Raw genomic sequence first — 72,089 nt, 5'->3', positions numbered from 1 at the left:
ATTGGTTCATAGTTCATGAGTTTCCATTTGCTTGGCTATTTGTCACTGTGTTTTTTCCAACCTTGGTCTCAACAATTCTCACTCATACAAACCCTCCTCTTTCTTGTCAATTGTACTCCTGGAGCTCAACCTGGGGCCTGGCTGTGGATTTCTACATCTGGTTCCCTCAGTCATTGGATGGGATTTCTAGCATGACAATTAGGGTGTTTGGCCATCCTATCACCAGAGTAGGTGAGTTTGGGCTGTCTCTTGACCATTGCCAGTAGTCTATTGTGGGGGTATCTTGGTTGATTTCTGGGACCCTCTCTAGCACTTTGCTTCTCCCTATTCTCATGTGATCTTCATTAATCATGGTCTTTTAGTCCTTGTTCTCTCTCTCTGTTCTTGATCCAGCTGGGATCTCCTGATCCCCTAAGCTCTCTTTCCCTTGACCCTTGCCCTTCATTACCCCTATTCACATCCATGTTGTTCATGTAGATTTCATTCATTTCTCTGTTGTTGGGCAATCCCTGTGTCTTTCTTGGGGTCCTGTTTTCTACATAGCCTCCCTGGAGTTGTTAGTAGCAGTCTAGACATCTTTGTTTTACATCTAGTACCCTCCTATGAGTGAGTACATACCATGTTTGTCTTTCTGAGTCTGGGTTACCTCAGTCAGGATGATTTTTTTCTAGATCCATCCATTTGCCTGCAAACTTCATGATGTCATTGTTTTTCTCTGCTGAGTAGTACTCCATTGTGTATATGACCACATTTTAGGTCTTAAGAGTGAAGAGTGTGGAATCACATTTTTCTTAATAAAGATACAATCATTTAACCCAATAATGGATTATAGGCACACAATATAACCAGTAAATAATTTTATCAAAATACCAAACAACAAGAACCAAAGAAAGAACAAATGAATTCAAAACCTTAAACCATAACAAAGAAAACCAAAAAAACCCAAAGCTAATAAAACCGAACAAAACAACAAACAAAAAATTATGCTAAGCAGCTTGCTAAATTAAAAGATTAAAAGGTTAGGTTAATCATGCAACACTTTGACACACAGTCAACAGCCTGTGGCTGGCCTTGGACACATGGTAGGAAGGCAGTCGCAAATGTAAAAGGCCTTTTCAAAGCAAGTATAGCCATGCCCCATGGGACTTTGTAATGTGTATTCTTCTGAGGAGGCTTCCATCCTAGGGTGGAGAACGCCATGGGTTCAAGTGGTCTGTGGCTTCTTTGGCCTCCTCAGTTCTCTCAAAGCTGTTGTGTGAGAAGGAAAGGCAATCAGTCCCAGAGGCATCCTGGCTGGGTCACAGGCTAGGCAAAATCAGGGCCTATTCACACTGGAAGCCAATGTCAAGAGCCCCCAGTCCCCATGAATGCCATGGTTACACGGGTTGGAATGCAGTGGTGGCTCACTTGCCTGTGATACTTCCTGCTCCTGCTGCAGTAGCTCTGTCTGCAGGAGGCTCTCATTCTGGGCTGTGACATGTTCCAGGTCATGCTGGAGATTTTCTGACCTAGAGGAGGAAGGCAGTTAGGGAACAGGCCTGGTGGGGACCTGCTGTGTCAGCTGTTGAGCCTGAACCAGCTCTAGTCATCTGGACAGTCCAGCATGACCTTTCAGCTCAGGTCATTCCTTGATTTCCTAGGAGAGTAGTGTCAGAGTGCACCTTAGCCTGGATTTTATTCTGTGTTTTAAAATCTGCTAGAAGACAAACTGAGAACTACACAGTGCTGGACTGGCCCATTACTACCCAGAACCCCCCAGCTGCTGAGCTACACTACTAGAAATATCAGCTCAAGTTCACGTCCTCCAGGAAGCTTCTTGTCCCCTGCCCTGGACTCACTGTGCCTTTCCCATAACCATTTATTTCTCCAGGTTTTACACTGAGACTAAAGGCCAGCTTCCTTCTGCCTCTCTCTGCTCTCTCCATGTTCTCCATTCTCTCTCCCAAGCAGCCTGCTCAGTCTTGCCTACATGTCCATGCGAACTGAAGGAATAACCCACAGTCATTGGTGTTGACATAACACTGTTGACATCACAGAGAACACCAAGCACTCTCCATGATAGAATAGAATCTCCATGGAAGGGATGATTAGGGTCACCCCCGGCAGTCCTCACTTTTCCACTAACTAGCTCTTCTGCAGTTCATCAAAAGCCATGTTGCCCTTCCCAGGAGCCTTCCCAGAAACACAAGGGAAGAACTTCAGCACCTCCTCCTGACAAAGCCAGAGATCTTTTTCTGTTTCATTAGAATATTTTCACTACTTCATGTATGGGAAGTTGAAGACTCACTTCCAAATACATCTCAGGCAATGACTGGGCCCTTCTTGATATCTGTAATCAATAACATGAGAAAAAAATATTGCTAGGGAATTAGAATGGTGAGAAGGAAAGGTTGATCCCCTGATGTCAACAAGAACATTGTGCAGGAATCACAAGGCTGTTTACAATATATGGATATGGTAGGAGTTTGTCGGTGTCCTGTCAGAACAAAGAAATGTCCCTTAGTTAATGAGAAATATTTCCCTGAATCATCAGCACAATAAATTCAAGCCAACATGATATTAGCAAATGTGTAATCAGTTAGTGACATGTCAGGGTGGATGGTAAGAACTGGGACTCTGCAGGTGATCCCTGATACACAAGAGCAAACACTGCCAGGATGAGTGATGGTCCATTCCAGCACTCAAGTGTCAGGAAAGATGAATGGCTAGTGAGAGGCCAGACACAGATATGAAAGGACAAATGTGTCACAGTCATGGGGACAATATGTTGTGTGTCACTGCTATGATGCTTCACCTAGTGCTACACAGAGACTAATTTCTGGATCTGGAGCCATCTGTGAAGAAACAGGAAGGGGGCACAACCAGCTTAAAGAATACTCATGGGAGCATGAGAAGGGCAGGCAAAGGACACAGGAGACATATGAGGGGTCCTTTACTCTAGACTTTCCCAGAGCTGCACATCACACTTGTCAATTTCCTGGCAGCACTGAAATGAGGAGCTGGCACCATGTTCAGCCTGGATGGCAAATTCTTCAGAAGACTGGAATGTGTCTCTGGAAGGTACTTGGTGGACCCAAGAACACATGAGTGATGTGAGGTAAACTATGTCCATTCAGATGTTATATTACCCTGACAACCAAGTTAGACAAAGTTAAGTATCTCATTAATTTCCTAGTCTAGAAGTCAAAGCACAGTACTTCCCTAGGCATTACCTCATCTCAGTCAAATCTGACCCACTGAAGGATGCTCAGGAAGTAACTGACAGATGAGTCTTTGTCCTAGCAATTCTGCAAAGACGAGACTTGAGTCTTTCCCTCTGTGGATGTCAGTTCTCCAATCTCTCTATATGGAGGTGGATGTCTCAGAAGTCAGCAGGGTTCCTCTCTCTCCCTAGACAATGTGAGCCAGGGAACATCCTTCTAAAACTTAATCACAGCTACAGAGAATGCTCTGTAGCTTCGAAGCCCTCAGCCAAGTGCTTTGAAAAACCAGGAGAAAATTGCTACTGTCACACTCAGGTAGTGGATGGATGCCCACCTCACTTGCTCTATGTTTCAGACTCTCATCTTAATGGGGAAGCCATGCAGGGGCAGAACATGGTCATCAAATTCACAAAGCCATCCTCACTGACAGTCCAAGACACCCAGAGCTGGCAGGAAGGGGACAGTCTCACTCCAGGTTCACTGAATCTAACAGCTCTCAGGCTGAACTGCAGACCTGTGTGCCATCAGCAGTTGGTAACTAAGAAACCACAGGGGTCATTTGAAGACTGCAGCACTTGGTGGATCCTGCCCTGCTAGTGGCTGTGATGTAAAGTATGAGAACCTCAGGCTTTGCCAGGACATCCTCCTTCCCCTATTATTACTGGCACACAACTAAAGGACACAAGTGTGTGGGGGAGGGAACACAGTTATGGTACAGAAATCTCATTACTTTCTCTGTGCCTCCTCCCCACTCAGAGTGAAAGCAGATGGGACACAGCAAAGCAGCTAAAGCCTTGTCAATTCCTGAATCTGCCAAACTAACCATCATGGATCCTTGAACTCGGTCTGCTCTTTAGGAACCCAGAAGAGGATAGGCCTATTTCTTTCCACAAGTTCCCAGTTCTTGATCCCTAGCTATGGAAGGCTCAACACCATCACAACCAGAAAGTTGCCCAGCCCCTCCTGAACTCACTGCGTCTTCCCCAGGTCCAGAGATTTCTCCATGTTGTCCAGTGAGACCCTGGGCATGCTTCTTTCTTCCTCGCTCTGATCTCCCCATGCTGTGTATTCTCTCTCTCAACTAGACACCTCAGTCTTGACCACATCTCTGTAGGTGAAACTTACAGCAGTGAACTAATGTCCTAAGAGCACGTGGTGTTGCTACAACACTAGTGACATCACAGGGGATTCCAAGAGCTCTCAAGGATACAGTAGAATTCCAGAGAAGAGACTGCTGATGTCATGGGGCACAGCCTTTGCTTCCTTGCTAATTCTTCATGAACTGACCAGAAGCTGATGTTTCTTTCCAGGAATCTCTGCTGTGACACAGGGGAAGCCATTCAGCTCCTCCTCCTTCCAAAGCTATAGATTTATTTCTGCTTCGTTAGAATCTTTTTACTACTTCACCCATGAGGAGTTGGAAGCTCATTTATAAACACTGACCATATTTGGTCCTTCCCATCCTATGGGGAGCTACTCATTACCCCCATATTTTCCCAGAATGCTCTGCAGTAGGAGCAGTAGTAAATATTACTTAGAAGTTTTGAGGTGGGAGAAACAGATAGAAAATACAGGATAGCCTGGAGAGGAGCTGAGTGTCTCTGCCGTAGGGTATTTAAAGGAAAGCCAAGGGGTGGAGCAAAAGACCTCCCCCCAGCCCAGCCAAGTGCTGACCATCTTAGATACCTGCACTCAGGCCCTTGTTCAAATCATCCTCTCTATGCAGACCAGCTGGTTAAAGCCACTAGGAAACCGAAAAATGGGCTCTAACAACATTCTAATAACCATACCCAATATTAAGAGAAATAAAGCATTCCAAGAAATTAGTCAGGATGATGTGGAGGAGAAAGATTGAGTCCCTTGAAGTAAACAAATGCCTAGAGAAGGCTAAGGTTAAGGGTAGGTGGCCATTGGGAATTTGTAAGTGAGCAGAGACTCTTCTGAGACCCAAACTGTTGTACAATGTCCTCACTAAATATACCACGTGTTAGTCAGGGCTCTGTAGCACAACAGAAGTGATAAAATGAAAAGAGATTTGTTATAATTAGTTACAAGCTGTACTGTGGCTAATCCAACAATGGCTGGCTATGGATAAAAATTCAAAGATTCCAGTAGTTGCTCAGTCTACAAGTCTGGATGCCTCAGCTGTCTGTAGTCTATGCTGTAATCATAAAATACTATGCTCTAATGCCAGTGAAGAAATGGATGTGCTAACAACGTGGAGGAAGCAGAGAGAGAAGGAAAAGCTTCCTTCTTCCAGGTCTTTCTATAGGCTTCCAGCAGAAAGCATGGTCCAAATTACATCTCTATTAAAGATCTGAATTAAAGGTGTGAATTTCCTGCCCCAGAGATCCAGAGTAGAAATAGATCATCACAGTTGTGTTCTCTTCTTCACTGGTTTTCATGAGCAATTGACCAGAGGGTGAAAGGAAGGAGGGATGATGATCCAAACTCACATCTGGATCTCCTGTAGATCTCATGTCATAATGATGTTTAGTGGCCTTTTTATGACAATGGATGGCTAATATAGGATGAAATACCACTCTGTGCATTCTTGGGTAGGAGAGATCAACTAGAAACCCAGTTACAAAAGAATGCAGTCGATCTCTGTAACTGAAGATTTGGAATTCAAATAATTATGCTATGTCTGGTAGGAACTATGTTGGAAAAGGGTCCAAGAGGCAGAAAATGGGTACCCCTTCCTTAAAGAAATAGGAAGAAAGCAAACACACTGGACATGTCAGAAAGAGTGAGGTGTCAGAAGGAGCCTGTGAATTTGGACTTGAACTCCTACAGGCCACATCTTGCTTACCCCATGCATTCTGAGAAAGGAAAATCTCCTACTGAAGAAAGGAGAACCCTGGGAAGACGTCTGTGGGGTCTTCATTGTAAACAACAGCTAGTAGCCTCCTATTGTTTTCTAAGCAAAACTATTTATTAAGTTTGAAGTTTCTCTGGTGGTCAAAGAGGCAGGATTTGGAAACAGCAGCAACAGGAAACAAATCATACTCCAGCATCAAATCATCTTACAGAGCTCACCACTGACACTAGCATGATGAGCATGGAAACTACAGTGTGTGCCACCAATAATACTGGGTTTGTGCCTGGTGCTGCTTTAGAAGTTTTCAAAAATCTATGGCTCTGAAAATGGGATACAGCCTTCTCCAAATCATCAAGCAGAAGTGGCCCATCCATTTCTTTAAACATAAGCTTAAAATGGGCAGGACTTCTGATGGCAACACTTCCACCAAAACACTGCAAGGATGGTCACAGGTGCTGGCAGCCAACAGCCAATCCCCATGCCCACCCTGCAGTCTACAGAAGGGGCTTCAATAGTCAAATTTACCAAATTTTCCTTTGTGGTTTGTGTGATTGTCACTTATTTTAAAGAGAGTTACATTTTCCAATATAAATTCTTTGAAATTATTCTTCATATGTTTGAAACGTCACGTTGGACATAGAATTCTATTCATAGAGGGTGAATATTCTTTGCAGGAAGCTGAGATTAATGTTTTCCCCTTTATGGCTTACTGTGATGGCTAATCTTGGCTGTCTACTTAACACGTAGTGAGGATTTTACTTCCTCAGACTAGCTTGTAGGTTTGCTCCTTTGGCATTTTCTTGATTGCTAATTGATGGAGGAGGGCTCAGTCCTCTGTGGGTCATGGCATCCCCAGGCATGTGAACCTGGGCCATAGAGGAAAGGTAGCTGAGCAGAACAGTGAGCAGCATTCCTCTGTGGTTTCAAGACCCTTTGTTGGGATCTTGCCTTGGCTTCCCTTGATGATGGACTGTAACCTGTGAGGTGAATAAACACTTTACTTTCCCAGATTGGCTTTTGGACTTTGATCAGAGCAACAGAAAGCTAACTAGAACATTTGACATATTCTCAGAGCATGCTCTGATAACCCATCCGTTTTTATGTTGTCTGTAGCCTGTTTTTTCTACAAATACAAAGTTTATGGACACTGAATCTGTTGCAATACCCAGTCTACCAATCTCACTGACTGTTTACATAAGTCTATCAAAGTATTTTGTTTTTTTTTTAATCTCCTATGACATATTTCTCTCTAATACGGCATGCTCCCTACTTTTCCCTCTTTTTTTTTTTTTTGGTTTTTTGAGACAGGGCTTCTCTGTGTAGCTTTGCACCTTTCCTGGAACTCACTTGGTAGTCCAGGCTGGCCTCGAATTTACAGAGATCCACCTGGCTCTGCTTCCTGATTGCTGGGATTAAAGGCGTGCGCCACCACTGCCCGGCCTTTACTTTTCCCTCTTTAAAAGTACCTCTGCATGTCTTTACCTTTTCCACTTTATAAATTATCCTTTGCCCAATAATAGAGTATTTATGGATAAATTATTAAGTTCTACAGAAAAGGGGTCATTATTGTATTCACATTTCCTAATTCAAGATTTATTGCATTAGTATTATCAATTTAGCAAAATTGATCTTTTCTATTACCTACTTACTACCAAACTTTAAAAACTTCCATTCATTTCAGTCTTGAAGGTCTCTCAGAACATCAGCTTTAAGGGTCTTGAATATATTTAGATTCCTCCTGGGTACTTCATAGCTGTTTTTATTAATAGTGTGCTTTAAAAGTATGCTAATCCAAATGTCTGATATATTTGAAGCCTATTGTGAGTGGAATTGTTTCCCTAATTTCTTTCTCAGTAGGTTTGTCATTGGTATACAGGAAGACCACTGACTTTTTTGCATTCTTCCACTTTTATGGATTTATTTATCAGCCTTAAGGGACTTCTAATAAATTATTAGTTTTATTTGTTTAGAATCATATTATCTGCAATAAGGACATTTTGACTTCCCTCTTTTCTGTTTGTATCTCCTCTATCTACCTCAGTTGTCTTATTGCTCTAGCTAAGAGCTCAGGTACTATATTGAATAGGAGAGGAAAGAGTGAATATCCTTTCCTTGTTCCTGAATGTTTGGGGATTGTTTTGAGGTTTTTTTCCACTTAGCATGATGCTGCCATGGGCTTGTTTTACAATGACTTTATTATGTTGAAATATATACTCTATATACCTAGATTCTCCAAGACTTTCATCATGAATGGAGGTTAGATTTCTACAAAGGCCATATTTTTTATATACTCAGATGTTCATGTAGTTTCTGTCTTTTATTCCTTTTATGTGGTGGAATAAACATGTTGATGTATTATATCAAATTATCCTTGCAGGTCTGGGGTGATGACCACTTGATCATGGTGGGTGATTATTCTTTCATGTGATCCTGAAACCTGATTTGCAAGTATTCTATTGAGAATTTGTGTGTACATGTTCATCAGGGTAATTTCCTGTAATTCTACCTACTCATTCATCTATCTATCAATTATCTATCTATCTATCTATCTATCTATCTATCTATCTATCTATCTATCATTTTACCTATTTATTTATTTTCTTACCTATCTATGTATCTATCTATCTCCCTCCCTCAATATCAGGGTATTCCTGGCATAAAGAAGAATTTGGAAGACATCCTTCATTTTTTAATTTATTCGATAGTCTGAGTAGTATTAGTTGTCCTTTAAATGTCTGGTCCAATTCTACAATGATTCTGTCAAGCTCTAGGCTTCTTTTAGTTGGGCCATTTTTAATTACTGTTTCTATATCATTAATTAGTATGAGACCTTTTAAATTATTCATATTATCTTGATATAATTTTGGTTAATCACAGACATCTAGAAATTCATCAATATTTTGAAAAGCTTTTTCCAATTTGGTGGAATGAAGATTCGTAAGGTTTGAATTCCCTCCATGTCTCCTTTTTCCTCCTGTGTTTTATTATTCTCATCCTCCTCTTTCTATTGGTTAATTTGGCTAAAGGTATGTCCATCTTGTTAGTGTTTTCAAAGAATCAATTTTTTCTTTCAGTGTATCTTTATATTTTTCTTTTTATTTCACTGATTTCAGCCATATTTAATGGGACACCTGTATCATACCCTTTCCACAAGGCTGAAAGACCATCATGAAAGGTGGGGCAGAAAGACTATAGGAGCCAAAGGTCAGGAGGATTAGAGCAAACAGTTTCATCTGGCCATGACAGGACCACTGCATTTATGACCCACAGCACCTGTGGTCACTTATACAATATCAAGCCAGTAAACTTTCAAGCATGGTATTGTATTTCCCCAAATATTGTGCATGCTAATAAACATGCTAATAAACTTATCTGGGGTCAGAGACAGAGCAGCCACAATATTAAACATAAAGGATAGGCAGTGGTAGCACACGCCTTTAATCCTAGCATTCCAGAGGCAGAAATCCATGTGTTCAAGGATACATCCAAGCATGGTGACTCATGTCTTTAATCCCAGAAAGCAAGCCTTTAATCCCAGGGAGTGGTGGTAGAAAGCAGAAGGATATATAAGGCGTGTAGACCAGAAACTAGAAGCATTTGGCTGGTTAAGCATTTGGCTGGTTAAGCATTCAGGCTTTTGAACAGCAATTCAGCTGAGACCCATTGTGGATGAGGACTCAGAGGCCTCCAGTCTGAGGAAACAGGACCAGCTGAGGAATTGGCAAGGTGAGATAGCTGTGGCTTGTTCTGCATCTGATCTACCAGCCTTCGCCTCAATAACTGGCCTCTGGTTTGATTTTATTAATAAGAATTGTTCAGATTCCTGCTACAATAGAGTGGGAAGGGTGCTTGAGCCCCTTCTCTTGACTGATGACCTAAGGATGAACAATGGCTTCTGGCAGAGGGAGAGTCAGCTTTCTTCAAGAGCCTGCCACTGGGGTTATTTAAATGTAATTTAATGATGAAGATACAAAGTTGGGCATCACAGATGTCAGGGCAGATTTGGATGAATTACTGGGAGGAGTTGTGGGGTGAATGTGATCAAAATGCATTCTATGAAATTCTCAAAGAATAAGTGAAAATACATTGAAGTATATTCATTAAATTATTAATGTAAAGAATAGACTATTATATAGAAATCATTTATTAAATAGCTTTATTGAATTCTGTTAACTCTAATGTGTCTGTCCACTTGTGGGATCACCCATGGAGCATTATCTATTCTGCCACTAATAATGTTTTATTCCAAATGGCAGCCTAAAAAATGGGAAAAAGAATGTTTTTGATTTTTGAGGCAGGTTTTCTGTGTGTTGTTTTGGTGCCTGTCTGGATCTCGCACTGTAGACCAGGCTATCCTTGAACTCACAGAGATCTTCCTGGCTATGCCTCCCAAGTGATGGGATTAAAGGCATGCATCACTAACACATGGCTGGGAACAGTATTTTTATCAACTATTTATCCAATAGAGGGCTAATATCCAAAATATGTAAAGAAATAAAAAAAACTGAATATCAGGAAAATGAATGACAATTAAAAAATGAGTTACAGAACTAAACAAACAATTTTCATTAGAGAAAATTCTTGTGTCTGGAAAACACTTAAAAGATGTTCAGTATCCTTAGTCATCAGGGCAATGCAAATCAAAACTACTTTGAGACTTCATGTTACATGAGGCAGAACAGATAAGATTAATAAAATAAATGACATCTAAAGTCGCCAGGATGTGGAATACAGGAAACACTCATCCATTGCCAGTGGGAATGCAAACTTGTACAGTCACTTTGGAAATAGGTGTGGCTGTTTCTTGGGAAGCTAGGAATCGATCAAGACCCAGCTATGCCTCTCTTGGCATATACCCAAAGGATGCTTCACCTACCACAGAGACACTTACTTTCTCAACCGTGTTCTTTGCTGCTCTATTTATAATAGCCAGAAATTGGAGACATCCTAGGTGTCCCTCAATACATGAATGTCTAAAGAAAATGTGGTTCACTTACAGAGATGGGTTATTACTAAGCAGATAAAAAAGAAAAAAAAAGAAAGAAAACAATGACATTTGCAAGTAAATGGATGGAGTTAGAAAAAGTCATCCTGAGTGAGATAACCCAGACACAGAAATACAAATATAGTATGTTGTCACTTATATATGGGTATTAGCTATTGAGTCAAAGATATATCAGTATAACCACAGGTTAGGTATAGATTTAGGGACTCACAGGGTGGGATAGATCTCCATAAAGGGGGAATAGAATACATTGTTATGGATGGATGAGTAATGGATTCTGAAACAGGATGGTCAAATGAGGACGGACACAGAACAGGGGTAAAGGAAGAAATATAGGGAGGGAGAGGTAAAATTAAGGGCCATTTGAGGGATCTTATGGAAGCCTAATAGAGTAGAACCACTCTAAAATATATACATATGTAAGGGATCTAGATGAAACAGCCAAAAAGGAAAAAAATAAAAAAATCAGGAAGACAGAACCCCAACTGGATATCTCTTGTCTCCAAATGAAGCTTCCAATACTGGCAATGGGTTACATTTAGTCCATTTGTTGGCAAATGGGTCCACTGTAAATAAGTGAAAGTGGGCCTGTAACTTCATTTTGTTTTCTTGATTTTGTAAGCAAGGCTAACTGAGGCTCAAAAGAAGTAGATGCAGAGTCAGGCATGGTGGCATGCCCCTTTAATTACAGCACTTAGTAAGTAGAGGAGCACAGATTTTTGAGTTCGAGGCCAGCCTGCTCTACATAGTGAGTTCTAAGAGAGCCAGAGCTACACAGAAAAACCCTGTCTTGAAAAACAAAAACAAAAAAACACCAGAATTGAGGCACTGTTTTCTTTTCTGTTTGGGAACAGCTTTCACTGAAAAGACAGTACAGAGTGGGGAACAATGGTTCCAGCCTGTAACCCCAGCACATATTTGGCAAAGGCAAGAGGGTGACTATAATGTTAAGTCCTGCCTGGTGTACTTAGTGATTCCTAGGCCAGCTAGAGCCACATAGCCACATTGTCTCATTTTCAAAGGAAACCATCTCTTCTCTACAGTTTAACAGAGGTTAGAATTTACCTGTGAAGAATTTACCTGGAGATTTCAGGGTAATGAGGTCAATTACTAAATTAGTTCCTTGTTTGTTATGGTTTCACCATGATACCTGACAGAAACAATTGGGAGAGGAAGGTTTTACTAGGGCTCACTCTATCACAGCAGAGAAGGCATGTGGGGAAGCTCAGTCTGTGGAGTGGGAGGTTGAGGCTGTTTCCATGGCAGCTGCCATGGCAGCAGACGAGGAAGCTGATCATAGGCTCAAGGAGCTAGTTCTGAAGTAGGCCTAGGCTAGGGTTTATTGATCAGAGGCTCAGCTGTAGGGACCTACTTCTCCTAGGGAAGTCCCTCCTAATAGTCCCCAAACTCCCAAGGTTGGACCAGCAGCTGGAGGACAACTGTTCAAAGCACCAGCCAACCCTGTGGAGAGGTTCCTGAGATGCTGGGAAGCAGTCTTTAGCTGGAGGAAGTATCTCCCCGGGGAGAGAGGTAATCAGGGTTCTTTCTATCTTGTCCTGTCTGTTCACTTCCTGTCTCTATGTCTCTGCTTCCTGGCAGCCATGAGGTAAACAGCTCCCATCCACCATATATTCCTATTATGGTGATCTGCCCAAGTCAACCAGGAACTGAACTCACCTGAATTCACAGCAGGATAAACCCTCCTCTCCTTAAGCCAGCGGTTCTCAACTCTCCTAACCCTGCAACCTGTTAATACAGTTCCTCATGTCATGGTGATCCCTGAACCAGAAAATTACTTTGTTGCTACTTCATAACTTTAATTTTGATGCTGTTATAAATCATACTTTTAAGTCTGATATGCAGGATATCTAACATGCAACAACTTCTGTGAAAGTTTCCTTCCACTCTCCCAAAGGGTCTGTGGCCATGAATTGAAAACCACTGCCTAAGCCATGCTTTCTAGATTTTCAGAATATTATTATAAAATAGGATAAAATATTTTAAACAGAAGTCATGCCAGGCAATTTACTATAGTACACCAGCATATTATTTTACATCTTAACTCTTTATAGAGAAGCTTAATAGCTAATATAAAGTTTACATACAGTGGTAGGTAGCATCTGTTATCTGAAAGCTAATGTACATTTGCCTCATGGTATATTTCATAGGAAAGATGAGGTAGTTAAGCATTTGTTATGAGCACATATAAAAGTCATCTTTTAACTTTATTTGAAAATGCCAGGTCAATAGGATCAGAGTCTGTCAGTTACCTAGGCAATATACATCTATGGCAAGAACAGCCTCAATGGCAAATATAGTTTACAGCTTTCTATGAACAATCCCACTTCCCTATAGCTCTCATTCCAAAAGCTATTATCAAATATCCATTCTTGAGACAGTCCCGGTGGCAGAGACAAGCAGATGCATGTAGGCCTGCGGCTGCGGCCGACAGGGACATACCGGCCCGGCGGCAGCCGGCAGAGACATAAAGGCCCAGTGGCCACAGCCCGGCCTGGTGGCAGTGACAAGCCGAGGTAGGTAGGCCTGCGGCAGCAGCCGGCAAACACCTAAGGGCCTGGCGACAGCTGGCAGAAACATACAGGCCCAGCGGTGGACTACAGAGGTAGACAGGCCCGGTGACGGAGACAAGCAGACACAGCATGGAACAGGGACACCTCTAACCCCAACACCCAGGGAGGAAGCTGTCTCCGTGGGACGGAACCAGAACGAATCTGAACACTCTCTCTGAGGACAACCCAGGGCCCAGCTGATGATCCTGCAAAACCCAACAACTTGGAGGTGTTGGTGAGACTACCCTGCTCAGCTGAAACCCATCTGGGAGAGCATTCAGATGCCTACAGTCTGAAGTCTGAAGAAACAATATCAGCTGAGGAGTTGACGAATGAACAAAACGTGACCTGGGAACACAGAAGAAGGTGCTACCCAGACACCAAACCAGATCACCAGAATCATAAGTATATAATTCACTGACTGAGATCAGCTGCCCCTGAAGAAATAGCCCAATAGCACCAATTTAACCAAGAACTTCTACTAAACCAGGACTAAAAATTAAAACAAGAGAGGCACTCTCAGACACAGACACCACCTGTACCGCACAGAGGAAGAGATGAGTAGACGCCAGTGCAAAAATACAGGCAACAATATAAAGACCTCTATGGCAAATTCAGAACTTAGTGATTCTACACCTGCAAGACCTGAACATACCAAGACAGAAGAAACAGAAGAAATCAATCCTAAAAATGACTTTAAGAAGATGACAGAGGCCCTTAAAGAAGAAATAAAACATTCCCTCAAAGAGGAAATAAAAACTTTCCTTAAAGAGAAAATGAAAAACTCCCTTAAAGAGGAAATAAAAACTCCCCTAAAGAAATGGAAGAAAAAACGAACAAAAAATGGGAAGAAATCAAATCAAGCCAAGAAAAAGCAATTAAACAGATGAAAGAAACATTCCAAGATCTGAAAAATGAATTTGAGTCAATAAAGAAAACACATGCTGAGGGAATGCTGGAAATAGAAATCCTGACTAAACGAACAGGAACTACAGAAACAAGCATAACCAACCGATTGCAAGAGATGGAACAGAGAATCTCTGACACTGAAGACACGATAGAGAAAATAGATTCGTCAGTCAAAGAAAACACTAAAGACAAAAAAGTCGTAACACAAAACATCCAGGAAATTTGGGACACCATGAAAAGACCAAACCTAAGAATAATAGGGATAGAAGAAGGAGAAGAATACCAACTAGGACTAGGGAAGACTTCTGTAGAGTCTTCATTGTATACAACAGATAAAGTTAACTAGGACTTTATATTCCTTGTCAGCATGACACATATCACCTCAACACCATAACCATTTATTTCTTGTTCCCCAAATTCACATGTTAATATCATAATATAAAACATAGTGTAAGTTTTAAAAATCCCACAACCTTTAAAAATTACAACACTTTAAAAGTCCAAGGTCTCTAAAAATCAAACAAGACTTTCCAACTATAACCTGAGAAAGAAGATTCTAAAACAGAGCTAAAAACAGCTTCCTGTTGTCTCTCTCAGTTTACCAGCAGCCTGTTGGCTTGAGATACTTGATATGATGGTGGGACCTACAGCATGGCGGGAGTGAGGCATCTGCAAGCTGCACGTAACACTGCATGGTGGATTTAAGGTTTGTTAGTACAGACAAAAAAAAGAGTTTTCTGGGCTACACACTGCTTTGATAGAGACATAGACCCACTGCCTCCCACAGTCCAGCGGTGAAAATGTTCCTCCAAAGCTGGCGGTAAACATAGTTCTGCAAAGTTGGGAAGCTGAGGTAGGCAGAGCCTGCAGCCACAGCTGCCATTCAGGCTTAGTAATACTTCAGTTTAAAGCAATAGATTCGCAATAAGACAGATTCAGATGGGATAAACCTCTAAATGATTTACAATATATGTAAAAATGTACATAGGCTTAACAGAGAAAAAAAGTAATATATATATAGTTATATAAAAAATAGATAGTTTTTAAAAATAGCCTTTAAAAAGTAATAATATAAAAAATAAGCCATATAAAGATAGATATTACACAAAAATATGGATTGTATTGTCTTTGGGATTTTTAACTGCAGAGAGACATTTGATTGTAAAGGTTGCTCAGTTAAACCAATATGTATATTTTAAAGGTACCTTGACTTCAACATTTGGATCTAAAGATATGTTGCTTTAAAAAGGAGGCTCTGCTTATGTTTCCACAAAAATCAAGAGGCTGTGAATTTGTTCCAGGTTAATATATATCAGGTTTAACCAGCCAAGTCCCTCTGAAAGATCGCTGATGACACCATGGCCCAGATGATCCAACATCGAAAATGGTTTCATGGCAACTGGCTTAGACAATAAAGCCTCACAGACTACCCCATAATCCTAAAATTTTCTTTATGCCCCCATAAAAATATAGCACCCTCATTCAGCAAATAATAATATGAAAAGCTATACCCAAATTCACAAATATACCAAGCTGGCTTTGGAAATAAAATTGGCTCACTTCTACTCTAAATCCAAACATATTGCTAAAACCAAAGGTTGAGAGAGTCTTCTGTCCCATATCAAAAGAACCCTCTGGTGTGGGACAGAGAAAAACCAATATTTTTTATTTAAAACAGGTTAATTATAAATGCAATCTCTTTATAAAAAGGGGGCATAGTTTAGATATGATAAGATAAAAGGGTAGATTAATAAACCTACTTTTAAAGAACAATTTGTTTAAAAATGTTTTACATTGCTATGGATTTTAGTTTATAGATACAAACTTAAACTTAATTTTGTTATACTATATGTATATTCTTCTCTTGTTTAAGGTATTATGTTTGTACAACTCATTTAAATGTATAATAGACAGTTAAAAATACAGATTCATAATTATTCTTCTATGATAGTGTGTAGCTAGAGTTTTCCTGCTTTGCCCACTGTCAGGACAATTCTTTGTCACCTGCCAGTCCCACAGCCGCTCAGACCCAACAAAGCAAACACAGAGACTTATATTGCATACAAACTGTATGGCTGTGGCAGGCTTCTTGCTAACTGTTCTTAACAGCTTAAATTAATCCATTTCCATAAATCTATACCTTGCCACGTGGCTGGTGGCTTACCGGAGTCTTCACATGCTGCTAGTCATGGCGGGAGGTGGCAGTGTCTCTCTGCCTCCACCTTCCGTTTCCCAGAATTCTCCTCTCTCCTTGTCCCACCTACTTCCTGCCTGGCCACTGGCCAATCAGTGTTTTATTTATTGACCAGTCAGAGCAATTTGACATACAGACCATGCCACAGCAATAGTGAAACTTATAGTCATGTTAAATTTTCCACGTATACATAGATATAATTCATTTAGGTCGGTAATCTTCAAACACTTCAAAGACATACAAAATATAGCATTTAAAATGTTTTAAAAATTTTAGACTTTCTGAAAAGTGAGAGTTGTCTGCTCCTGACAGCACCAATTTACTTCAGAGAAGAAGATGGACATCAAAGTCACTACATAGAATTTATCTTCTTCTTGACAAAAATAGCCATTTGGGCAAGAAACTGTTCTTGCCTGGACTGCTTGACAAAATGTATTGGCTAAACATACAACATCCATAGAAAGGTGACCACTAAACTTTATAAAATGAGATGGTTGTTCAGGTTCCTGCCTTGCAGAGAAACCTGCCAGACATTCCACAGGACACAAAAAAAAGTGACTGGGAGACTCTAGGCCTGTGAGCTAAAGACAGATGCCCCAACTTTACAGAGGAACTTTAGATTACTCTCCAGGCTTGTAGCTATCTCTGTCTACCCTTGCAAGACTCCTGAAAGTTGCTTGCATCCTTCTCCTGTTTCTCAAGTAATATTATATACTTCTGGGGTCTTTGATGTAGTTAAAAACTAGATAGTTATAATTTCCTTAGTGATGATAAAAGATAAGTTAGATATAAAACCTTATACTCACAAATATGAAGTAGATAGGATATCTTCTTTAATTTTGCCAAATACAAATAGACTAGATATTATAACTATAATTCTTGCTTGATAATTGTTTTGTTATATGTAATTTTATTATGTTAAAGTTAAAACCTTCCTTTTTTTAAAAAAAAGGAAAGTGCTGTGGATATCTGTATGATGTGAATGTGTTGCTATAATTGATTGATAAATAAAATGCTAATTGGCCAGTAGCCAGGCAGGAAGTGTAGGCAGGAGAAAGAGTGAGAAGAATTGTGGAAAGTAAAAGGCTGAGTAAGGAGACACTGCCAGCCGCCACCATGAGAAGCAAGAGGAAAGTACCAGTAAGCCATGAGCCACATGGCAAGGTATAGATGAATAGTAATGGGTTAATGTAAGGTATAAAAACAAGATAACAAGAAGCCTGAGCCATTAGGCCAAACAGTTTAAATAATATAACCATCTGTGTGTTTATTTGGGTCTGAATGGCTGTGAGCCTGATAGAGTTCAAAATCAGGGCTTTGAATGTTAAATTCCTGGTTCTCAGGGACACAAGTGATAATAGGATCACAATATTAATATTTTTAGTTCTTAGGAATAACATACACATATACTAGCAGAGACAAATCAAAATATAAGAAATCTGTGTGATATACCTAATGAAATTACTATTGTGTTGTAAAATGATGTAAGATTTATATAAGGAAATAAGTTAGGATACACACCAACATCTTTGATTCATCCTTCATTAAATTCAGAATCATTATTCAAGAAGAGGTCACACTGTTTCAAACAGGACTTACAGGGGAATGTTAGGAAGTTGGTTGTCCAAATGCTTTGTGAACTGAAAAGGTGGTACTGCCATTCAGCCTTGGTCTAGATGGGGAAGGAAGATCTTGAGTAAATATTTTACAGTGCTGTTTGCCACACAATAGAAGTTAAATCCATTACTCTGAATCTTGTTGTAGTCTTGCCTCTAAGCCATCCAATTTATTTACTAAGGTGAGCAGAGCTCTTCCTCTAATATGTGAAATTGTTATTAATATTTTCATGACTACTCAAGAATGGATATTTTTATTTATTTATTTATATTTTTAACATTTTTTTTATTTTGTTTTACAATACCATTCAGTTCTACATCTCAAGTTTTTATTTCCTCTTTAAGGGAGTTTTTCATTTTCTCTTTAAGGAAAGTTTTTATTTCCTCTTTGAGGGAATGTTTATTTCTTCTTTAAGGGCCTCTGTCATCTTCTTAAAGTCATTTTTAGGATTGATTTCTTCTGTTTCTTCTGTCATGGTATGTTTAGGTCTTGCAGGTGTAGAATCACTAGGTTCTGATGTTGCCATATAGGTCTTTATATTGTTGCCTGTATTTTTGCACTGGCGTCTACTCATCTCTTCCTCTGTGTGGTGTAGGTAGTATCTGTGTCTGAGAGTGCTTCTCTTGTTCTAATTTTTAGTCTTGGTTTAGTAGGGGTTCTTGGTTAAATTGGTGCTATTGGGCTATTTCTTCAGGGGCAGCTGATTTCAGTCAGTGAAGTATATACTTATGATTCTGGTGATCTGGTTTGGTGGCTGGGTAGCGCCTTCTTCTGTGTTCCCAGGTCATGTTTTGTTCATTTGTCAACTCCTCCACTGATATTGTTTCTTCAGACTTCAAACTGTAGGCATCTGAATGCTCTCCCAGATGGGTTTCAGCTGAGCAGGGTAGTCTCACCAACACCTCCAAGTTGTTGGGTTTCACAGGATCAGCAGCTGGGCCCTGGGTTGTCCTCAGACAGAGTGTTCAGATTCGTTCTGGTTCCGACCCACAGAGACAGCTTCTTCCCCACGTGTTGGGGTTAGAGGCGTCCCTGTTCCAAGCTGCGTCTGCTTGTCTCCATCCCAGGGCCTGTCTACCTCTGCAGTCCGCCACCGCCGGGCCTGTATGTCCCTATCGGCTGCTGCCGCCGCCGGCCCATCTACCTCTGGGGGCCACTGTTGCAGACCTACCTGCATCTGTTTGTCTCTGCCATGTGGCCTGTCTACCTCTGTGGGCCGCCGCCAGGTCTGAATGTCCCTGTCGGCCGCCTCCGCCGGGCCCATCTACCTCCGCGGGCCACTGCCACAGGCCTACCTGCATCTCCTTTCTCCACCGCTGGGCCTGTCTACCTCTGTGGACCGCCGCTGGGCCTAAATGTGTCTGCCTGCTGCCGACAAGCATGAATGTCCCTGTCAGCCACAGCCGCCGCCGGGCCCATCTACCTCTGCGGGCCACTTCCGCGGCCCTCCTGCGTCTGCTTGTCTCCGCCACCAGGCCCATCTACCTCCGCGGGACGCCGCCTCAGGCCTACCTGTGTTCTAGTCCTAATCTTTGAGGTAGGAAGTCTCACTTTAATTCAGACTTTAACCCAGATGTAATCTGGATCACTCCTTCTTCTCAAAGCATGTATAATGAAATGGAAGAAAGAAGATTTACTCTTTCTCTGCTTGCTCTTGCCTTGTGATCACATACATTCCTTCACTGGAATTAGAACCTACTTCTTTAACATTACAGCATAGACTACAAACAGCTAATACATCTATTCTTGTGGATGGAGCATCTACTGGATATTGGACTTTCCATCATGGCCAGACATTTTTGTATAGGCTGCACCACAGCCTGGAAGTCATTCTAACAAAACACGTTCTACATATAGAAAACTTCAGCTTATAATTTCTGTTACTTTAGAGAGCCCTGACTAATACACCAGGCAATTAGAGAGGACATTCTAGAGTAGTTTGTGTCTCAGCTATGTCACAAATTTCAATGGCCACCTTCCTTCAACCATTCTTCAGGTGAAGCTTTGGTGTTAGCCTTCTTGGCTAACACCAAAGTAATGACAGTAAAATCACGAAAGTCCCACACCTCTCCAACGGAATGCAGAGTAATATGGTTAAATGAGTGTCTCAAATGGAGACTTTCTAGGGTAAGTGAGGAATGGAAACAAATCCCCATGTCTTAGCTTTTGTGGGACATGACTGGGCACCCCCACCCACATGAAGATCAGAGGACAATTTGTCAGAGGTTTGTTGTCTCCTTCAATCATGTGAGTCACGGGGAAGGAACCAAGACCTATAAACCAGGCAACAAGTACCTTTGCTCACTGAGCCAATTGTTCAGTTGAACACAACATCCATGAAATTAAATGGGCTTTGTTTATACATTGATGTCCTGCATGTATATCTGTTATCTTTTCAGGAAGAGTAGATTCTTTCTACCCTTGTATGACAACACCAGTTTGGCACCCCACAGGATTATTTCCTCCACACATTAACTCTCTGATTCAGTCTCAGAAGTCAGATCTGGTCCAGGGGAGTTTCACAAGAATAAAGTTCTCATCTGGAAGGAACCCTTTCTCAGTATACAGTGAGATCTGCTGTGTGAAGAGAGCAGCATGAACCATCCCTTCCCCTTCCCACCCTTGTACAGGCATGCTCTCCATCAGAGACATGTGGCTTTTGTTGCAGGCTTCATTCACTGTGGCTGGTCTGAAGCTTCCTCCCAACACTTTCCTGGTGTATCAACAGGGACTCCTAACCACACCTCCACCAACAGAGGGTCTTCTCAGTTCTGCATTTCATCAGATGGCTCTAATCTGCATTGTCAGTCAGGATGAGATGTGAGAGATCTGCTACAACCCTGACAATAAGTGACGCTGGAGCAGGAGCCTGAACCCATGAACACCTTGCATGAATGCCTGGCATCCTAATACAATTACCATGTCTACATCATATATTTGTCCCTACTGGATTCCTGAAATTTCTCTTTTTGGTTGGGCCTGTTTCATTCCAACTAATACAGCACAGATGGCTAGAAGGACAAAAGTCAAGTGCAGGAGCTTAAGTGTTGGCTGCTTCACTTTGAGTAATTGTTTATCTCCCAAAGAACCAACAGGGCCACTAAAAAGCCTCTGCAACTCATTTCAGGTAGAATTTGATGCCCTCTTCTGGCCTGTGGTGGAATTGCATAGAGATAGATTATAGCCAGTCAGAAGGAAAAACACACATACATATAAATAAAAGACAGAAATCTTTTAAAACCTGTAGCACTAATGCATCATTAAGGCCAACAGCATCAAATAATAATAATAATAATAATAATAATAATAATAATAATAATAATGTCTCAACTTATCTTTGAATTCATTCTGTCTGTTATTTGGATATCACTGAAGCTATATTTCAAGGAAACCAGAGACAGATAGCTCCAGGTTTTTAATTTGTTTTTATTTAATGTTTTATTGATTCTCCGTTGGTTTTATATCCTGTATCCCAATCCCAGTCTTCCAACTACCTGTTCCCTTGCATCTGTGCTCTGCCCTTGACGCAAATGATGCAATGCAAATCAAAACTACTCTGCCATTGATGCAATGAAAATCAAAACTACTCTGAGACTTCATGTTTCATGAGGCAGAACAGAAAAAAATTAATTTAAAAAAATGACATGTATTGTTGGGGAAGATGTGGAGTACAGTAAACACTCATCCAATCCTTGTGGAAATGTTCACTTGTACAGCCACTATGGAAAGAGGTGTTGCTGTTTCTTGGGAAGTTAGGAATCTATCAAGACCCAGCTATGCCACTCTTGGTGTAAACCTAAAGGATGGTTCACCTACCACAGAGACACTTACTTGCTCAACCATGTTCATTACTGCTCCATTTATAATAGCCAGAAATTGGAGACAGGCTAGGTGTTTCTCAGCACATTAATGTCAAAAGAAAATGTGGTTCACTTACAGAGATGGGCAACTGCTAAGCAGTTAAAAAAGAAAAAAGAAAACTGGGCCACTGTGGTGGCCCTTTAATCCCAGCACTCGGGAGGCAGAGCCAGGTGGATCTCTGTCAGTTCATGGCCAGCCTGGTCTCCAAAGTGAGTTCCAGGAAAGGTGCAAAGCTACACAGAGAAAAACTGTGTTGAAGGAAAAAAAAAAACCCGGAAAATTTAGAGGTAAATGGATGGAGTTAGAAACAATCATCCTGAGTGAGGTAACACAGACACAGAAAGAAAAATACGGTGTGTTTTTACTTATATATTGATGTTAGCTGTTGAGTTAAAGATAGTTATGCTATAATCAGGACAACCACAGGTTAGGTATAGAGTAAGGGATTTGGGGGAGGGACAATTTCCACAAAGTGCAAGTAGAATAGATTGTTATGGATGGATGAAGGATAGAGTCTGGAACGGGATGGACAAATGAGAAGGGAGGGAGAAGAAAGGGTAAGTGAAGAAATAGAGGAAGGGAGAGGTAAAATTAAGGGCCATTTGAGGGATCTTATTGAAACCTAATAGAGTTGAACCACTCTAAAATACATACATATACGAGCTGATCTAGATGACATAGTCAAAAAAGGAAAAATCCAAAAAGCAGTGAGACAGAACCACAACTGGATGTCTTTGTCACCAAATGAAGCTTCTGATACTGGCAATGGGTACATTTAGTCAATTTGTTGGCCAAATGGGTCCAATGGAACATCAAACAACGCAAGGTCTTATAAGGCTATTGGTTGCCCTCCATAAACTGACAGGAGGAGCTGTTCTTGAAGATGACACCAACACAAGTCATTGAACATGAATCAGTCAAGCTCATGCCCCCCTAGACATCTCACCACTTATGGACTAGATTTAAAGGCACTGGAAGGGACTCTACTCACTATCAAAGAGGAAAGTAAACACCAACCCAGCTACAATGGTGACTGCAGCCAAGATATGATGGTGCAGTAGTGGAACAAAGCCTGTGGGAGTAACCAACCAATATTTGATTTACAAAAGGCCGACTCCATGAGATGGAACCCATACACAGCACTGTGTGGGTGGACAAGACCTGAGACTAGGTATGCCAGGATCCACGTGGGAAACCAAACACTACTGCTCTGCTTAAGGGCCATAGCAATAAAATGACTCCTAACAATATCCTGCTGTACTCATAGATAATGCTTTTCTCAGTCTTCATCAGAGCAGCTTCCTCCTGTACCAGATGGGAACAAATACAGAACCTTCAGTTGATTATAGGCAGAGAGGAAGTGATCTTGAACACTCAAGCCTAAACAGGACATCTCTGCTCCAATTCCTCCCCTCAGGACTTAGGGAACCCTGTGGAAGAGGAAGTGAAAAAAGTGCCACAGAATCTGAAGATGGCAGGGTCATTGTCCATCCACTGAGGTGAAGCACATATGTGAAGTGGAGCCACACTAATCCTGAGAAAAGCTGCACTGCATGTGTTTCACAGGGCAGAGATGGAGAGGGAGGAATGCCCCCATCCATTTGGAGCCCAGCAGATCACATGAGTACCAGATGCTGAACATTGGGCTGTAGGATTTGGATTATTACAGCTAGATTATGGTATTGTTACCATATGAAAATTTCTGTGCTCCAGCTCTTCTCTTGTGGAATAAGAAAATATCCATTTTCTTTAGTTTATTTTACCAACCCAATTAATAAGCTTTTGTTTTTGTTTGATTTTTAGAGAAGTTTGACTTTGAATTGTTGTAATTTTTAAAGATTGTGGAGTTTTTAAAACTTACACTGTGTTTTATATTATGATATTAACATAAGAATTTGGGGAACAAGAAATAAATGGTTATGGCGTTGAGGTGATGTGTGTCATGCTGACAAGGAATGAAAAGTCCTAGTTAACTTTATTAGTCCACTTGAAACAGCCTAGCAAAAATAGCAATGAGAATCTCAATATAGAACCTGCATGGATAGAAGACATATTAATCTCTGAGAAATTTACACTCAGAGTTTTACATTTTTATACCTGTTGAACATTTTCTGTATTATAATTAAATGTACAGCATGTATAATTTGTATTTGATAATGACTTTTATGGCCTGACCACTTAGGGTTGGATAACCTATCAAGGCATTTGTTCCTAGGAATGGTTAATTTTCTCACCTAGATTTTTGAAATGTTGTGGGTGACACTTTCTTGTCATATAGAAAACCTACATAGGAATTAAAATTAAGTTTAAAATTTTCTTTGAAACTTATTTCATGTTATTTTGTAAAATATTATACTTTAAAGCAAAATTAGTGTAACTCAAGGAGGTGGTTAGCTTCATTGACAGTCTCAATCCATTATCAAGGGTAAACTTCAGAAGTTAACACATTTATTTAAATTTAAACATTAGCATTAATTTAAGGTTAATAATTAATATGAAGTTAATTGTAGTCCATCAGAAGTTGTTTTAGAATAACATGATATATAAAAATGAGCAAGGGAGAGGAAAGTTTTATACTTGTAAATGTTTGTTAATCTATCAGTCCACATAATTTATTACAATGATTGCTTGTTTTTATTGCATATCAAACAATTTGGCTCTATTACTGTGGATGATGAGACTTACTTACTAAGGGGAAAAGATATATTAAAAAATTTATTTTCAAATGGGAGGTGTGCTGGGGGGAAGGGGAGGAGGGCAGAAAGGGAGAGAACAAGGGAATCTGTGGCTATTATGTAGAACTGAATAGTATTGTAAAATAAATAATAAAAAAATATTTTCATTATTTCAATGGAAAAGATATTGTCCATATAATGGTATATTATAGATTGTAGAAACTATACATGAACTATTTAAAACAGTTGTTCTACAGAGAGATCTTGTAGCTCTTATCTGCAGATCTGGGTCATTCACATGTTCTTGCAGTTCATAGATGAAGAGGGTGTTAGGGTGGGATAACTTATAGCCCTGGTTATGAACCTGGGTGGTAGCTGGGTTAGAGAACCCACCAGCTTTCCCTCATCTTCACCACTTGAGCAAGCTGTCCTATTCTCCCCCAGCGAAATCACCCAGTACAGGAGGTAGATTGTACAGAGGCCGATTATCCTGCTCTCATGTGCGGTAATATTGTGTTCCCCAAAATACTGTACCGTAATAAACTTATCTGGGGTCAGAGTGCAGAATAGCCACTAGGACCTAGAGTCCAGAAAATGGTGGCATACACACCTTTAATCTTAGCATTCTGGAGGCAGAGAAACATCCTGATGTCTGTGAATTCTAAGTCACACTGGAAACAGACAGGAATGGTGACACATGCCTTTAATCCCAGGAAAGGATGGCTGGAAGCAGAAAAGTATATAAGGCGAGAGGACAAGGAACTAGACAGAGTCTGTTAAGCATTTAGGCTTTTGAGCAGCAGTTCAGCTAAGATGTATTTGGATGAGGACTCAGAGGCTTCCTGTCTGAGGAAACAGGAACAGCTGAGGAACTGGCAAGGTGAGCAGGCTATGGCTTGCTCTGCTTCTCTGATCTTCTAGGATTCACCCCAATCCCTGGCTTCAGGTCTGATTTTATTAATAAGAGCTGTTAAGATTCATGCTACCCACATGCCCTCACATCTGAGTCACCCACACTCAGAACACAAGGACCACACCTACTGTTTGGAGAGACAAGGTGCTGGGTCCAGTCCTCCAATTGTTTCCATAGGTGACTGTCCGACTCTCATGGCCCAGAGGCCAGCTCTCCCACCAGCCTCAGATAGCATATCCTCAGGTGGGGCAGACATCTTTCCCTCACCATTGCCAACACAGGTCAGAAGAAGGGGAGCAGAGTCAGCTCTTCTGCTCTCACATCCTCACAGCCAGTTCACTTACATAACCACTAACAATTTAGGTCTACATGCTACTCTGTCGAGGTGCAGGACCCACTCTCCAAGTGCTGCAGTTGGTGAGGGGCAGATCCAGTTCTCCCTGGTGCTACAGCCTGTGAGAGGCAGGGTGAATTCTTTGAATCCCTGTCCTGTCTTCAGTGGTAACAGGAGCCACTGACACCAACAAAAACTGAAGCTGTGGCAGGGTACAGTTTTTAGACATGGCCCTTAGCAGCAGTCTAGACCGGGAGGACACCATAGGCCCTGGTGGTAGCATAGTCCACTAAGAACTGTATATCCCTGGAAGACACAGCCCTTGTCTAAGATGGTCCTGTATGTCTCTTTGTTGGCAATATAGGCCACAAACACTGGCTGCATTAGCAACATGAACCCAGACATAGTGCTAGGTGGCTTGCTGGGCCTGGATGTCAACATGGCCCTAGTTGGCAATGCAGATCACTCAGAACAGCATGGCCCCACCAGCAGTACCCAAGTGGATCCATGTGGCAGCCCAGATTCCAGGCATCTGCACTGTCTTTGATGGCATCAGGATCTGGGAAAGCAATGCAGACCCTGGTTTCAGCAGAGCCAGGGACCCCAATGTGGCTCATGGCAATGTTCCTGGCACAGATGTTACTCTGGTCCCGGTTGGCAGCACAGTCCTCTAAAACACACATATGCCCTGTGGTATCATATCCCTTACACAGTACCATAATCACAAGTGGTGGCCCAGACTGAAGACAACTGCTGACCCTTCAGTGGTAATAGGAGTCATCGATATCAACACAAGATGCCCACAGCTGTGGCAGGTCAATGGACAAGATATGGTGGTTTCTCATTAATAGGGTTCACAGGATCATTTCATGAAATGTGTATATAGAATAATATAGTTGAGGGATAGCAATATATATGTCCACAAGGATGCAGTATGGATCCTTTTTTCATCAAGAATTGGGTATACACTGAATTGGCAACACTATCCACATGCAAAGACCTATGTATCCCTGTCTTGGCTTGGAAGTCACTATGTAGCCCAAGATGGGCACACAGAGTTCTGGTGTTAAAGGAGGTTCTGGAGTTACAGGATGAAAACTTCGCACATGATATTAAGAGTGAAGAGTTGGAAACTGTCTATCTAGAACAACTTGACCTCAAGACAGTCCATGATAGATTTCCCATCACATAGGGAGGGCTAAGTAGCTTGCCAAAGACATCGAAATTAAACGGATAGAAAAAGTCTTGCTCACCAACATCTCTACCCTCCATGTTGTAGTACCCCTCACAGAAGCCACATTCTGCTGAATGTCAGGGTTCTCAGTAACTCCTGTCTCAGGTTTTCTGTGTCTCAAGCTCATTGGTGATGCTTTCTTTTCTTCAGGAGTACTGAGCCAACAGACCCATGGATCTGATGGGGGCTGGATCACCTGGAGGTCACTTGGTGTTTGTCTCACTAGTGAAATCACAGCTAAAGTGGGTGTCTTCATCTGAGGAGGCCTTAACCCTAAGGCTGAAGAATGTCACGTGATAAAGATGTCTGGGACTTCTTTGGCCTCCTCAGGTTTCCCTTGAGACCTGTCCTCAGAGAAGGAAAGACCATCATATCTAGTGCAGCCTAGCTGGCACACAGGCTAGACAAACTTTGAACCCAAAGCAATGCTGACCAGAGAAAGAGGTCTTTTTTATTTTATAATTTAATTTAACTTTACATATCAGCCAGTGATTCCCTTATTCTCCCCCCTCCCGCCCTTCCATCCTCTTCCCCCAGCTGAACCCCCCCCCATTCCGATTGCCTCCAGGGCAAAGACTCCCCTGAGGACTGAGTTCAAACTGGTAGATTCTGTCCAGGCAGGTCCAGTCCCCTCCTCCCCGCCTGAGCCAAGTGTCTCTGTATAAGCCCAAAGTTCCAAACAGCCAGCTCATGCACTGAGAACATGTCCCGGTTTCACTGCTTGGGTGCCTCCCAAACAGATCAAGCTAATCAACTGCCTCACTTATCCAGAGGGCCTGATCCAGTTGGGGGCTCCTCAGCTATTGGTTCATAGTTCATGTGTTTCCATTTGTTTGGCTATTTGTCCCTGTGGTTTTTCCAACCTTGGTCTCAACAACTCTTGCTCATACAATCCCTCCTCTTTCTCGACAATTGGACTCATGGAGCTCTACCTGTGGCCTGGCTGTGGATTTCTGAATCTACTTCCCTCAGTCATTGGATGGGGTTTCTAGCATGACAATTAGGGTGTTTGGCCATCCTAACACCAGAGTAGGTCAGTTCGGGCTGTCTCTCGACTATTGCCAGTAGTATATTGTGGGGGTTTCTTTGTTGATTTCTGGGGACCTCGCTAGCTCTTTGCTTCTTCCTATTCTCATGTGGTCTTCATTTATCATGCTCTTTTATTCCTTGTTCTCTCTCTGTGTTCTTGATCCAGCTGGGATCTCCTGCTCCCCTAAGCTCTCTTTCCCTTGACCCTTGCCCTTCATTAGCCCTACTCACGTCCATGTTGTTCATGTAGATTTCACCCACTTTTCTGTTGTTGGGCGAACCCTGTATCTTTCTTGGGGTCCTGTTTTCTACAAAGCCTCCCTGAAGTTGATAGTATCAGTCTAGTCATCTTTGTTTTACATCTAGTATCCTCCTATAAGTGAGTACATACCATGTTTGTTTTTCTGAGTCTGGGTTACCTCACTCAGGATGATTTTTTCTAGATCCATCCATTTGCCTGCAAACTTCATAATGTCATTGTTTTTCTCTGCTGAGTAGTACTCCATTGTGTATATGACCACATTTAAAGTGTTAAGAGTGAAGAGTAGGCAATCACATTTTTCTTAATAAAGATACAATCATTTTACTCAATAATGGATGAAAGGGCACACAATATAAACAGTAAAAGGTCATATCAAAATACCAAACAACAAGAACCAAAGAAAGTACAAATGAATTCAAAACCTTAAACAATAACAAAGAAAACCAAAAAACCCAAAGCAAACAAAACCCAACAAAAAACAAACAAAAAAATTATGCTAAGCAGCTTGCTAAATTAAAAGATTAAAGGGTTAGGTTAATCATGCAACAGACTTTGAGGCACAGTCAAAAGCCTGTGGCTGGCCTTGAAAACATGGTAGGAAGGCAGTCACAAATGTAAAAGACCATTTCAAAGCAGGTATAGCAATGCCCCATGGGACTTGGAGTGTGTATTCTTCTGAGGAGGCTTCAATCCAAGGGTGGAGAGCGCCATGGGTTCAAGTGGATTGTGGCTTCTTTGGCCTCCTCAGTTCTCTCAAAGCTGTTGTGTGAGAAAGAAAGGCAATCAGTCCCAGAGGCATCCTGGCTGGGCCACAGGCTAGACAAAATCAGGGCCTATTCACACTGGAATCCAATGTCAAGAGCCCCCAGTCCCCATGAATGCCATGGTTGCAGGTGTTGGAATGCAGTGGTGGCTCACTTGCCTGTGATACTTCCTGCTCCTGCTGCAGCAGCTCTGTCTGCAGGGGGCTCTCATCCGGGGCTGTGACATGTTCCAGGTCATGCTGGAGATTTTCTGACCTAGAGGAGGAAGGCAGTTAGGGAACAGGCCTGGTGGGGACCTGCTGTGTCAGCTGTTGAGCCTGAACCAGCTCTAGTCATCTGGACAGTCCAGCATGACCTTTCAGCTCAGGTCATTCCTTGATTTCCTAGGAGAGTAGTGTCAGAGTGCACCTTAGCCTGGTATTAACTCTGTGTTTTAAAATCTGCTAGAAGACAAACTGAGAACTAGACAGTGCTGGACAAGAAAATCCACACATTTCTACAGCTGTCCAGATACAATATTTTGAGAAAAATATAACAGTGTATCAAGGTCTGAGTGACAGTTCAGGGCAGATGTACATGGCCCTGATTAGATACCAGGTTAATGAGCAACCTGGGAAAAGTCCCTCTAGAGAGCCTACAAAATAAAAGCAGTGAAGGTTCTGATTATTCCTACAGCACAGAGACCTGCCTGAGTTCAACACCTCAACCCCTAAATAATCTTATGTCCAGAAAAATCTCTTCTCAGGAGACAGATGCACACAGCAGAGAGCTTATAATCAGCAGGAGTGTGCTGCATGCAGATCTAACCAAAAGTAGAAACTTCTCTTTAAATGTGATGTTCTGGAAGGAAAATAAATTAACAAGAGCACACACTGTCCTTCAAAACTAACCCTCCTCCTGCTAGGTTGAGGACTACCATAGGGAGATTTACATGGAGACATAGGGGACACTGAGAAGATACCAGAGATCTCTGAAGGGAATAAGGGGTACACATTCCTCAGAAACACTAAGGCTCAAACATAGTGTTTCCTGGAGAAGTTCTTGTTAACAGGGCCAGCACAACACCCTGAGGTGGTCTTTCACTGCCTGTGGATGAGAGCCATCCAGATGGGGAGATTCCCAAAAAGGACAGAGATATAGGTACAGGTGACCTACACCTTTCTAACTACTCCTCCCAGTTTGGGCTCCTACCTCATCTCATAAACACTGAAGTGATGTTGCAGCTTTTCTGCCAAGTCCCTTTGCTGGGTGACCAGCTCCTTCTGATTCAGCAGGCCCTTCAGTTTTTCATCCAGGCTTTCTTGCTCCTGTTCATTAGAAGATTGTGTTCTCAGGGGAGAGTTCTCACTCTCATGCACACACATAAAGTCAAGGACACACATAAATACATTTATGCACCCATACAAGCCCACTGTAATGCACTAACATGTTCAATTTCGCTGCCAATTCTAACAGAAGGAGCAATCACCAAGAATACTATTGAGAAGAAGATTAAATTTCTTTGGATGAGAAATGAACACAGTGGCATTTAGAGATAGGCACAGTACTTTCTCAATAAAGTTAGTTGGTCTCCATCATCCTTAAAAATATAACGAGTAATTTCAGAGAAAAACACACACATGAGTTTACACATTCACAAACACTAGTACTTTTAAGCACCCATATCCCCAACACACACACACAAGCATTTACCCCTACACATATAGGAAATATGGGCACACAAACACCCACTCACCAACAGGAGGTTATATATAGAAACCAAAGGAACACTAATGTCCAAATAATAGTCAGCATTCACACACAGAGAGAAGTTCACCCACACAGATGTACACAAATGCACGCATGCACGCACGTGCATGCGCACACGCACATGCACACACACACACACACACACACACACACACAGACGCACATGATATAGTCAGTAACACAATATCAGCAAGGAGATGAACTGTGGGATTCCGTGTTGTGAAGCCAATGAGACAAACAAGACATTTCCTTTGTGTTAGCTGTGTGTAATGAAAAGGAAGAAGTCTAGTTTTTATTTTTAAAATAGCTGTATTGTTTGATTTTGTGATTTATTAAAGAACACATGTATACCAAAGCAATAAGAGTGTATAAACACAGGAGAAACTACTCCCTCCTTTTTCTTTCTGAGCAATTAAAACTTGTGACAATTAGATAAGACAAAACAAGACAGAAGGCCCCATTGAAGAACAGGAGATCCAGAGTCCTGGCCAGCCCAAATAGCCCAAACAGATAATTTTATGTTCAGTGAATGACCTTGGTTCAAGGGAAGAAGAGAGTAAGCAACAGACGACAACATGGGGTTTCATTATGTAGCCTCTGAACACACCCTTGTATGTACACATTAACATACACCTGTAAGGATCACACACAGACAAGAGGAATCAAAAGCAAGCAGAAAAAAAGAAGAGGATATCATATTGAGTAAACAGATAAATTTAGATTATGCATATCAGATGTTTCCACAGAGGCCTACAACAGATCTATCCATTTTCTGGGGACTAAAACTGCCTAGAGGAGAGCACACAGCTTAGTCAAACTATGTTGAGGTGATTGGAGAAAATGTTCTCTTCAAGCTTTAAACCTGTCACCCCAACCCTCAGGCTATCAAAGTCCTCCCACATCTATGTCATTCAGTCAGCTCCAGACTGGAAACTCCAGGATGGGAGAACTGCCCAGCACCACTCACAGAAAACAGGGCTAACAAGCTGATACTCAGCTTCTGAGAGTGTGACCCAAGAATTAAGCTAAAGAAAGAGAACAAAATGGAATGCAGGAAGAAAGGACAAGCCCACTTGCCACCCCAAAAGTTGACAATGAAAAACATTCACTTGGCATTGTCTAGGGCTCTAGTCCTTGCAAGCTGCTTCCTACTTATGATCTCACAGGACCCCAGAATGCAAATGAGCCACAGGCCACTGACCTAATCAATGAGAGCTCTGTGGTATTCTACAAGTAGCTCCCTGCATGAGAGATTCTAATATAATGACATGTAGGTGTGTGGTATCTCACAGACCCATCTCTCTGAATGTACTGCAATTTCAGCAGACCAGGAGGGTTTGCTTTCCAATCAGCTAGTATCTAGCAAGAGGCTAACTCTACAGGAAGACTTGTGAATGATCACAGATATGGATTCTGGATGGGTGGGTGGGTGCTTACATGGGTGTTTTTATTTTATGGTTGGACAGTTGGGAAGTCTGCCCCCACTGCCTCAGCCTACCTGCTGCTGCTCAGCACAGGGGTCACAAATCTTCTCATGGGCCTCCTTTAAGAGCTTCTTCAACTTCTCACAGGTCTCATGCTCTTCAATCTGCTCCTTCCACAACAGCATGTTCTGATGTCTCAACAGATGGACATTGTTCCTTAGCTGATTACACTCTGGTAGGATCTGGCCATTGAGGTAACTAAACAATCACCAAAACATGGAGAGCCACAGTGAGCCTCTATTTGCCATCCTGCATTCAAGTACCACCAACCATGAAAAGTCTAAGGTCAACAGAACAAGAATGGAGCTCTCAGTAGACTAGCCAGCATCACTCAAATGCAGGCCAAATCCAGAGAATAGCCAAATTGCAGACAAATTCAAACTACTTCTGACAATCCAGGTACCAAAAGGGATCTTGTCCCTCTGAGAAAAGGGTGCAGTTCACACCTATGCTTAACTGTTCCTGATATTGGGAAAGCATCAGCAGGTAGAGGCAAAACACACTCTGAATGAGGTCAGAAGTTCCAACACGAATAACTTCTCTCTACAGATCCCAGGCAAACCAGATCTGTAAAGCCCCTGCCAGCACCCAGAGAACCTGGGCTTCAAAAAATCCGTTCATGGTACAAATCATTTTTCTGCCTTAGGTCTCCTGAGTTGAGCAGGACAATAATAGGAGGGCCTCAGTGTTTTTTTCACACTTAGCAAAATTGAGTCCAAGAGGCAAAAATTGAAGGGCCACAAGGCAGGCTATTGGCTCAGAGGCACACAGGCTAGAACCAGAGCCCTCACTTTGAGTCAAGGACAAAGAAGGGCAGAATCAGTCCCTCCCAAGCTATTGGGCACTTACCTAAAGTATTCAGTCTCCTCCATCAGCCCCTTGCACTTGTCCAAGGATTCACTCATCTCCAATGGCATTTTCTGGAGAGCCGACATCACCTGCTTGTGTTCCATTTCAAGCATCTCTGTTTCAAAGTTCAGCCTGTGGTAGGACATGGCCCCAGGAAAAATGAACCCCATGAACACAGGCAATAAGTATCACATAAATAAGGCTGTGTCATGGACTACCCCAGCAGAGTAGATGCCACAGCCTGGTATTTAAACACTGGGACTTCCTGGTGCTTATTAAACATTCTATCTTGTGCTCAGAACATAATAGCCAGAAGGTTTAAGGTGAGGGATCCAGTTCATGAGCACCGAGAGTGGGAAAGGAGCTATAGATAAGTGCTCTAAGAAGTTGCCAGGAATCTGTGCCACATATCTGAAAACACAAGAAACCTATTGTAACATTTCTCCTATCTCTAAAACAGGGATTCTCATTCCTGGGTGCCAATAGCTACACAGAGACCCAGAGCAAACAATTAGTATTTGCCGGGAGGAGCCCCAATTTTGGAATGGTTTTATAAACTGCACAGTGATTCTTATGTTCTAAAATGATGAGCACAGTGACCAGGAGGTGTGATGCTCAAAGTGAGGTTCCCTTGCTTCACCAGTGCTGTAATCTGGACCCATGTTAAATCCTCAGACCCTTTAACAGACCCAATGCTCTAAGGATTGTGCAACACACACACACACACACACACACACACACACACACACACACACACACACACACACACACACCATATGAAATCAGGATGCCCAAGATGTTGAAATGTGGCATTGCCACAGAGTATAGGATGACCACAGGGGAGCTTCCGGCCACAACCTTAGTTGGATGAATTAACCAGTGCCCTCCAGCTGCTTTCATGAGCTTTCATACACAATCATCTGCTGGTCAAGTACAAAGACTCTCCACAAACTCACAGCACCTAGCATCTCCCACAAGCTAACACCTGTCACGGTCTCTTGAAGTACATGTTGAGGGTCAAACACTACTATCTGTATCCCAAGAGTGCAATTGAGGCCACACATTCTGCTTTTCATTTGGAGGAAGCAGAACAGCCTGTGTCCCTATCTCATTCCTCCCCGGGTTCCAAGTCTGCATCTCAAAGGAACTCATGAAAACTAGTTTAGGCAGCAGGACCCCCTGGAATTTCAGCCTCCTGTTCCTCAGGAAACCTGGGATTGATACTGTGGTTTCAAGAAGGTCAGCAGAGAACTGTGCATAATGAATACCTGTTGTTCAAATCCTTGCAAGTATAATTGGCTAGGATACCACGAAGTTCATTTCTCTCACATTCCATGTCATGCAAGCGAATGGTGAGTTTTTCGATTTTTTTCATGTCTTGCTCCTGCTCCTGCTCCTGCTCAGTAAAGCTGGAGAGTTGGGATGGTGTCTCTCCAGTAGTCCCTGCAGGTAGATAAAACAAATTAACTTATATTCTTGAATGACAAGGGCCAGGAGAGACCATGCTGAGTCCCAAGAAGAAGCCTAAGGGAATGAATGGTAGGGACCCAGGGAACCTTCCAAACAGCAGGAAAGCTGTGCTCAAACTCTACCCACTGAGCTCTGTTTCTGTCCTCAACCACTGTGGATAATCATGTGCCTCCCTCCCTAATGCAGTATCCTGGCCCTGGAAGGCATAAGCAAGCCCAGCCAAGTAGAATTGGAGGACAGTGTCAGCTACCATCTGATGTGATTCAAGCAAAGCCTGTTGTCCCTAGAGCTTAGCAGCACCAAAACCTAATCACATGTGTTCAGAACCAAAACATCTACTGATGTGCTGTGTGGCCTAGTTGGTTTCCCTCCCTTCCTATTGGCATCAGATTTCCATGAAAACTGAGTAATCCACTAGGATGAAGTGCAGCAACGCCCTACCGAGAGAGGGCCAGCTCAGTGGTCCATTTCTCCCAATCCTCTTTCTCAGTCAGAAGGAATTGAAGGAATTCCCAGAAAAGCAGCTGCAACCTGGACAAATCATGGCTCTCCTAAACTAACCTTTAGAAACTCTTGACTCTGGGTCTGCTCTTTAGAAAGCCAGAAAAGCTGGACTCACCCATTACTACACAGAAACTCCCAGCTGCTGAGCTACAGTACTAGAAATATCAGCTCAAGTTCACCTCCTCCAGGAATTGTCTTGTCCCCTGCCCTGGAATCACTGTGCCTTTCCCAGAACCATTTATTTCTCCAGTTTATACACTGAGATCAAAGGTCAGCTTCCTTCTGTCTCTCTCTGGTCACACAATCTTCTCCATTCTTTCTCCCAAGCAGCCTGCTCAGTCTTGTCCACATGTCCATGGGAACTGAAGGAATAACCCACAGTCATTGGTGTTGCCACAACACTGGTGACATCACAGAGAACACCAAGCACTCTCCATGATAGAATAGAATCTCCATGGAAGGGATGATTAGGGTCACCCCCGGCAGTCCTCACTTATCCACTAACTAGCTCTTCTGCAGTTCATCAAAAGCCATGTTGCCCTTCCCAGCAGCCTTCCCAGAAACAAAAGGGAAGACCTTCAGCACCTCCTCCTTACAGAGCCAGAGATCTCTTTCTGTTTCATTACAATATTTTCACTACTTCATGTATGGGAAGTTGAAGACTCACTTCAAAATACATCTCAGGCAATGATTTTGCCCTTCTTGATATCTGTAATCAATTACATGAGAAAAAATGTTGCTAGGGAATTAAGTCAGAATGGTGAGAAGGAAAGGTTGATCCTCTGATGTCAACAAGAACATTGTGCAGGATTCACAAGGCTTTTTACAATATATGGATATGGTAGGAGTTTGTCGGTGTCCTGTCAGAACAAAGAAATGTCCCTTAGTTAATGAGAAATATTTCCCTGAATCAGGACAATAAATTCAAGCCAACACAATATTAGCAAATGTGTAATCAGTTAGTGACATGTCAGGGTGGATAGTAAAAACTGGGACTCTCCAGGTGATCCCTGAGACACAAGAGCAAAGACTGCAAGGATGAGTGATGGTCCATTCCAGCACTCAAGTGTCAGTAAAGATGAATGGCTAGTGAGAGGCCAGACACAGATATGAAAGGACAAATGTGTCACAGTCATGGGGACAATATGTAGTGTGTCACTGCTATGTTGCTACACCTAGTGCTACAAAGAAACTAATTTCTTGATCTGGAGATATCTGTGAAGATGCCCATGCCCTTGGGAAGGACAGGGGCACAGCCAGCTTAAAGAATACTCATGGGAGCATGAGAAGGGCAGGCAAAGGACACAGGAGATATACGAGGAGTCCTGTACTCTAGACCTTTCCCAGAGCCGCACATCACACTTGTCAATTTCCTGGCAGCACTGAAATGAGGGGATGGCACCATGTTCAGCCTGGATGGCAAATTCTTCAGAAGACTGGACTGTGGTCTCAGGAATGGACTTGGTGTACCCAAGAACACATGAGTGATGTGGGGTAAACTATGTCCATTCAGATGTTATATCACCCTGACAACCAAGTTAGACAAAGTTAAGTATCTCAGTAATTCCCTAGTCTAGAAGTCAAAGCACAGTACTGCCCTATGCTTTACCTCATCTCAGTCAAACCTGACCCACTGAAGGATGCTCAGGAAGTAACTAACAGATGAGTCCTTTTCCTAGCAATTCCGCAAAGACGAGACTTGAGTCTCCCCCTCTGTGGATGTCAGTTCTCCCATCTCTCTATAGGGAGGTGGATGTCTCAAAAGTCAGCAGGGTTCCTCTCTCTCCCTAGACAATGTGACCCAGGGGACATCCTTCTAAAGCTTATTCACAGCTACAGAGAATGCTCTGTAGCTTTGGAGCCCTCAGCCAAGTGCTTTGAAAAACCAGAAAATTGCTACTGTCACCCTCAGGTAGTGGATGGATGCCCACCTCACTTGCTCTATGTTTCAGACTCTCCTGTTAATGGGGAAGCCATGCAGGGGCAGAACATGGTCATCAGATTCACAAAGCCATCCTCACTGACAGTCCAAGACACCCAGAGCTGGCAGGAAGGGGACAGTCTCACTCCAGGTTCACTGAATCTAACAGCTCTCAGGCTGAACTGCAGACCTGTGTGCCATCAGCAGTTGGTAACTAAGAAACCACAGGGGTCATTTGAAGACAGCAGCACTTGGTGGATCCTGCCCTGCTAGTGGCTGTGATGTAAAGTATGAGAACCTCAGGCTTTGCCAGGGCACCCTCCTTCCCCTATGATTACTGGCTCACAACTAAATGACTCCAGTGTGTGGGGGAGGGAATACAATTATGGTACAGATATTTCATTACTTTCTCTGGGCCTCCTCCCCACTCAGAGTGAAAGCAGATGGTACAAAGCAAAGCAGATAAAGCCTTGTCAATTCCTGAATCTGCCAAACTAACCATCATGGATCCTTGAACTCGGTCTGCTCTTTAGGAACCCAGAGCAGGATAGGCCTATTCCTTTCCACAAGTTCCCAGTTCTTCAGCCCCAGCTATGGAAGGCTCAACACCATCACATCCAGAGTTGCCCAGCCCCTCCTGAACTCACTGCGTCTTCCCCAGGTCCAGAGATTTCTCCATGTTGTCCAGTGAGACCTAGGGCCTGCTTCTTTCTTCCTCGCTCTGGTCTCTCCATGCTGTGTATTATCTCTCTCAACTAGACGCCTCAGTCTTGACCACATCTCTGTAGGTGAACCTTACAGCTGTGAACTAATGTCCTAAGCTCACGTGGTGTTGCTACAACACTAGTGACATCACGGGATTCCAAGAGCTCTCAAGGATACAGTAGAATTCCAGAGAAGAGTCTGCTGATGTCATGGGGCACAGCCTTTGCTTCCTTGCTAATTCTTCATGAACTGACCAGAAGCTGATGTTGCTTTCCAGGAATCTCTGCTGTGACACAGGGGAAGCCATTCAGCTCCTCCTCCTTCCACAGCTATAGATTTCTTTCTGCTTCATTAGAATCTTTTTACGACTTCACTATGAGGAGTTGGAAGCTCATTTATAAACACTCACCATAGTTGGCCCTTCCCACCCTATGGGGAGGCTACTCATTACCCCCATATTTTCCCACAATACTCTTCAGTAGGAGCAGTAGTAAATATTACTTAGAAGTTTAGAGGTGGGAGAAACAGTAAGAAAATACAGGATAGCCTGGAGAGGAGTTGAGTGTCCCTGCCCTGGGGTACTTAAAGAAAAGCCAAGGGGTGGAGGAAAAGACCTCCCCGCAGTGCAGCCAAGTGCTGACCATCTCAGACACCTGCTCTCAGGCCCTTGTTCAAATCATCCTCTCTATGCAGACCGGCTGGGTAAAGCCACTAGGAAACCGAAAAATGGGCTCTAACACCATTCTAATACCCATACCCAATAATATGAGAAATAAAGCATTCCAAGAAATTAGTCAGGATGATGTGGAGGAGGAAGATTGAGTCCCTTGAAGTAAACAAATTGCTAGAGAAGACTAAGGTTAAGGGTAGGTGGCCATTGGGAATTTGTAAGTGAGCTAAGACTCTTATGAGACCCAAACTGTTGTACAATGTTCTCACTACATACACTGCATGTTAGTCAGGGCTCTGTAGCACAACAGAAGTGATCAAATGAATCTCTATATATATTGAAAAGAGATTTGTTATAATTACTTACAAGCTGTACTGTGGCTAATCCAACAATGGCTGGCTATGGATAGAAAGTCAAAGAATCCAGTAGTTGCTCAGTCTACAAGTCTGGATGCCTCAGCTGTCTGCAGTCTATGCTGTAATCAGAAATTACTATGCTGTAATGCCAGTGAAGAAATGGATGTGCTAACAAGGTGGAGGAAGCAGAGAGAGAAGGAAAAGCTTCCTTCTTCCAGGTCTTTCTATAGGCTTCCAGCAGAAAGCATGGTCCAGATTACATCTCGATTAAAGATCTGAATTAAAGGTGTGAATTCCTGCCCCAGAGATCCAGACTAGAAATAGATCTTCCTACTTCAAATGATGTAGAAATGGCCGACAGCAGTGCACTCAATTTTCTGGGTGTTAGTTGACCTTAGATGTAGTCACCTGAGAACCAGAACAGTCATCACAGTTGTGTTCTCTTCTTCACTGGTATTCATGAGCAATTGACCAGAGGGTGAAAGGAAGGAGAGATGATGATCCAAACTCACATCTGGATCTCCTGTAGATCTCATGTCATGATGACGTTTAGTGGCCTTTTCATGACCATGGATGTCTAAGATAGGATGAAATAACTCCGGGTGGTGATGGTGCATGCCTTTAATCCCAGCACTGGGGAGGCAGAGCCAGGAGGATCTCTTTGAGTTCGAGGCCAGCCTGGGCTACCAAGTGAGTCCCAGGAAAGGCGCAAAGCTATACAGAGAAACCCTGTCTGAAAAACCAAAAAAATAAACAACAAAAACAAGGATGAAATACCACTCTGTGCATTCTTGGTTAGGAGGGATCAACTAGAAACCCAGTTACAAAAGAACGCAGTCGATCTCTGTAACCGAAGATTTGGAATTAAAATAATTATGCTATGTCTGATAGGAACTGTGTTAGAAAAGGGTCCAAGAGGCAGAAAATGGGTACCCCTTCCTTAAAGAAATAGGAAGAAAGCAAACACACTGGACATGTCAGAAAGAGTGGGGTGTCAGAAGGAGCCTGTGAATTTGAATTTGAACTCCTACAGGCTACATCTTGCTTACCCCATGCATTGTGAGAAAGGAAAATCTCCTACTGAAGAAAGGAGAACGCTGGGAAGATGTCTGTGGGGTCTTCATTGTAAATAACAGCTAGTAGCCTCCTATTGTTTTCTAAGCAAAAACGATTTATTAAGTTTGAAGTTTCTCTGGTGGTCAAAGAGGCAGGATTTGGAGACAGCAGCAACAGGAAACAAATCATACTCCAGAGTTAAATCATCTTACAGAGCTCACCACTGACACTAGCATGATGAGCATGGACACTACAGTGTGTGCCACCAAGAACACTGGGTTTGTGCTTGGTGCTGGTTTAGAAGTTTTGAAAAATCTATGACTCTGAAAATGGGATACAGCCTTCTCCAAATCATCAAGCAGAAGGGGCCCATCCATTTCTTTAGAACATACGCTTATAAGGGGCAGAATTTCTGATGGGAACTCTTTCACCAAAACAGTGCAAGGATGGTCACAGGGGCTGGCAGCCAACAGCCAATCCCCATGCCCACCCTGCAGCCTCCAGAAGGGGCTTCAATAGTCAAATTTACCAAATTTTCCTTTGTGGCTTGTTTGATTGTCACTTATTTTAAAGAGAGTTACATTTTCCAATACAAATTATTTGAAATTATTCTTCATACATTTGAAACTTCACTTTGGACATAGAATTCTATTCATAGAGGGTCAATGTTCTTTGGAGTAAGCTGAGGTTAATGTTTTCCCCTTTATGGCTTGCTGTGATGGCTAATCTTGGCTGTCTACCTAACACATAGTGAGGATTTGACTTCCTCAGACTAGCTTGTAGGTATGCTCCTTTGGCATTTTCTTTTTTTCTTTTTTTAAATTTTATCAAATGTTCTTTAATTTCATAGACCATATGAAATATACTATATAGGCACACAACAGTTTTGCAGTACAGTTTCAAAGTGTATACAGATTAGAATACAGAGGTTAAACACTGGTGTACTGACCACAGCTTAAACTTTAGATAAACTTCATAGAAAAACTATAATTCAATATCAGCCAATTGAAAACTTACTCTTCTCATAATATAAAAAATGGTAATTTGAGATACAATTTTTTTCTAAACAAACTATATATAAACATTTAAAATAATCATTAAAAACTCGAAATTAGAATTTATAAAGATTCACTATAAAAAATATATTGGCAGTCCCTTCTCTTATAAAGGTACCCTTGGCTACCTTACAAAATAGTCTCAAGGCAAGTTGCCTTGGTAACTACTTTAGAACCTGACAAGCCTACAGTAAGATGATTACAAACCCTCTCGGGAAGCTTTGGTGTACATCTTCCGGATATTGAAAAGATTTTAAGGGCATTTGTAAACACTTCATTCTGTTAAAGCACAAAAGAGTAATGCTCTTCAACTGCATACCGGATTAGAGAATTAAAACAAAATTATTATATGCTTGTGAAAAATCTCCCTTACCTTCCGGAAGCAAAAATCAACTATTTAAAACTGTCAAATTTTCCATTCTGATAAAAATCTTACAAATCACCATCTTCAGATTCTGTGCCCTTTGCCTGTTAGAACACTTATCAAAACCCCTCAAATCCAACAAAAGCAACTATTAAAACTTATTCAGCACACCTGACAATATGACAACTAACAATCAGACCACATAATTTACACACTTAGTAACGTATTATACTTTCTTTTACATTTGTAATTGAGAATTTATTGGCAGGAAGCAAACACACACACACTCACACACACAAATGAAAAGGCAAATCTTGGAAACAAACAGTAAGAATACAAACTGAGAGGGAGCGCGTTCTTCACCAGGGCTGCTGCGGCCACCGCCACCTCTGGCTGGACGCTAAGTTTCCTTGCTGCAGTCCATTTCCTGGAGTACTTCCCCCGGACCTTCCAGTCCTGCCAGCAGCTTCCTCCTGCTCATCTCCACTTATCCTCTGTCAACCTGCGCACTGTAAAAACCTAATACAAATAGCTTCTTTGACCTCTGAATTTATAAAACTCCACTAAAAAGAAATCCACCTCATTTTAAAGGAAGTCCATAAAAATACTTTCTCTTTAAGAATCAAACACTTTTATGAGAATAAAGATCCTTCAAAGTCTTTAGCTCTTCGATCAGAGTTTTGTTCTGGTTTTCCAGAACGGCGACCCGGTTCTCCAGGCACTTCATGTACTCGTTCTTCTTCCTGCAGCACTCTCAAGCGGCTTCTCTGTTTTTCATCAGCCGTATTTCCCTTTTGAGTTGTGGGTCGTCAGTCTTTGTTGTCTGAGATGTAAGAGTCACAGGAGAAGTCATCACCACAGTCTGTGGCAGTGAAGTGGCAGACAGTGTGGTTTGGATCTGGTAGGTCTGCATGTCTCCTGATGCAGTCTGTACGACCACCTGGTTGCTCGGGATGAGTATTTGCTGTCCATCTGAAGTCTATGCATACTGGGGGATTGTACCTTGCTGAGTACTGCTGGAATTTGTCATGGCTAATGTCTGCAGTCCCTGTACTCCATCTGTGCCTGGACTGGCCAACTGTAAGGCTCCGTTTGGGGCAATGGCAATGTATTGTCCGCTGCTGGTCTGATAGATGGGGGTTGGAACAGACATTGACGTGACAGCAGAAATACCAGGACTTTCTCCGTCTCCTTTTGTGCCCCGTGTCTCTTCAGAAGAAAGGTCTTTCAAAATTTTCCTGATGGGCTATCTGAGAAATGTGAGTTCCCTGAACTGTTGAACCAGGCTGAGGTGCAGTCTCTGGAGTGTTACTCTTGTGGGAACCTTCCATAATCAACCACAGCGGGAGCCGCCTGGCCGCTGTCCCGGTCGGGAACTTCCACTCCCCCTGTCCCTGGCATTTTCTTGATTGCTAATTGATGGAGGAGGGCTCAGTCCTCTGTGGGTAGTGGCATCCCCAGGCATGTGAGCCTGGGCCATAGAGGAAAGGTAGCTGAGCAGAACAGTAAGCAGCATTCCTCTGTGGTTTCAAGCCCCTGCCTTGGGATCTTGCCTTGGCTTCCCTTGATGATGGACTGTAACCTGTGAGGTGAAAAAACACTTTACTTTCCCAGATTGGCTTTTGGACTTTGATCAGAGCAACAGAAAGCTAACTAGAACATTTGACATATTCTCAGAGCATGCTCTGATAACCCATCCGTTTCTATGTTGTCTGTAGCCTCTTTTTTCTACAAATACAAAAGTTTGTGGACACTGCATCTGTTACAATACCCAGTCTACCAATCTCACTGACTGATTAAATAACTCTACTTAAGTATTTTGTATTTTTTTATCTCCTATGACATATTTCTCTCTAATACAGCATGCTCCCTATTTTTCCCTGGTTTTTTTTTTTTTTTTGGTTTTTTGTTTTTTGTTTTTTTGGTTTTTTGACACAGGGTTTCTCTGTGTAGCTTTGCGCCTTTCCTGGAACTCACTTGGTAGTCCAGGCTGGCCTCGAATTTACAGAGATCCACCTGGCTCTGCCTCCCGAGTGCTGGGATTAAAGGCGTGGGCCACCACCGCCCGGCCTTTACTTTTCCCTCTTTAAAAGTACCTCTGCATGTTTTTACCTTTTCCACTTTATGAATTATCCTTTGCCCCATAATAGAGTATTTATGTCTAAATTATTAAGTTCCACAGAAAAGGGGTCATTATTGTATTCACATTTCCTAATTCAAGGTTTATTGCATTAGTATTATCAATTTAGCAAAATTGGCCTTTTCTATTACCTACTTATCTACTAAACTTTAAAAACTTCCATTCATTTCAGTCTTGAATGTCTCTCAGAAAATCAGCCTTAAGGGTTTGAATATATTTAGATTCCTCCTGGGTACTTCATAGCTGTTTTTATTAATAGTGTGCTTTAAAAGTATGCTAATCCAAATGTCTGATATATTTTAAGCCTGTTGTGAGTGGAATTGTTTCCCTGATTTCTTTCTCAGTTGGTTTGTCATTGGTATACAGGAAGGCCACTGACTATTTTGCATTCTTCCACTTTTATGGATGTATTTATCAGCCTTAAGGGACTTCTAATAAATTATTAGATGTATTTGTTTAGAATTACATCATCTGCAAATAAGGACATTTTGACTTCCTTCTTTTGTTGCTAGATTTTTCCGCCTTGCCCACAGTCAGGACAAATCTTTGTCACCCGCCAGTCCCACAGCCGCTCAGACCCAACCAAGTAAACACAGAGACTTATTTTGCTTACAAACTGCATGGCCGTGGCAGGCTTCCTGCTAACTGTCCTTATCTTGCTAACTGTGCTTTTATCTTAAATTGATCCATTTCCATACATTTATACCTTGCCATGTGGCTGGTGGCTTACTGGCGTCTTCACATGCTGCTGGTCATGGCGGCGGCTGCAGCGTCTCCTTCTGCCTTTCTGTCCTTTTATTTCTCCTCTCTGTTAGTCCCGCCTATCTTTCCTGCCTAGCCACGGCCTCTCAGGTTTTATTTATTAACCAATCAGAGCAACTTGACATACAGACCATCCCCCAGCACAGCCAAGTGCAGACCATCTCAAACACCTGCACTCAGGCCCATGGTCCTATTCATCCTCTATACGGACCTGCTGGGTAATGCCACAAAGAACCCAAGAAGGGCTCCCACAGGACATACAGAACATCCCACAGCACCTCCCCTTTTCTTTTTTTTTTTAAAAAGGAAGGTTTTAACTTTTACACATCTCCAAAGCCTGCTTGAATATTTGGGAATTTGGGTGTAGCTTCTCTTAACTACTTCCTGCTGGAGGGGGCCGCTGTATCTTATGGGGATGCAAAGAAAATTTTAGGATCATGGAGTAGTTCGTGAGACCGTATCGTCTGAGCCAGTTGCCTTGAAACGATTCTGGATGTTGGATCATCTGGGCCATGGTGTCATCGGAGACCTTTCAGATGGTCTTGGCTGGTCAAACCTGATGTATCTTAATCTGGAACAAATCCATAGCCTCTGGCTTTGTGTAGAGACAAAAGCAGAGTCTCCTTTCCAAAGTAACACATCCTTATATCCAAATTTTAAAGTCAAGATATCTTTAATATATACATATTGGTTTAACTCAACATCTTTTACGATCAAATGTTTTTCTGCAGTTAAAAATCCCAAAGACAATATAATCCAAACTCTCTGTGTGATATCCATCTTTACATGGCTTATTTTTTATATTACTTTTACTTTCTCTTTAAAGACTTTATTTTTTTAAACTTTCTATTTCTTTATATAACTGTCTATGTTCCTTTTATTTGAGAGAGAGAATTAGGAACTGTGGGGCGTTTACCGATGTCACCGCTCCGTGTGTTGAGTTCTGAATCCTCTTTACCACCACGCGAGGATTCTTCTCAGATCACACTTTATTGGAGCTCCTCTTGGTTAAGGGACTTTGTCTTTAGTATTTTTTTTTTCATAACACCGGCCTTTATCCCTGTTCATTTGTCCTTTTTCTTTAGTCCCTCTTTTTTTTTTTCTTCCCTTTTTTTCTTTAGCCCTTTTTTTCTTTAGCCCCACGTTCGGGGGCCAAATATAGATGTAACCAACCGTCTTATTAAATAAGAAACACAGAAACAATGCAAAAGAGAAAGCCGAGAGGTCAGAGCTCAGAGCTGAAATCTCACCCTTCCACCTGCGGTGTCCCAGCTTCCTGAATCAGGGCTCTATTTCCTGTCTGTTAGTCTATTTAAAGAGACAGAACAAGCCACAGCTATCTCACCTCACCAGTTCCTCAGCTGGTCCTGTTTCCTCAGACTGGAAGCTTCTGTGTCCTCATCCCAATAGCTCTCAGCTGAACTGTGTTGCTCCAAAGCCTGAAAGCTTAACCAGCCAAATGCTTCTAGTTTCTGGTCCTCACGCCTTATATATCTTTTTGCTTTCTACCACCACTCCCTGGGATTAAAGGCTGGCTTTCTGGGATTAAAGGCGTGTGCTACCACTGCCACACTCTTGCTATGGCTCTAATAGCTCTGACCCCCAGGCAACTTTATTTATTAACATACAATCAAAATCACATTTCAGTATAATTAGATTACCACCACACTCTTTTCTGTTTGAATCTCCTCTATCTAACTCAGTTGTCTATTGCTCTAGCTAAGAGCTCAAGTACTATATTGAATAGGAGAGGAAAGAGTGAATATCCTTTCCTTGTTCCTGAATGTTTGAGAATTGTTTTGAGGTTTTCTTCCACTTAGCATGATGCTGCCGTGGGCTTGTTGTAAAATGACTTTATTATGTTGAAATATATACTCTATATACCTAGATTCTCCAAGACTTTCATTATGAATGGAGGTTGGACTTCTACAAAGGCCATTTTTTTATATACTCAGATGTTCATGTAGTTTCTGTCTTTTATTCCTTTTTTGTGGTGGAAAAAACATGTTGATTTATTATATCAAATTATCCTTGCAGGTCTGGGGTGAAGACCACTTGATCATGGTGGGTGATTATTCTTTGATGTGATCCTGAACTTGATTTGCAAGTATTATATTGTGAATTTGTGTGGATATGTTCATCAGGGTAATTTCCTGTAATTCTATCTACTCATTCATCTATCTATCCATTATCTATCTATCTATCTATCTATCTATCTATCTATCTATCTATCTATCATTTTACCTATTTATTTACTTTCTTACCTATCTATGTATCTATCTATCTCCCTCTCTCAACATCAGGGTATTCCTGGCATAAAGAATAATTTGAAAGGGATCCTTCATGTTTTAATTTACTGGATAACTGAGGAGTATTAGTTGTCCTTTAAATGTCTGGTCCAATTCTACACTGATTCTGTCCTGCTCTAGGCTTCTTTTTGTTGGGCCACTTTTAATTACTGCTTCTATATCATTTATTAGTATGAGACTATTTAAATTATTCACATTATCTTGATATAATTTTGGTGGATCACAGACATCTAGAAATTCATCAATATTTGAAAAGCTTTTTACAACTTGGTGGAATGAAGATTCTTAAGGTTTGAATTCCCTCCAAGTCTCCTTTTTCCTCCTCTGTTTTATTATTTTCATCCTACTCTTCCTATTGGTTAATTTGGCTAAAGGTGTGTCCATCTTGTTAGTGTTTTCAAAAAATCAACTCTTTCTTTCAGTGTATCTTTATATTTTTCTTTTTATTTCACTGATTTCAGCCATATTTAATGGGACACCTGTATCATACCATTTCCACACGGCTGAAAGACCATCATTAAAGGTGGGGCAAAAAGATTATAGGAGCCAGAGGTCAGGGAGGATTAGAGCAAACAGTGTCTTCTAGCCATCACAGGACCACTGAACTTATGACCAACAGCACCTGTGGTCACTTATACAATATCAGGCGATTAAACTTTCAAGCATGTTATTGTATCCCCCCAAATATTGTGCATACTAATAAACTTATCTGAGGTCAGAGACAGAGCAGCCACAACATTAAACATAAAGGAAAAGCAGTGGTAGCACACGCCTTTAATCCTAGAATTCTAGAGGCAGAAATCTATGTGTTCAAGGATTTAGCCAAGCATGGTGACTCACGCCTTTAATCCCAGAAAGTGAGCCTTTAATCCCAGGGAGTGGTGGTAGAAAGCAGAAGGATATATAAGGTGTGGAGACCAGAAACTAAAAGCACTTGGCTGGTTAAGCATTTGGCTGGTTAAGCATTCAGGCTTTTGAACAGCAATTCAGCTGAGACCCATTCTGGATGAGGACTCAGAGGCCTCCATTCTGAGGAAACAGGACCAGCTGAGGAATTGGCAAAGTAAGATAGCTGTGGCTTGTTCTGCAGCTGATCTACCAGCATTAGCCTCAATAACTGGCCTCTGGAATGATTTTGTTAATAAGAATTGTTAAGATTCCTGCTACAATAGAGTGGGAAGAGTTCTTGAGCCCCTACTCTTGACTGATGACCTAAGGATGAACAATGGCTTCTGGCAGAGGGAGAGTCAGCTTTCTTCAAGAGCCTGCCACTGGGGTTATTTAAACATAATTTAATGATGAAGATACAAAGTTGAACATCACAGATGTCGGGGCAGATTTGGATGAATTACTGGGAGGAGTTGCGGGGTGAATATGATCAAAATGCTCTCTATGAAATTCTCAAAGAATAAGTGAAAATACATTGAAGTATATTCATTACATTATTAATGTAAAGAATAGATTATTATATAGAAATCATTTATTAAATAGCTTTATTGAATTATGTTAACTCTAATGTGTCTGTCCACTTATGGGATCACCCATGGAGCATTATCAATTCTGCCACTAATAATGTTTTATTCCAAATGGCAGCCTAAAAATGGGAAAAAGAATGTTTTTGTTTTTGTTTTTGAGGCAGGTTTTCTGTGTGTAGTTTTGGTGCCTGTCTGGATCTTGCTCTGTAGATCAGGCTGTCCTTGAACTCACAGAAATCTTCTTGGCTATGCCTTCCAAGTGCTGGGATTAAAGGCATGCATCAATACCACATGGCTGGGAAAAGGATTTTTATCAACTATGTATCCAATAGAGGGCTAATATCCAAAATATGTAAAGAAATAAAAAAAACTGAATATCAGGAAAATGAATGACAATTAAAAATGAGTTACAGAACTAAACAAACAATTTTCAGTAGAAAAAATTCTTGTGTCTGTAAAACACTTAAAAGTGTTCAGAATCCTTAGTCATCAGGGCAATGCAAATCAAAACTACTTTGAGACTTCATGTTACATGAGGCAGAACAGATAAGATTAATACAATAAATGACATCTAATGTCACCAGGATGTGGAGTATGGGAAACACTCATCCATTGCCCATGAGAATGCACACTTGTACAGCCACTATGAAAATAGGTGTAGCCGTTTCTTGGGAAGCTAGGAATTGATTAAGACTCAGCTATGACACTCTTGGTGTAAACCTAAAGGATGCTTCACCTACCACAGAGACACTTATCTGTTCAACCATGTTCATTGCCGCTGAATATATAATAGCCAGAAATTGGAGATATTCTAGGTGTCCCTCAACAAATGAATGTCTAAAGAAAATGTGGTTCACTTACAGAAATTGGCTATTACTAAGCAGTTAAAAAAGAAAAAGAAAAAGAAAACCATGAAATTTGCAGGTAAATGGAGGGAGCTTGAAAAAGTCATCGTGATTGAGACAACCCAGACACAGAAATACAAATATGGTATGTTTTCAATTATATATGGGTATTAGCTATTGAGTCAAAGACATATCACTATAACCACAGGTTAGGTATAGAATTAGGGACTCACAGGGAGGGACAGATCTCCATAAAGGGGGAATAGAATAGATTGTTATGGGTGGATGAGTAATGGAGTCTGGAACAGGATGGTCCAATGAGGACGGACACAGAGAAGGGGTAACTGAAGAAATATAAGAAGGGAGAGGTAAAATTCAGGGCCATTTGAGGGATCTTATGGAAGCCTAATAGAGTAGAACCACTCTAAAATATATACATATATGAGGGATCTAGATGAAACAGCCAAAAAGGAAAAAAATCCAAAAAAAAAATCAGGAAGACAGAACCCCAACTGGATATGTCTTGTCTCCAAATGAAGCTTCCAATATTGGCAATGGGTTACATTTAGTCCATTTGTTGGCAAATGGGTCCACTGTAAATAAGTGAAAGTGGGCCTGTAACTTCATTTTATTTTCTTGATTTTGTAAGCAAGGCTAACTGAGGCTCAAAAGAAGTAGATGCAGAGTCAGGCATGGTGGCATACATTAATTACAGCACTTAGGAAGTAGAGGCAGGCAGATTTTTGAGTTCTAGGCCAGCCTGCTCTACATAGTGAGTTCTAGGAGAGCCAGAGCTACACAGATAAATCCTGTCTTGAAAATCAAAAACAAAAACAAAAACAAAACCAGAGTTGAGGCGCTGTTTTCTTTTCTGTTTGGGAACAGCTTTCACTGAAAAGACAGTACAGAATAGGGCACAATGATTCCAGGCTGTAACCCTAGCACACAGTTGGCAGAGGAAAGAGGATTACTGTAATGTTAAGTCCTGCCTGGTGTACGTAGTGATTCCTAGGCCAGCTAGAGCCACGTAGCCACGTAGTCTCATTTAAAAGGAAAACATCTCTTCTCTACAGTTTAACAGAGTTTAGAATTTACCTGTGAAGCAGTCTGAGCCTGGAGATTTCAGGGTAATGAGGTCAATTACTAAATTAGTTCCTTGTTTGTTGTGGCTTCACCATGATACCTGACAGAAACAATTGGGAGAGGAAGGTTTTATTAGCGCTCACTCTATCACAGCAGAGAAGACATGTGGGGAAGCTCAGTCTGTGGAGTGGGAGGCTGAGGCTGTTTCCATGACAGCTGCCATGGCAGCAGGCCAGGAAGCTGCCCATAGGCTCAAGGAGCTAGTCCTGAAGTAGGCCTAGGCTAGGCTTTATTGCTCAGAGGCTCAGCTGTAGGGACCTACTTCTCCTAGGGAAGTCCCTCCTAATAGTCCCCAAACTCCCGAGGTTGGACCAGCAGCTGGAGGACAACTGTTCAAAGAACCAGACAACCCTGTGGAGAGGTTCCTGAGATGCTGGGAAGCAGTCTTTAGCTGGAGGAAATAGCTCCCCAGGGAGAGAGATAATCGGGGTTCTATCTTGTCCTGTCTGTTCCCTTCCTGTCTCTATGTCTCTGCTTCCTGGCAGCCATGAGGTAAACAGCTCCCATCCACCATATAGTCCTATTATGGTGATCGGCCCAAGTCAACCAGGAATTGAACTCACCTGAATTCACAGCAGGATAAACCCTCCTCTCCTTAAGCCAGCTGTTCTCAACACTCCTAACACTGCAACCTGTTAATACAGTTCCTCATGTCATGGTGATCCCTGAACCATAAAATTACTTTGTTGCTACTTCATAACTTTAATTTTGATGCTGATATAAATCATAATTTTAAATCTGATATGTAGGATATCTGACATGCAACTTCTGTGAAAGTTTCCTTCCTCTCTCCCAAAGGGTCTGTGGCCCATAAATTGAAAACCACTGCCTAAGCCATGCTTTCTAGATTTTCAGAATATTATTATAAAAGAGGATAAAATATTTTAAACAGAAGTCATGTCAGGCAATTTACTATAGTACACCAGCATATTATTTTACATCTTAACTCTTTATAGAGAAGCTTAATAGCTAATATAAAGTTTACATACAGTGGTAGGTAGCATCTGTTATCTGAAAGCTAATGTACATTTGCCTCATGGTATATTTCATAGGAAAGATGAGATAGTTAAGCATTTGTTATGAGTACATATAAAAGTCATCTTTTAACTTTATTTGAAAATGCCAGGTCAATGGGATCAGAGTCTGTCAGTTACCTAGGCAAAATCCATCTATGGCAAGAACAGCCTCAGATGGCAAACATAGTTTACAGCTTTCTATGAACAATCCCAATTCCCTATAGCACTCATTCCAAAAGCTATTATCAAATATCCATTCTTAAGTAGTCATGAAAATATTAATAACAATTTCACATATTAGAGGAAGAGCTCTATTGGGGAAAATTATAAAGGCCACTCCACGTAGTTAAAAGGAAGATTTATTTAGTGGATGACTTACAAATGAAGGAATGGATAGGTTGCGGGGGTCTGGGGAAGGTGTATCGCAATCCAGCGGTGTTCTCTGGAGCTCTGCACAGTCAGTCTCCACCGTCCAGGGTCCGGGCACAGAGCAAGCGCCCAGAGAGAGCGCTCACCCATCCAGCTCTCGGGTTTCCAGCACCTCCACTCGCCCCGCCTTGTAGGCGTGACAGTTGCCAGAGTCTCAATGGGGGTTGGAACTTCCAGATCCAAGCTGGAATGGCTACCCACTACAGAGCTCTGCTCACCTTAGTAAATAAATTGGATGGCTTAGAGGCAAGACTACAACAAGATTCAGAGTAATGGATTTAACTTCTATTGTGTGGCAAACAGCACTGTAAAATATTTACTCAAGATCTTCCTTCCCCATCTAGATCAAGGCTGAATGGCAGTACCACCCTATCAGTTCACAAAGCATTTGGACCACCAACTTCCTAACATTCCCCTGTAAGTCCTGTTTGAAACAGTGTGGCCTCTTCTTGAATAATGATTCTGAATTTAATGAAGGATGAATCAAAGATGTTGGTGCGTATACTAACTTATTTCCTCATATAAATCTTACATCACTTTACAACACAATACTAATTTCATTAGGTATATCACACAGATTTTTTTATATTTTGACTTGTCTCTGGTAGTATATGCGTATGTTATTCCTAAGAACTAAAAATATTAATATTGTGATCCTATTATCACTTGTGTTCCTGAGAACCAGGAATTTAACATTCAAAGCCCTGACTTTGAACTCTATCATTATAAACACTTAACATATTTTAACTTTTTGGTTTATAGAATATGCTCAAATGTAAAAACATCATAAGTCTTTAATACTACCAAAGAACAAATGTCACATGTCAATTAAAGGTTTAGATCTTTAAATGTATTTCCAATTTATTCATGTGAATTTTGAATACGTTCATCATCTGCAATTACAGAGACTTCTCATAAAATAACAGTTGTTGGTGTTTGGACTTAAGTCATACCAGCAATATGATCCCTGTCCCACATTCAGCTGCCAGTGCTCCAGACTTATGGTAGACATGTTAGACTTCATCATGAGCGTATAGTCACAAAACCCAAACCATTAAGAACTACATACCTCATAGAAGGAGTTTGGTAATGTTCCTTCTGTTTCCATTATGTGGAACAATTTAGAGAGTATTGGTATTAACTCTTCTTTGAAGATCTGGTAGAATTCTGCTCTGAAACCATCTGGTCTTGGGCTTTTTTTGGTTGGGAGACTTTTAACGACTGTTTTTATTTCCTTAGGGGTTATTGGATTATTTAAATAGTTTATCTGGTCTTGATTTAACTTAGGTATGTGGTACCTATCTAGAAAATTGTCCATTTCTCTTAGGTTTTACAGTTTTATAGAGTAGAGGTTTTTGAAATATGACCTGATAATTCTCTGGATTTCCTCAATCTCTGTTGTTATGTCCCCATTTTCATTTCTGACTTTGTTGATTTGGATTCTCTCTCTCTCTCTCTCTCTCTCTCTCTCTCTCTCTCTCTCTCTCTCTCTCTCTCTGTCTTTTGGTTAATTTGGATAAGGGCTTGTCTATCTTGTTGATTTTCTCAAAGAACCAACTTTTTGTTTCATTAATTTTTTGTATTGTTCTCTTACTTCCTATTTTATTAATTTCTCCTCTCACTTTGGTAATTTTCTGGTGACCCGTCCAGCAGGCCAGGTTATTAGGTAAGACTCGAGGAGGCTCCTCCTAAAAAACCAATGGGGGCGAGAGAGAAAGGAGACCGAGCGCGTAAAAAGGACAGAGTCAGTCTGAGTTGCATCAAGGTCTCGTTTATTGCAAGGGGAAGCAGGTTTATATATGCTGGTAGATAGGAGAAATGAATAGGGGGAAAGTGGAGGAATGAAAGTTTGAAGAATAGAAGAATAGGGTCCAGGTGAGGTCTCTTTGGTCCACTGCTTGTGCAACTGACCAACCGAACATACTCCAGGAAGTAAATCTAAAAGTATATTAATCTAAAGGTTCATTTTGTGGTTTTTTCCGGGAGTTATTGTTTTTTGTAACTTAGTAATGGTAGTCAAGGGTGTAGTTACATCAGATCATCCAAGCAAGAAAAGTCAAGGTGCACTCATCCATTTTTTGGTTCCCAACAATTCCCCCGTCTGTCTTTAAAATGACCAAAGTGGGCTTTGGTCATAACTCGAGAGGGCCCCTGTCTTAGGCTATATGGAGTGCATCCTGTGTCTGGCAATGTGCTATGTTAAGCCGGTCTCGACGACCTCTGTACATTGTGCCGCGAGCACAGGCCCCATCCTAATCCCGTCATTGAGTACCCTCTAGCCTTTAGTTGTAGGGGATTTTTAGGGTCGTAGGTCACTGAACCTGAGCCTTTCACCTGTTTCGATAGTTTGATCTCAAGTTTCTAAACGATGGTAATGTACTGAGACAGTTTTTGATAGAGCCGAATCAATCTGAATTGCGTTAGCCGTTGAAAAGCCCAAGGACCAAAGGTGAGGAGGAGAAGGAAAATTATCAGGGGGGCCAGGAGGGTGGGGATCAGGGTAGAAAGCCAGGGAGATTCTTTTAGCCAGCCCTCAAACCAATTGTGCTGATTTTCAAAATCACATTTTCTTTGTGCCAATCTTTCTCTTAGTTTATCCATTGATTCTCTGACTATTCCAGTGTGATCTACGTAAAAGCAGCATTTTTCCTTTAAGGCTGCACACAAGCCTCCCTCCTTTAAAAATAGCAAGTCCAGACCTCTTCTGTTTTGTAACACAACCTCTGAGAGCGAGGTTAAAGATTTCTCAAGAGCAGAAATGGATCTCTCTATGGCCTCTAGTTCAGTAGTCATAGCCATTTGTAACTACATAAGGTGGTTGCTTTGTATGAGGGCAGTAGTCCCTGTACCAATTCCTGCACCAATGCCCCCAATACCTACCTAGCAAGAGGGCTATAGTCATAGACACAGGTTCTCGAGTGTGTCTGCCCCTCTGCCCAAAGAATTCCATTACTGAGCTCTCTTCATGATAGGTGACACGAGGCCATAGCTGGACCATCACACAAAATTCATGAGAATCATTAAATATCTGAGCAGACACGCAAGCGGTCAATCCTGTGTTGCAGGCCCAGTAGGACCTGTTGGGTGTCTCGAGATAATAGCTCCCTTTATAGGGTGTCAGTGTTTGGTTACAGAGGTGGCTATGGGTCGACGGGACCTTGCCCAAACAGGAACCTTGTCTGGAGTCCTCAGGGAGTGTTAGCTTATGTGGCCTAGTTTGACACCTATTGCTCGGGGAAGTGAGGTTACTGGCAGCAGACTGAAAGGTGATTCCTTCATAATAAGGGGGACTGGAGGTAAGGCAAAGCCAGCAATCCAAGGTCTTGTTTGGATTTGTGGCGTTTAGGGCCAGATAGGCTCCCTGGACCAAATCAAACAATCTATCTCTTGTTCCCCCACAATGGGTAAGGAGAGTGCTGTTACTGGAGTCTACGATGGTAGTCACGGTGCTTGGTGTAGGGTTGGGGGAGGTCTGGATACAGAGTGATCACAGAGGGGGTACAGTTAAGTCAATAGGTACATTCTTCCTGAAACCTCAAGGGGGGGGGTTACTCGGGCAGGAGAGAAGTTTACACAAAGGTCACAGTGGGCCTTCCTGGAAAACCTGCAACTATCCCAGTCACAATTGAGCACATCTCTTAACAGAAATCTTTTTACATTGTTATATGGTTGCAGGGGAGATTGAACAATGGCTAAGTCAGGTTGCCCTTGGAACTAGATTTTTAGTTTTTCATTTCCTGGTGCTTGAAGTTTCTCTCTTCCTGAGGCTTGGGGGTGTAATCCTGAAGGGCTAGGGTCTTTCAATCCCCCATTTACTTTTTGGCAAATTTTAATCTTAAAATTATGGTATTACATTTGGCAACTCATAGCCTATTTTAGTAACTCATGGCCTGTAATGGCCATGCATAGTCCATGTATAATTAGCCATCTTGTCTCTATGCCAGGGAGTTTTCTTTTGACCCAGCATTTCAGCCTATTTTGAACAAGGAATTGGGACGACATATTCTCTTCTGGAACTGCTTCGAGCTGGCATTGGGGCGCCATTATCAGGGCCCCTCCCCCAAAAGGCTGAAAAGCTGGTCAAAGACTGGGCAGGGGGCATTTGTCAGTAGCATATAGCTGTCTGATCCCCTAGGGACAGGGAAGAATCATGTTAGCTGGGCTGGTCCACGTTAGCCTTTAGTACGTCCGGAGCCCACAGTCATCTGGAGCAGTGGAGTCAGCAACTGAAACTTGGAGGTGTCTGCCAGCCAAGTAGAAATCTGTTGAGACATATTTAAACTAGTAACAGAAGTTAAAATGTTTGAACTTTTTTGGAACCTTAGGTCCATACCCTTAGTAATGGGGAAAGCACTAATCCCAAGACCAGGAGAGAAGAAAAATAGCATCTTTAGGAATACTTACCTGGGGTCCTTTCGACCGCTGTGAAGTGGGTCTAGGTTTTTATGACTCTTTTGATCCTTTGAGGCCTTCTTACAAAATGACATAAAAGTTTTAGATACATTAGTATTACCTATCTGTATTGAAATCCATATTGTAGACAAAGCAGGTAATGGGTATCTATAAAACAGCAGAAGTGGATTCATACCTTTGAATCCCAACAAGAACTACAGATTTGGGCATTTTTCTTCTGTCAAGAAAGCCAGGTATAAATTGGACAGAGATTTTTTGGCCTGGTGAGAAGCATTTTTAGGTTCACATTTAGACATATCTAGATGACATCTAAAACAAATCCAAAATGTTGAGCTTGTGACTGAACAGTAATTAGCCATTGCTCTACCAGCTTATCAGGACTCCTAAATGTTAAGCTCTGAACCATAGAACAGGAGAGTAATCTGAAACATATCTTATTTTAGATTTATATCAGAACTTTTATGACTTATTTAAACTTTTATATCTTAGAACATTTTTTTAAAAATGAGCTAACAAGCTAGCTATGGCCTTGCAGAAAGATCGGGTTGTCTGACGCTGCCATGCTGACAAAGTTAGAGCTAGCTTAGCCATCAGTACTGTCAGAGATCTGAGAAGGATAAACTATATCTGAGTGCAGACCAAGAAGCATCCAATCCTATAAATTACAGGGACCAATCCCTACCCACTTCTCCATAGTGTTGGAGGCACCAGTCAGAACGGCATCAATCTTCTTCCACCATCAAGCCCATAAGGCAGAGTACTTTTTCTGTGGAATAGGGACACGGAAGACTGACCTCAATTCCAGTGTATTACTTGTCCACAGTCTGTGCTGGGTCCTGGCGGCAGGCATTGCACTGGGGCATCTTGCCCTGTGGTCAGCATTGTCATAATCCAGGCAGAGACATTGTGGTGCCTCATATGTAATATTCTTCGGAGACCTTGGGTCACTGCTAGGATCTGCTAGGATCTGGAAGCCTGTCTGATATAATAAACTTTTAGATCAGCATTTAAATGCCATATTCTGCAGATCTCTGAAGTATGAGGGCTGTTCAGGTGTCTGAATAGACAAACTTTGTTTCTAATTATTTTTTTTTTTTTTTTTTTTTTTTGGTTTTTCGAGACAGGGTTTCTCTGCATAGCTTTGCGCCTTTCCTGGAGCTCACTTGGTAGCCCAGGCTGGCCTCGAACTCACAGAGATCCGCCTGGCTCTGCCTCCCGAGTGCTGGGATTAAAGGCGTGCGCCACCACCGCCCGGCTTATTTGTTTTAAGCTCAACCCTGAAAACATAATGCAAGGGAGTGAGTAAATGAGCAAACTTATCTTTGTAATATTACATCAGTACTTATTTATCCTGACTATAATTAAAAAGAAATTTGATTATTCATGACTGACTATTAAAAACAATGCTTTTAAGTTGAAGTTCTTTTAGCATCAAATACGGGTTCAGTAAATAATCCAAAACAAACACATGAATATAAGACATATATATGTATCAGGTTATCCAAATAACTTAAGCTTAACAAACTTAGCAAATGCAAGGAGGCTAGACAACATTCTTAAGCCTAAATGTACCTTGGGAAAGGAGAAACATTTTTAAGTCATTGGTTTTTAACTATAAAAACTGTTCTTAAAGGATTAAGATCTCACAAAGTCTTTTGTAATAACAATAAAGTACCTTTTTTTTTTTACTTTAAGGGGGAGCATAAATCTGTATAAAGTAAAACCAAGCTCCAGAGTATAAACAATCACAAAGTTTAATATCTGGGACTCATTTATAATCTTTTTGGTTTCTTTATTCAGAGGCTTGGATGATTTCTTTGACCTTATCTTTGGCAGCACATACATAGTCTGTCTGTTCTATTTTATTATGGCTGGTGCTTTCGGTGATCATCACCTGACACTGGCAATTTTTAAAACTGCTAAGGTCCACCACTGCAACTAGACTCTTTTTGAAACTTTAGTCCTGCCATATATTTATAAACCTTAGCTGTTTTCTTTGATTCTTTTATGTCTTTAAAATCATCATCATTTTACATGGGTAAATCTTAAATTACAAAGTTTAGCTGTCAGAGCAAGGTATATTCCTGCATAAAAGCATTGATGTGTAGCTTTAATATTTATTAAATATCCTAAACATATGTTGTTATCTATTTAAATTTTTAGAAACTTGTTGTTGAACATTTGGTAAAGACATAAGTACTTAGGTGATATATATATATATTTAAAGCAATGATTACTTGCACACATACACACAGTTGGATCCAAGTTACATACATATATACATACAGTTAAAGCTTGCTTACATTTCCAAGTCATATACCTGTCCATATACACACATAAGCAGTTTGCAGAATCATTAGCCATTTTTAAGATGAAAACCAACCAGAATTAACTTTCAAATTCAGTATTTGCAGGTATAAACAGTTTACTGACCTTTTATAACCTTTTATATCAAAGTCTTTCTTGTGATTTTTCTCAGTAATCTAGAAATCTAAATTTGCATCAGTACTGTACCTCAGACAAGAAACTGTAGGTTAACCTTATATAGGGAGTGACTTTCCATTCTTGGAGCCAGATCCTGATCAGGTTTTAGCTCCAGGGCAGGTCTTGGGAGTCCCATCCAACAGCATGGGAGATTCCATGCCCTGGCTGGGCCCACAGACCTGTCAGCTGTGACCCTGGAAGGGCAGTTAGTTCTCCATCAGCCCCCACATTCTGAGCTCCTTAAGGCTCCAGCTGACTCCTGCCAGCTCTGCTCTGCTCCATTGCTCACAGGCTGCCTAGCCAGTGTCCGGAGCTGTTTTGGAGGATTTTTTTATTTTTTATTTTTTTTTCTACACCAGCAGGCGGTTCTCAATGAGGGGGGTGATTCCATCATTAGTCTCCCGGGTCCTCTGCAAGGACCGGGGGTTTTTCACACTTGATTTCCTTAATAGGGTAAAGGGGGAAAACGGTCGGAAGGCTGCCAGGGCCGAAAGGGCAAGGGGAGTAAGGGGAGTTTGAGAAGGAAGAGGTGGGGGTCGGAGCCCCAGTGTTGCTGGGACAAGCAAAGCCGTGAGGAACAGCTTCACCCAGGCACCTGTGAAATCACATCAATCAATGTTAAAAGTCCCGTCCCCCGGCCAGCCGACTCCAAAGGCCGGCCATTCCAAGGAACAGAAGGTGATCTATTTCTTTTTTGTGACGTCCAGAGAGGCATTGTGAGCCCGAGCGAGGACATCCTTCCAGTTATCTAAAGTCAAACTTACGGGGATAGTTAGCTGTTGCCCCATATGGACAGAGAAAGGTAGAGGCAAAAGACAGACTCCAAAAAAAAAAAAAAAAAAAAAAACCACAAAGAAGACAAGGACAGACACAGTCCGTGATGTAAATGCCAAATCAACGAGACAAAAGACAAGACACAATAACATAAAACATAGATCGAGCTTGTGTTTACCTCCAACTGGCAGAGTGGGGGTCCAGGGGGCACCCCAATCTTGGTGGAACTTCCAATGTTGGACCCAAAAATTTAGGGTCTCAAGTGGGCGCCCCAAGAACCCAGACTCCAGTCCAGTTGATGCAATAGCAGGAGGATTTATTAAGCTTCTGTACAGAAGGGCTCCTCTGCTCCCAAGAGCAAGAGTCGCCATCAGGGGAGAAGCGGCCGTTCTTTTTTTACTTTCATTTTTTGGCGGGACGGCCGCCACGATTCCAGACTCATTATCGGGTGTCAGGCAGGGAGAGTCTGAGAGAAACTCCTCTGCAAGGGTTAATAAATGTGAAACATGTCCGTCTCCCTCTGTTTTCTTTAAAATATCTCTAATCACACCATAAAAACTAAAAAGGTCATCAGGGACATTTTCCCCGTTTCTGAGCAATTTATTAATATCTTTTTATCAAATCCTTTTTCTTAACTCTTATTCCTCTCTCCCTAAGGTTGCCTTTTATCTCTTTAACAAAAAGAGCCTCTTTAGACCAATTCTTGCCCATGGTTTTATGGGACGACTGTATTTACCTCAAGACTTCCCACATTGCACGAGTGATGCAGTCCGGGCATCTCTAGCCTTTATGATCCAGATCTCCGCTATTATCCATGTCCCGGAGGTCACCGTCCCTCGAGCCCCACATTTGGGTACAACTTTGACCTGTCCAGCAGGACAGGTTATTAGGTAAGCCTTGAGGAGGCCCCTCCTAAAAAACCAATGGGGGCGAGAGAGAAAGGAGACCAAGCACGTAAAAAGGACAGAGTCAGTCTGAATTGCATCAAGGTCTCATTTATTGCAAGGGGAAGCATGTTTATATATGCTGGTAGATAGGAGAAATGAATAGGGGGAAGGGGGGAATGAAAGTTTGAAGAATAGAAGAATAGGGTCCAGGTGAGGTCTCTTTGGTCCACTGCTTGTGCAACTGACCAACCGAACATACTCCAGGAAGTTAATCTAAAAGTATATTAATCTAAAGGTACATTTTGTGTTTTTTTTCCGGGAGTTATTGTTTTTTGTAACTTAGTAATGGTAGTCAAGGGTGAAGTTACGTCAGATCATCCAAGCAAAAAAAGTCAAGGCGCAGTCATCCATTTTTTGGTTCCCAACATCCTAGCGTCTATTCTTCCTGGGAGACTTTGCTTCTTCTTGTTCTAGAGCTTTCAGGTGTGCTGTTAAGTCACTACTGTGATATTTCTCCAACTTCTTTATGTGGGCATTTAGTGCTATGAATTTCCCTCTTAGCACTGCTTTCATAGTGTCCCATAAGTTTGGGTATGTGGTGTCTTCATTTTCATTGATCTCTAGGTAGTCTTTAATTTCTTTCTTTATTTCTTCCTTAACCCATTGGAAATTCAGTTGAGCATCATTCAGTTTCCATGAGATTGTAGGTTTTCTGTAGTTTTTGCTGTTGTTGAAATCTAACTTTAAACCATGGTGTTCAGATAGAATGCAGGGGGTTATTCCAATTGTTTTGTATCTGTTGAGATTTGCTTTGTGGCCAAGTATGTGGTCGATTTTAGAGAAAGTTCCATGGGGTGCTGAGAAGAAAGTATATTCCTTTTTGTTAGGATGGAATGTTCTGTAGATATCTATTAGGTCCAATTGGGTCATGACATCAGTTAAGTCCTTTATTTCTCTGTTAAGTTTCGATTTGGGAGATCTGTCCAGTGGTGAAAGTGGGGTGTTGAGATCTCCCACTATTAATGTGTGGGGTATTATATGTGGTTTAAGCTTTAATAATATTTCTTTTACATATGTGGGTGCCCTTGTGTTTGGGGCATAAATGTTCAGAATTGAAACTCCATCTTGGTGGATCTTTCCTGTGATGAGTATGTAATGCCCTTCTTGATCTCTTTTGATTGATTTTAGTTTGAAGTCTATTTTGTTGGATATCAGGATGGCTACACCCGCTTGTTTCTTAAGACCATTTGATTGGAAAGTCTTTTCCCAGCCTTTTATTCTTAGGTAGTATCTACCTTTGAATTTGAGATGTGTTTCTTGTTTGCAGGAAAAAGATGGGTCCTGCTTTCGTATCCATACTGTAAGCCTATGTCTTTTTATAGGTAAATTAAGTCCATTGATATTAAGGGATATTAATGACCAGTGATTGTTCATCCCTGTTATTTTGGGTGATAGTGTGTGTGTACTTCTCTTCTTTGGGGTTTACTGCTGTGGCTTTATCTATTGCCTGTGTTTTTAAGGGTATATCTGACTTCCTTCAGTTGGAATTTTCCTTCTAATTCTTTCTGTAGGGCTGGGTATGTGGATAAGTATTGTTTGAATCTGGCTTTGTCTTGGAATGTCTTGTTCATTCTGTCTATGATGACTAAAACTTTTGCTGGGTATATTAGTCTGGGCTGACATTCATGGTCTCTTAGTGTCTGCATTACATCTGTCCAGGTCCTTCTGGCTTTTCAAAGTCTCCTAGATGAGTAAACCAAACAAGGATAAAACAAAGAAAGAGAACTACAGACTGATCACCCTCATGAACAGTGATGCAAAAGTGCTCAATAAAATACTGGCAAACAGACTCCAAGAACACATCAGAACAATTATCCACCATGATCAAGTAGGCTTCATCCCAAGGATGCAAGGGTGGTTCAACATATAAAAGTCCGTCAATGTAATACACCATATAAACAAACTCAAAGAAAAAAACCACATGATCATCTCACTAGATGCAGAAAAGGCATGTGACAAAATCCAACACCCCTTCATGATAAAAGTCTTGGAGTGATCAGGAATACAGGGAACATACCTAAACATAATAAAGGCAATTTACAGCAATCCAACAGCCAAAATCAAATTAAATGGAGAGAAACTCAAAGCAATTCCACTACAATCAGGAACGCTGCAAGGCTGTCCACTCTCCCCATACTTATTAAATATAGTACTTGAAGTTCTAGCCAGAGCAATAAGACAACATAAGGAGATTAATGGGATACAAATTGGAAAGGAAGAAGTCAAGCTTTCCCTATTTGCAGATGACATGATAGTATACTTGAGTGACCCCAAAGATTCCACCCAGGAACTGATAAAGTTTATAAACACCTTCAACAACATAGCTGGATACAAGATCAACTCAAAAAAATCAGTAGCCCTCCTATATACAATGGACAAAGAAGCTGAGAAGGAAATCAGAGATACATCACCCTTTATAATAGCCACAAATCACATAAAATACCATGGGGTAACACTAACCAGGCAAGTGAAGGACCTATATGATAAGAACTTTAAGTCCCTGAAAAAAGAAATTGAAGAAGATGTCAGAGAAGGGAAAAATATCCCATGCTCATGGATAGGCAGGACCAACATAGTAAAAATGGCAATTTTACCAAAAGCAATCTACAGATTCAATGCAATCCCCATCAAAATACCAACACAATACTTCACAGGCCTGGAAAGAATAATACTCAGCTCCATATGGAAAAACAAAAAACCCAGGATAGCCAAAGGAATCCTGTACAATAAAACAACCTCTGGAGGCATCATGATCCCTGACTTCAAGCTCTACTATAGAGCTACATTAATAAAAACAGCTTGGTATTGGCATAAAAACCGACAAGTGGAACAATGGAATCAAATTGAAGACCCTGACATTAACCCACACACCTATGAACATATAATTTTTGACAATGAAGCCAAAAGTGTACAATGGAAAAAAGAAAGCATCTTCAACAAATGGTGCTGGCATGACTGGATATCAACGTGTAGAAGGCTGCAAATAGATCCATATCTGTCACTGTGCACAAAACTTAAGTTCAAGTGGATCAAGGACATCAACATAAATCCAGCTATTCTGAACCTGCTAGAAGAGAAAGTAGGAAGTAGTCTTGAACGCATTGGCATAGGAGATCACATCCTAAATATAACACCAGTAGCACAGACACTGAGAGAAACAATCAATCAATGGGACATCTTGAACTGAGATGCGTTTGTAGAGCAAAGGATACATTCAAAAAGGCAAAGCGATAGCCTACAGAATGGGAAAAGTTCTTCACCAACCCCACATCTGAAAGACGAATAATATCCAGAATATATAAAGAACTCAAGAAATTAGACAACAAAATGACCAACAGATCAATTAAGAAATGGGCTATAGAACTAAACAGAATTCTCAAGAGAGGAAACTCAAATGGCTGAAAGACATTTAAGGAATTGCTCAACATCCCTAATCATCAGGGAACTGCAAATCAAAACAACTCTGAGATACCACCTTACCCCTAAGGCTAAGATCAAAAACACTGAAGATATTTTATGCTGGAGAGGATGTGGAACTAGGGGAACTCTCCACTGCTGGTGAGAATGCAAGCTTTCACAACCACTTTGGAAATCAATATGGCGCTTTCTTAGAAAACTAGGAATCAATTTCCCCAAGATCCAGCTATACCACTCTTGGGCATATACCCGAGAAATGCTCAATCATACCACAATAGCACTTGCTTAGCTATGTTCATATCAGCATTGTTTGTAATAGCCAAAACCTGGAAACAACCTAGATGCCCTTCCACTGAAAAATTGTGGCACATATAAACAATGGAATACTACTCAGCAGAGAAAAACAATGACACCATGAGGTTTGCAGGCAAATGGATGGATCTAGAAAAAATCATCCTGAGTGAAGCACCCCAGACTCAGAAAGACAAATATGGTATGTACTGACTCATAGGAGAATACTAGATGTGGAACAAGGATGACTGGACTGCTACTCACACCACCAGTGAGGTTACCTGGAAAAGCAGACCCCAAGAAAGACACGAGGATTGCCCAATGATGGAGAAATGGCTGAGATCTACATGAACAACCTGGACATGAGTAGGAGTAATGAAGGGTGAGGGTTGAGGGAAAGAGAGTGGGAGATCCCAGCTGGATCAAGAACAGAGAAGGAGAACAAGGAATAGGAGACCATGGTAAATGAAGACCATATGAGAAAAGGAAGAAACAAAGTGCTAAACATGCCCACAGAAATCCACAAAAATACCCCCAAAAAAGACTGCTGGCAATGGTTGAGAGACAGACAGGACTGACCTACAATGGTGATGGCATTGCCAAACACCCTAATAGTTGTGCCAGAAACCCCATCCAATGACTGAGGAATCTGAATGCACACATCCATGGCTAGGCCCCAGGTGGAGCGCTGGGAGTCTAATTAGCGAGAAAGAGGAGGGTTTATATGAGCGAGAATTGTTGAAACCAAGGTTGGATAAAGCACAGGGACAAATACCCAAATGAATGGAAACACATGAACTATGAACCAAAGGATGATGGGCCCCCAACTGGGTTAGGCCCTCTGAATAAGTGAGACAGTTGATTGGCTTGATCTGTTTGGGAGGCATCTAGGCAGTGGTACCAGGTCCTGGGCTCATTGCATGAGTTAGCTGTTTGAAACCTGGGACTTATGCATGGACACTTGGCTCAATCTGGGAGGAGGAGACTGGACCTGCCTGGACTGAGTCTATCAGGTCAATCTCAGTCCTCGGGGGAGGCTTTGCTCTGGAGGAGGTGGGAATGGTGAGTGGGCTGGAAAGAAGGGGAGGGGGCAGGAAGCGGGAGAACAAGGGAATCTGTGGCTGTTATGTAGAACTGAATAGTATTGTAAAATAAATTAAAATTAAAAAATAGAACTACATACCAAACAGAGTTCTCCTCCACCACAGATAAACTTTCAAGGAAAAAGGAGTTGAGAAAAATATGTAGGTTCTGAGGATTATCACATCACAAACAATAACCTTCAAGAATAAGAAAGTGTCTAGGGATGTATAGTTGGGTGGCAATAAAGACAGGGAAGAGATTACTTTAAGACTCAGTGGAGCTGTTGCTCCTGGTGGGAGAGAGAACATTGCCATTGGATGGGGTACCTGAAGAGCTTCTGGGGGACGAGAAGGTTCTCTCTTCAATCTGCCTGTTGATGGTGAGACATCCATTTATCACGAGCTGTAGTTGGAGTTATCTCCAGTCCTGCCCAGGCTTGCAGCCATTCTGACCCAAAGAAATACACAGAAGCTTATATTATTTAAACTGTTTGGCCTAATGTTTCAGGCTTCTTGTTATCTAGTTTTTATATCTCAAATTAACCCACAAGGTATTCATCTATACCTTGCCATGTGGCTTGTGGCTTACTGGTACTTTTCTCTTGCTTCTCATGGTGGTGGCTGGCAGCGTCTCCTGGCTCAGCCTGTTACTTTCCACAAGTCTCCTTTCTCTTTGTCCTGCCTACACTTCCTGCCTGGTTACTGGCCAATTAGCATTTTATTTATCAATCAATTAAACAACACATTCACATTATACAGATATCCTCAGCACTTTCCTTTTTTTCAAAAAAGGAAGGTTTTAACCTTAACATAATTAAATTACATATAACAAAACAATTATCAAGTAAGAATTATAGTTATAATATCTAGTCTATTTTTATTTGGCAAAATTAAAGAAGATATCCTATCTATCTTTTATTTGTGAGTATAAGGTTTTATATATAACTTATCTTTTATCATCACTAAGGAAATTATAACTATCTAGTTTTTAAATACGTCAAAGACTCCAGAAGGATATAATAATTCTTGAGAAACAGGAGAAGGATGCAAGCAATTTTCGGAGTCTTGCAAGGGTAGACAGAGTTGGCTGGCAGCCTGGACAGTCTTCCAAAGTTCCTCTATAAAGTTGGTTTATCTGTCTTTAGCCCACAGGCCTTGAGTCTCCCAATCACTTTTTTCTGTGTCCTGTGGAATGTCTGGCATGTTTCTCTTCAAGGCAGGATCCTGAAGGACCATCTCATCTTATAAAGTTTAGTGTTCACCTTTCTATGGATCTTGTATGTTGAGCCAATACAACATTTTGTCAAGCAGTACAGGAAAGAACATTTTCTTGCCCAAATGGCTACTTTTGTCAAGAAGAAGATAAATTCTATGTAGTGACTTTGATGTCCATCTTCCTCTCTGAAGTAAATCGGTGCTGTCGGGAAATGACATGTCTCACTGTCCAGAAAGTCCAAATTTTTTAAAACATTTTAAATGCTATATTTTAAAGGCCTTTGAAGTGTTTGAAGATTACCTACCTAATTGAATTATATCTATGTATACCTAGAAAATTTGACATGACTATAAGTTTGACTATCATAGAAAAATAATTACTAATCTGTATTTTTAATTATCTATTATACATTTAAATGAGTTGTACAAACATAATACCTTAAACAAGAGAAGAAATATACATATAGTATAACAAAATTAATTTTAAATTTGTATCAATAAACTAAAATACATAGCAATGAAAAACATTTTTAAACAAGTTGTTTTCTTTAAAAGTAGGTTTACTAATCTACCCTTTTATCTTATCATATCTAAACTATCCCCGCTTTTTTAGAAAGAGATTGCATATATAATTATCCTGTTTTAAATAAAAATATTGGTTTTTCTTGTCCCAACAAGAGGGCTCTTTTGATATGGGAAAAAGACCCTCTCAAACTTTTGTTTTAGCAATATGTTTGGGTTTAGAGAAGGAGTGAGCCAATTTTATTTCCTAAGCCAGCTTGGTATATTTGGAAATTTGGGTGTAGCTTTTCATATTATTTATTGCTGAATGAGGGTGCTGTATTTTTATGGGGGCATAAAGAAAATTTTAGGATTATGGGGTAGTCTGTGAGGCTGTATTGTCTAAGCCAGTTGCCTTGAAATCATTTTGGATGTTGGATCATCTGGGCCATGATGTCATTGGAGAACTTTCAGAAGGTCTTGGCTGGTTAAACCTGATGTATCCTAATCTGGAACAAATCCTTAGCCTCTTGATTTTTGTGGAAACAAAAGCAGAGCCTCCTTTTCAAAGCAACATATCTTTAGATCCAAATTTTGAAGTCAAGGTATCTTTAAAATATACATATTGGTTTAACTGAGCAGCCTTTACAATCAAATGTCTCTCTGCAGTTAAAAATCCCAAAGACAACACAATCCATATTTTTTGTGTAATATCTATCTTTATGTGGCTTATTTTTATATTATTTTTACTTTTTTTAAAGACTATTTTGTAAAACTATTTTTATATAACTATATATATTACTATTTTCTCTATAAAGCCTATGTACATTTTTACATATATTGTAAATCATTTAGAGGTTTATCCCATCTGAATCTGTCTTATTGCGAATCTATTGCTTTAAACTGAAGTATTACTAAGCCTGAATGGCAGCTGTGGCTGCAGGCGTTGCCTACTTCAGCTTCCCAACATTGCAGAACTATGTTTACAGCCAGCTTTGGAGGAACCATGTTCACCGCTGGACTGTGGGAGGCAGTGGGTCTATGTCTCTATCAAAGCAGTGTGTAGCCCAGAAAATTCTTTTTTTTTTTTTTTTGGTCTGTACTAACAAACGCTAAATCCACCATGCAGTGTTACATGCAGCTTGCAGATGCCTCACTCCCACAATGCTGCAGGTCCCACCATCAAATCGAGGAGCTCAAGCCAACAGGCTGCTGGTAAATTGAGAGAGACAACTAGGAAGCTGTTTTTAGCTCTGTTTTAGAATCTTCTTTCTCAGGTTATAGGTGGAAAACCTTGTTTGATTTTTAGAGACCTTCCACTTTTAAAGTGTTGTAATTTTTAAAGGTTGTGGGATTTTTAAAACTTACACTGTTTTATATTATGATATTAACATAAGAATTTGGGGAACAAGAAATAAATGGTTATGGCATTGAGGTGATGTGTGTCATGCTGACAAGGAATATAAACTCCTAGTTAACTTTATCTGTTGTATACAATGAAGACTCCACAGAAGCCTTCCCTAGTCCTCCCGTATTAAGAAGGGGGAGTTTTTGCCTTTTTATGTTTTGTGTTTTGTGTTTGTTTGTTTGTCTTTCCTTTCCAGGATGCATGTAGTGAGCAAGAAGGGGTCTGGAGGATTTAAATTCAAAAACACATGGCCTGATGAACCCCACTCTTTCTGACTGCTGCATTGTGTTTGCTGTCTTGGGCCTTTCTTCCTTTTTCTTTGAAGAACACTCATTTCTCCCTCCTGTGCCTCTGTCCACCACAGTTACTACCAGGCACATCATACTTATTTCAATGTCTACTCTCCTATGTATAGAAATTGGATTTCCAGGGGATCCCATCCTTCCCAAGAAACGAGAGATGAGTGTTTACTCCTACTTCAGCCATCCATTACCATAAGGAGGATAAAGAGTCATCATGACCATGGTATCTACAGCTGAACCAAATGTAACTTATGACTATTTTCACTTCTTCCTTTCAGTGTCTAACAGATCAATTTGCTCAAGAATATTAGTGAAGATGGGAATACGACTGTGATGGCTATTCTTGGTTGTCAATGTGAATACATATGATATTAAATAAAATCAAAATATATAGAGCACATATATGGGAGATTTCATTTGAAGTAGGAGGATCTACTTCTAGTCCTGATCTTTGAGGTGGGAAGTCACAATTTAATTCAGACTTTAACCCAGATGTAATCTGGATCACTCCTTCTTCTCGAAGAAAATATAAAGAAATGGAAGAAGGAAGATTTACTCTTTCTCTGCTTGCTCTTGCCTTGTGATCACATCCATTTCTTCACTGGAATTAGAACCTACTTCTTTAAGATTACAGCATAGACTACAAACAGCTAATACATCTATTCTTGTGGATGGAGCATCTACTGAATTATTGGACATTCCATCATGGCCAGACATTTTTGTATAGGCTGCACCACAGCCTGGAAGTCATTCTAACAAAACACTTTCTAGATATAGAGAACTTCAGCTTATAACTTCTGTTACTTTAGAGAGCCCTGACTAATACACCAGGCATGTAGAGAGGATATTCTAGAGCACTTTGTGTCTCAGCTATGTCACAAATTCCCAATGGCCACCTTCCCTCAACCATTCTTCAGGTGAGGCTTTGGTGTTGGCCTTCTTGACTCCTATAACCTCTCTGTAATGAGAGGAAAATCACGAAAGTCCCACACCTCTCCAATGGAATGCAGAGTAATACAGTTAAGTGAGTGTCTCAGATGGAGACTTTCTAGGGTAAGTGAGGAATGGAAACAAATCCCCATGTCTTAGCTTCTGTGGGACATGACTGGGCCATGAGTGGGCACTCCCACCCACATGAAGATCAGAGGACAATTTGTCAGAGGTTTGTTGTCTCCTTCAATCATATGAGACCCAGGGAAGGAACCAAGACCTATAAACCAGGCAACAAGTACCTTTGCTCACTGAGCCAATTGTTCAGCTGAACACATCCTCCATGGAATTGAATGAGCTTTGTGTATATATTGATGTCCTGCATGTATATCTGTTCTCTTTTCAGGAAGAGTAGATTCTTTCTACCCTTGTACGACAACACCAGTTTGGCACCCCACAGGATTATTTCCTCCACACATTAACTCTGATTCAGTCTCAGAAGTCAGAACAGGTCCAGGGGAGTTTCACAAGAATAAAGTTCTCATCTGGAAGGAACCCTTTCTCAGTATACAGAGAGATCTCCTGTGTGAAGAGAGCAGCATGAACCATCCCTTCCCCTTCCTAGCCTTGTACAGGCATGCTCTCTATCAGAGGTATGCGGCTTTTGTTGCAGGCTTCATTCACTGTGGCTGGTCTGAAGCTTCCTCCCAACACTTACCTGGAGTATCAATAGGGACTCCTACCCACATCTCCACCACCAGAGGGTCTTCTCAGTTCTGCATTTCATCAGATGGCCCTAATCTGCATTGTCAGTCAGGATGAGATGTAAGAGATCTGCTACAACCCTGACAATAAGTGATGCTGGAGCAGGATCCTGAACCCACAAACACCTTGCATGAATGCCTGGCATCCTAAGACAATTACCATGCCTACATCATATATTTGTCCCTACTGGAGTCCTGAAATTTCTCTTTTTGGTTGGGGCTGTTTCATTCCAACTAATACAGCACAGATGGCTAGAAGGACAAAAGTCAAGTGCAGGAGCTTAAGTGTTGACTGCTTCACTTTGAGTAATTGTATCTCTCCCAAAGAACCAAGAGGGCCACTAAAAAGCCTCTGCAACTCGTTTCAGGTAGAATTTGATGCCCTCCTCTGGCCTGTGGTGGAATTGCATAGAGATAGATGACAGCCATTCAGAAGGCAAAACACACATACATATAAATAAAAGACAGAAATCTTTTAAAACCTGTAGTACTGATGCATCATTAAGGACAACAGCAGCAAATAATAATAATAATAATAATAATAATAATAATAATAATAATAATAATAATAATAATAATAATGTCCCAACTTATCTTTGAATTCATTGTGTCTGTTATTTGGTTATCACTGAACTCTTATTTCAAGGAAACCAAAGACTGATATCTTCAGATTTTTAATTTGTTTTTATTTAATGTTTTATTGATTCTCCGTTGGTTTCACATCCTGTATCCCAATCCCAGTCTTCCAACTACCTGTTCCCTTGCATCTGTGCTCTGCCCTTGATGCAAATGATGCAATGCAAATCAAAACTACTCTGCCCTTGATGCAATGAAAATCAAAACTACTCTGAGACTTCATGTTTCATGAGGCAGAACAGAAAAAATCAATTTTAAAAAATGACATCTAATGTTGGGGAAGATGTGGTGTACAGGAAACACTCCTCCATTCCTTGTGGGAAGGCACACTTGTACAGCCACTATGGAAAGAGGTGTAGCTGTTTCTTGGGAAGCTAGGAATCTATCAAGACCCAGCTATGCCACTCTTGGTGTAATCCTAAAGGATGATTCACCTACCACAGAGACACTTACTTGCTCAGCCATGTTCATTACTGCTCCATTTATAATAGCCAGAAACTGGAGACAGGCTAGGTGTTCCTCAGCACATGAATGTCAAAAGAAAATGTGGTTCACTTACAGAGATAGGCAACTGATAAGCTGTTAAAAAAGAAAAAAGAAAACCAGGCCACAGTGGTGGCGCATGCCTTTAATCCCAGCACTCGGGAGGCAGAGCCAGGTGGATCTCTTTGAGTTCGTGGCCAGCCTGGTCTCCAAAGTGAATTTCAGGAAAGGTGCAAAGCTATGCAGAGAAACCCTGTATCAAAGGAAAAAAACTACAGCAAATTTAGAGGTAAATGGATGGAGTTAGAAACAATCATCCTGAGTGAGATAACCCAGACACAGAAAGACAAATACGGTTGTTTTCACTTATATATGGATGTTAGCTGTTGAGTTAAAGATAGTTAAGCTACAATCAGTATAACCACAGGTTAGGTATAGAGTAAGGGATTGGGGGGAGGGACAATTTCCACAAAGTGCAAGTAGAATAGATTGTTATGGATGGATGAAGGATAGAGTCTGGAACGGGATGGTCAAATGAGAAGGGAGGGAGAAGAAAGGGTAAGTGAAGAAATAGAGGAAGGGAGAGGTAAAATTAAGGGCCATTTGAGGGATCTTATTGAAACCTAATAGAGTTGAACCACTCTAAAATACATACATATACGAGCTGATCTAGATGACATAGTCAAAAAAGGAAAAATCCAAAAAGCAGTGAGACAGAACCACAACTGGATGTCTTTGTAACCAAATGA

General features: G+C 41.3%; 1 protein-coding gene and 1 pseudogene across 1 annotated transcript; both read right to left on the bottom strand.

Moving 5' to 3' along the window:
* Positions 1 to 28,922: 28,922 nt before the first annotated feature.
* On the bottom strand, positions 28,923 to 38,213 carry LOC143267328 (disks large homolog 5-like). The gene is made up of 7 exons (XM_076544746.1): positions 38,016 to 38,213; positions 34,742 to 34,916; positions 33,474 to 33,605; positions 32,639 to 32,822; positions 30,583 to 30,698; positions 29,550 to 29,646; positions 28,923 to 29,386 (listed from the first exon to the last, which is right to left on the bottom strand). Exons 1-7 carry the CDS (start codon positions 38,146 to 38,148, stop codon positions 29,381 to 29,383), a joined length of 843 nt encoding a protein of 280 aa, XP_076400861.1. The 5' UTR covers positions 38,149 to 38,213; the 3' UTR covers positions 28,923 to 29,380.
* A 3,771-nt stretch (positions 38,214 to 41,984) lies between these two features.
* Positions 41,985 to 43,023, bottom strand: LOC143267326 (cyclic AMP-dependent transcription factor ATF-1 pseudogene; annotated as a pseudogene).
* Positions 43,024 to 72,089: the final 29,066 nt, after the last annotated feature.

Source organism: Peromyscus maniculatus, chromosome 9 (assembly GCF_049852395.1).
Source record: "Peromyscus maniculatus bairdii isolate BWxNUB_F1_BW_parent chromosome 9, HU_Pman_BW_mat_3.1, whole genome shotgun sequence".
Lineage (NCBI taxonomy): Eukaryota > Metazoa > Chordata > Mammalia > Rodentia > Cricetidae > Peromyscus > Peromyscus maniculatus.
This window is presented reverse-complemented; position numbering and strand designations above follow the sequence as displayed.

Coding starts and splice junctions, on each gene's coding strand:
- LOC143267328 (XM_076544746.1), bottom strand. CDS start 38,148: ATGTGGTCAAGACTGAGGCGTCTAGTTGAGAGAGATAATACACAGCAT. Junction 33,606..34,741: donor TGCAAGGATTTGAACAACAG/GTATTCATTATG, acceptor GTCCTACCACAG/GCTGAACTTTGAAACAGAGA. Junction 32,823..33,473: donor GAGGAGACTGAATACTTTAG/GTAAGTGCCCAA, acceptor GTGATTGTTTAG/TTACCTCAATGGCCAGATCC.